General features: G+C 50.0%; 2 protein-coding genes across 8 annotated transcripts in view; both read left to right on the top strand.

The window, feature by feature from the left end:
* Nucleotides 1-24,381, top strand: part of MAPK4 (mitogen-activated protein kinase 4) — a 45,791-nt gene extending 21,410 nt beyond the window's left edge. For 4 of the 6 annotated variants that reach the window (XM_017819805.1, XM_017819802.1, XM_017819804.1 and 1 more), the window contains exons 2-6: nucleotides 1,769-3,204; nucleotides 12,245-12,389; nucleotides 17,074-17,235; nucleotides 19,072-19,273; nucleotides 21,045-24,381. In XM_017819805.1, the coding sequence (XP_017675294.1) occupies nucleotides 2,659-3,204; nucleotides 12,245-12,389; nucleotides 17,074-17,235; nucleotides 19,072-19,273; nucleotides 21,045-21,732 (1,743 nt within the window). In that variant the 5' untranslated portion in view covers nucleotides 1,769-2,658 and the 3' untranslated portion in view covers nucleotides 21,733-24,381. Of the gene's footprint in view, nucleotides 1-1,768; nucleotides 3,205-12,244; nucleotides 12,390-13,005; nucleotides 13,106-17,073; nucleotides 17,236-19,071; nucleotides 19,274-21,044 lie in introns of those variants that run through there. The other 2 variants (XM_017819806.1, XM_017819807.1) reach the window with 2 other exon arrangements.
* A 14,162-nt stretch (nucleotides 24,382-38,543) lies between these two features.
* ME2 (malic enzyme 2) lies at nucleotides 38,544-66,992 on the top strand. 2 transcript variants are annotated; one of them, XM_017819799.1, is made up of 16 exons: nucleotides 38,544-38,668; nucleotides 44,933-45,060; nucleotides 53,121-53,254; nucleotides 54,694-54,843; nucleotides 55,460-55,535; nucleotides 56,307-56,468; nucleotides 56,995-57,098; nucleotides 57,452-57,561; nucleotides 57,659-57,756; nucleotides 58,781-58,894; nucleotides 58,989-59,103; nucleotides 60,043-60,185; nucleotides 62,966-63,068; nucleotides 63,554-63,624; nucleotides 64,040-64,138; nucleotides 64,486-66,992. In XM_017819799.1, exons 2-16 carry the CDS (start codon nucleotides 44,953-44,955, stop codon nucleotides 64,633-64,635), a joined length of 1,737 nt encoding a protein of 578 aa, XP_017675288.1. In that variant the 5' UTR covers nucleotides 38,544-38,668; nucleotides 44,933-44,952; the 3' UTR covers nucleotides 64,636-66,992. The 2 variants fall into 2 exon arrangements, with proteins under 2 accessions (XP_017675288.1, XP_017675289.1); XM_017819800.1 differs by lacking the exon at nucleotides 38,544-38,668 and adding an exon at nucleotides 42,933-43,046.
* The last annotated feature ends 2,235 nt before the right edge of the window (nucleotides 66,993-69,227 follow it).

Genomic DNA, 69,227 nt, shown 5'->3' with positions numbered 1-69,227 from the left:
TTCCCTCTTCAGATTGCTGCTCTGCGCTGCCCTGGAGTGTTACATTTCTCTTCCACCTTTAACGATTGATGGTCGCTCAGCATTTAATATTTTCCCTGTCATTATTCTGCCAGAGAGCAGGAGGGACCCCCCCCCCTGCAATGCCCAGTGCTTGGGGAATGAAGAGCAAAGGGCCAGGCTGTGAATGCACTGCCGGGTTAATGGGGCAGCTCTGGTGATTAAGGGCTCTAACAGAGCCATTATTCTGGCATGAAGAACCTGACAGGAGCAGATCCATGATTTTTTTTTTTTTTAATTTTCCTCCTCTAAGCAGCACGGGGACCAGCTGGTAATCTGGGGCGTCCCAGTGCAAGGTCACTGCCCTTGTTGTGCAGCTGCCTGGTCCCTGCAGGTCTCCCCTGGCTCGGAAGGACCTGGTGGTCCCCTCAGTGGGTGGCACGGGGCATCTGCACATGGGTCTGCAGCAAAATGTGTTAGGGGGTGTCTGGGACCAGGATGGGGCCACAGTCAGGCAGGAGGGATGTCCTTGCTCCTCTGAGATTCATAAACATCTGCAGGGAGACGTGGTAGGTTGAAAGCTTTGAGCTGATCACCTGGAAGAAAAAGCCCAGCTGTTTCCTAGAGCTTCTGGCCTTTTCTTCCATTCTGTTTCTAGAGGAAGTATTTGCAGGTTAAAAATCACAGTGCCTTGTCTGGAAAACCTGAAGTGCTTTGAGGGCTTGGAACTCTCTTTTCCCAACTCAAACAGCTGTGAGAAGTGATCCCTGGCCCATGGCCACCCTTGCACGGTCACCTGCCACTGGAAAATGACATTTTGTTAAGAAAATCCCACAAATACTGAGATTCTCTGGCTAAATCTGCATCCTTATCCCCAGCAGATGTTGATATTTGCCGGTTATGCCTTTGCCAGCAGTGGGGTGAGGGTCTGCCATGGTGCCTGCAAGTTCCTTTTTCTTTAAAAGCCCGTGAGTGTATCTTGATGAGAGATTTCTCCATTACTCAGGGGAGCTTGGGTCGGCAGAGAGGCTTTGAAATATGGGATTACACTCCGGAGACACCATAACTTGCTGCCATTGCTCACACGGCTTGTGTTGGGTCCACATTCAGCTACTTAGTGCCAAGGGTGTCATTAAGTCTTTTCACAGCAGTAGAGGGTGAAAAAACAACTTAAATGCTATGTCATTCAAGTATATGTATTTACCTGTCCAGTTATACTTTCAAAGAGGACCATAGATGGCATCCCCAGGCTGCTCCTGAGGTTCGCTGTGGGACCCCGAGTTCGGGGGGTGTCCCACCCCCACTGCCAGTTTTAAAGGCTTTTTCACAGAGCTAACCACCTATTTTGCCCGAGCAGTTTTGGTTGCCATGAGCTGAAACGCTCCATGGCCCTCTCAGCTGCTCGGCAGGGGGGTTTGCACCCTCATTTCTGTGCTTCCCTTGCAGTGTGGTTTGCACGGGCAGTCGGGAGGCACGGCACGCTGTTCAGCCTTTGCAAACTGCTCCCTAACATTTTCAGGCAAATTAGAAAAAAAAAAAAGGCAGCAAAGCGGGGAGAGGGAGAGTTACAGTTCTCCATGTCTTGCAGAGGGAGAAGGGAGAATTAAGCAGCTGAAAAATGCTGGTGATGCTGCGTGCGTTCGTTCGGAGGGGATAACTAATGAGCCTCCGAAAGGTCACGGTTTTGCTCATGGTTAACCTTCAGCAAGCTGTTACGTAGGCAGGGCATGGGCTGTGGTGGTATAAAATGAATCCATCTCCTCTATTCCAGGAGAGAGGCTGAGACCTGCTGAAGGATAACGGGGCTGTGCAGCGCAGGAGCTCCTTGTCAGGCTGCAACGGTCAGACGGCGCTTGGCTCCGCTGGGGAAGGACGCGCAAGGGGAAGGTGTTGGAACTGCAGGCGCAGAAACTCGCCGTGCTGAAGGCCGCCAAAAAGCCAAGTTTTGGTCCGCGAAACATTTGCTGCCCTCGGGATTTCTGTGTGCCAAAGACGGGGTCTGCCTGTTCCGGAGAGGGAGTGACGAGGAGGGCGAAGCTTTGCTGACCGCCGGGGAGCTCAGACGGTGCCTGGATGCGCTTCACTGGTGGGGAAAACACTGCCAGGACTTGTGGGCAGGGAGGGTTTGGGGCAGTGGAGGGGCCATGGGGCTGCTCTGGGCTCTGCCCCACAGCGGGGCCGGCCGGCTGCCCCGGCACTGAGACATTGGGGGCGTGGGGCCGGGCGCCCGTCTGTGCCACCAGCCCCGCGCTTCGGCACTGTCTCCAGGATACCGGGGAAGGGAGACGAGGCAGGGACTGAGAAATGTAGCAGTGCTGATCTCCTAGTCTCAAGAAAAAGAACCTTCCTGTTTTTCTAGAGATCACCGGGCTGCGTTTCTCCACGCTGCTTGGGAAGTCTCTCCTAAGCCCTTGATTTCTCCCCCAGTTCAGAACGTTTTATTTCTCTGTGTGTGTGTGTGTGTATGTGTGTGTGTGTGTGTATGTGCTCAGATTTACTCTCGCTCTGTGTCACCTTGGAAGTGATGGGCTCCGAGCGAGACCACCCCCCCCCACAAGCACCTGTAAGTAACGATGAGGGGCTTGACTTCCAACCGCATTTCTGACCTGGAAGCTCCGCGACCCTCCCGGCTTTTCAAGTGACGAAGGAGAGGGAGCCGAGATGGCAGAGAAGTGCGACTGCATCGCCAGCATGTACGGGTACGACCTGGGCTGTCGCTTCGTGAACTTCCGCCCGCTGGGCTTCGGGGCCAACGGGCTGGTGCTGTCGGCCCTGGACAGCAAGAGCTGCCGCAAAGTGGCGGTGAAGAAGATCACGATCGGCGACGCGCGGAGCATGAAGCACGCCTTCCGCGAGATCAAGATCATCCGCCGCCTGGACCACGAGAACATCGTCAAGGTCTACGAGGTGCTGGGGCCCAAGGGCGCCAACCTGCGCGGGGACTTCTTCAAGTTCAACATGGTGTACATCGTGCAGGAGTACATGGAGACCGACCTGGCGCGGCTGCTGGAGCAGGGCAAGCTGGCCGAGGAGCACGCCAAGCTCTTCATGTACCAGCTGCTGCGCGGGCTCAAGTACATCCACTCGGCCAACGTCCTGCACCGCGACCTCAAGCCGGCCAACATCTTCATCAGCACAGAGGACCTGGTGCTGAAGATCGGCGACTTCGGGCTGGCCAGGATCGTGGACCAGCACTACTCGCACAAGGTAGGCGGTGCCCGGTCCCCGGGACCGGTGCTGGCTCGGTGAGGAAGGCACGGAATGCTGGTGGGGTGGGGTGGCTGGACCATGGTGGACCTTCTGGGGAGAACTGGTCCTGGGCAGCTCTGAGCCCTGCTGGGGTGGTCGCTGCTGGTGATCACTCTCCTTCGCCCCAAGCCAAGACGCGTTTTTGTAGGATCGTGTCGCAGAATATTCTGAGTTGGAAGGGACCCATCCAGTCCAACTCATAAGTGGGTGGCCCATTGGGGGATCAAACCCACAGCCTTGGTGTTCTTAGGACCATGCTCTAACCACCTGAGCATAGAATAATTTGGGTGGAATGGACCTTTAAAGCCCGTCTAGCCCACCCCCCCCTGCAGTGAGCAGGGACACCTTGCACTAGGTCAGGTTGCTCAGAACTCCTGAGCCAAGCCTGGCCTTGAATGTGTTCCAGGCATAGCCCAAGGACTGAGCTTTGCCAAGCGTGCCCCAGGGCTCTCCAGTGCTGCAAAGCTGCAAAGAGGGCACTGGAAGGGTTCGAGTGCCATTCAAGTGTCTTTCATTGCCTTCTATCTTACATATCAAATGTATTCTCAGGTGTTTTATTCTATCCCAGCAGTGGACTGTGAGGAGGCGTGTGTTTGCTTGCCATACTTAAGTGACTAAGCTCTGTGTTTCTTGCTTTGCTGCTGTTATAAAACACGAGCTGCTGGAAGCACATGGAAAAGGCACCTGGAATGTCTGCACACACTCTGCTTGGCTTTGTCCTCACTTTGGAGCCAACCCGCTTCTTAAAAAATCCAGTTTTGTTTGAGTTACATTCATTTGACATAGGGAGAGAGGGATGGGTCTGAGATTCAGTCAAATCCTTTCATCCAAGGTCAAGATCCAAGTGACATATAAAATTCTTTGGTGTTTGGTGCTTAGACACTGTATGACAATGCAGCAGTGGTGAGTGACCAGGGCAGCCTGGTTTGCTGACAGCAGGCAGCCAGTGTGGGAGGGAGGGAGGGAGGGAGGGCAGGAGAACTGGTGAGAAGGCTCTGTAACACACAGTCCTGATGCTAATGGACTTTGAAGGGGGATGCAGATGTTTGACGCAGGTTGCCTTCCAGCCTGGAGCTTTGGAGCTTTGGAGCAGTGGAGGAACACGGCGGAAGCTTCGTCAGCTCGTGGATCCACACGTTCCTGGGAGAAAGCAAAGTTATCGTGTGGTCTGTGCAGTCTGCAGCTGGCTTCTGACTACAGCTGCTGCTTGGTGTTGTAAGATGAGATAGAGTGTATTTCCTTGAGCTGGATGTTTCCGTGGGTGAGCTCAGAGTCCCCCATGGACCTGCTGTTGTGCCTGGGACGAATTTTAAATGCACTTTGCATTTTCCAGTGGGTTCCTGCCCCGTGTGGCTCTGATTTGGGCACTGTTGTTTTGTGCAAGGGGGGAAGGGAAGGGGAGAGGGAACAGGATGGTGAAAAGACAATCTCGTGATCCTGAAGCTGAGCCCTGTTTTCAAGTCCTGAATTTGGGAAGAAACAAAACCCGGGGAAAAGAAAGAAGGTTGCAGATGACATCGGGGAGTGAGCGCAGGGTCCCTGACACTGCTGCCTGCCCTTTCCGTGCTCCCTTGCTCACTGGTTATTTATGACCCAGCTTAGGAAGAGGCTCCTGGCTCTTCAAATGTGTGGTTTTTCAAACCATGACAGGAAGGTAAGTCCCACAGAAGACCCCTGCAAACAAGCCAGGGCTGCATGAACACAGAAAGTCACTGATTCAAGGAGCATCCTGTTGTCAGGGACTGCAGGATCAGGGTAGGAGTCGTCTGTCCATGTCTGCTGCACAGTTATTGTTATTTCTAAGCAATTCTCTGCTGCCTTGATAACAGCCAGTGCAGTGGAAAGAGCTGTCAAGGGCTGCAGCTCCGTGGTGGGATGTCACTCTGCAAGATGCCATTGCACGAGCACCCTCCGACTCCTCGTGGGTTGGGGAGGCTGGAGCATCACTGCGGAAACACCCGTCAGAGCCTCGGCGTGCAGAGAAAACTGCTCCAGGGCAGAGCTGGAAGCAGCAGCACTGCAGATAATGTCAGCTCTTGGTGATCCCTGGCCATGGGGAGGGCTGTGTTTGCCAAAGCTGGGCGATGGGCACTGCACAGGAGCAACAGGAGGGCTTGGAGGGGCTTGGGGTCAGTCCCGCCTTTGATGTCCGGCGCTTCTCAGATGACTCAGAGAAATCAATTCCTTTCTGTATTTCTCTTTCAACTTCCTCTCTCCTCAAGGGCTCATGCAGATTTATAAGCTCCTTGGCCCATGCTCTTGCAGGAAGAGCAGCAGGAGGGGGGGGGAGCCAGCATGGAGCAGAACAGGGATCCTCACAGCCCAAGTTTTGGTGCTGTATTTCTCTTTCAACCTCCTCTCTCCTCAAGGGCTCATACAGATTTATAAGCTCCTTGGCTCTTGCAGAGCTGCCCAAAAGCAGATGAAATCCTGCTCCCTGGTTTGTTTAACTGTCCAGAGACCCTACAAAGCCTTGCAGGAAACCATTGCCATAGAGGTGTAGCTCCTCACTGCCTTCAGAGGTTTGGATCTGTTGGGTCTTTAGACAGTTAAACCACAAAACGTGCTCAGGGAAATATATCCAAGTGCTTAGGACTTGCCCTGGGCATGTTTTGTGTGTGGAATATGCAAATGCTGGTGGCTGCATTCCACTAACACAAAAAAATTATGGGTTTCGTGGTGTTATTTGTCTAAAAGGTCACAGCTCTTCTGACCTGATGTTTCTCAGACTCCAGACCGTCCTGCTGAGTGATAAAATGGCAAATGAGAACTGCAGTAGATTGTGAGCAGAGTTCTAAACACAGTTTGGAAATACATATACCACCTAAATAACAGCCCTTCTCTGGTGAGATTTTTTGTTTACATGACTTCCAGCAGGCAGATGTTGAATTAGGATAACTTGTTGGGAAGGGGAGAGCTCTCCAGCTCTGGGAGATGCCATAGACCACAGTCAGGTGTTGGCCTTCACCAGCTTCAAAGCAGAGCAGCTTTGGCTGCTTTTCTCCCCCCCTTTGGCTGGTGTTGACTGCTCGAATCCCTTTTTCTGTGTGTTAAAGGCAGCACGGGGGCTTCCCTTTGTCTGAAACTTCCCTGGAACAAACAGGATGAATTTCCAGCTGCCAAAGCCACATCCAGGTCAGGGTCTGCACCTTCATAGGCTGTTCAGACCTGACAGCCTGAATTTTATCCCTGTCTCAGATATATGCACTTAAAAACATCTCCAAGGCACAGAGTATCAGGTGTGGGAGGAGAGGACCCTCGGGAGATGATCCTTTGCATCCCCTCTCTCTGCTATTCTGTCTGTTCCCCAAAGCTCTCTCCATCCAGCTGTGCAGGCTCCTTTCTCTTCCATCTTACTACTCTTTATCCCTGGGAGTTTATCCCTCTAGAACAGCTCCACATCCATCCCTGTTCCTTTGGTCGCTGCTGTTTGTGGTTTGAACGCTTTGCCATGCACCTTGGTGCCCAAATGGTGAGAGAAGGAGGGTTGGAGGTGAGCATAAGGGCTATTTCTAGCCTCCATGAGGTTTTTATTCTTATGCAGGATTGGCAAAGCTGAGTATTTCCTGTTTCATAGCCCACCTCCTTGGTGAACTCAAGCATCTCACCTTCCCCCCCAGCCCCTCTTTCTGCAGCCTCAGGGTCCTGCCTGCCCCCCACGCGCCAGCCCCTGCCCTTCAGAAGTTCCATGGTTCGTGTTTAGCTGCCCATCTATCCCTCCAACCCCACTCTTTGTGTCCTAACAAATATCTTTGGCACCAAAAGAGAGTCCAGATCCATCCGCGCCAAGTTTGGGAGGGAGGGAGGGGTAAAGATGAGGCGCTGTCCTCCCTCAGCTCGTGGTGGGCAGGAGGCGTGGGAGAGCAGGGAGATAGCAAAGCCAGGCATTAAAAACTGGCATAAGTGCCAGTGGATGTCTAGACTTTAAAATAATAAATGTTTTGGAGGGCAGACTCGTCCCTGGCCGAGCGTCCCGTGTTGTGTTGCTGCCCAGCCCTGGTCAGAGCAGGGACACGGGGTTGGGTGTTCCTGTCTGGAGAAGACAAGGGGGGATGTCTGTTCTGTGGAGATGCAGAGACTTCCTGGGTGTTTTCACTCGGGTGACAGGACCACGAACTAGAACGTTCCTTGTCCTCCCTGTGTTGTGCAGGATGTACTCAGATTATCTCTCCTGGGGGCCCTGCCTGGTGCTCCAGAGCTCTTGGGGGGGAACCTGCAAGGAGACCCCCTCTCCCTTTGCCTGTTGGCCACGTCCGTGACAGAGTTAATTGGCAGGAATTCCACGCTGAGGGAGCGCAGCAGCCCTTTTAGGGGGGGAGATCCTGCGGTAAATAGTTTGCAGACCCAACTTCAAACCTTTGAAGTCCTCAATTTCAGCGCAAACATAATCGCTTCCAGTTCTTGCGGTAAAATAACAGAATTCCCGAGTGGGTTGTCACGAGGAGGCCTTCAAAGGAGGTGAGGATGTGGGGTTTTGCTCTGTGCTTCTCCAGAGAGGACCACCCTCCACGTTCAGCCCTCGAGCAGCTGCCTGTGGGCCCGTGCAGCCGGCGCTGACCCTCCCTGCTGTGACCCCGGCTGGGTCGTTCTCCTCCTCTGTCCTCTGGCGAGGCACATGAGCAGTCTTTGCTCCTGAAATAAATGCACTCTGCCGTCCCAAAGCCGTGAGGACATGCGTCACGTTGCCGGAGCCACACACAGCAGCCGTTCTGCCTTTCCGTTACGGAGCGACGTTCCTGCACACCCGGCGCCTTCCGCAGCCCCTCCTGCAAGTGTCTCACCTGCCTTTTAAGAAATAAGGTTAAAAACGCTGCTGTGGGGAGGCAGCAGCTTGATGCTGCTCCAGGATTATTCCAAGAGCTTGGGCTTGTTGCTATTTTGGGTGCCACCCATCTGCACCGGGAGCTGACCCGGCTCCCACGGGTGCAGCAGCAGAAATCCCGATCTGGTTGTGGATGGAGGCTTGGATACACAGGCTGTGGTTGGATCCTGATGGATTTCCAGTTTGTGAGCGCCTGGTCTGCATCTCTGTGGCTTTTTGACTGCAGGAAGGTGGATTTTAGTGTGAAACACTCTTGGGAGAAGCTTTGGGCTGCGGCGTTAGGGGCTGGTTGGTTTGCGGTAGCGGGGATCCTGAATTCCCATGTTCCTTCAAGGAAACCTGCCCTTGGTCCCTCCAGCTCCGAGGAGGAACTCCAGGCTTGGATGATGGTTGCTTTGGGGCACCAGTGGGCCGTGTGCTGCCATGCTGTGCCAGCTTCCCTCAGCACCCTTGGGAGGCAGGTTCAGCGTGGTGTGACCAGTGTGATACCAGGATGCAGCCAAACCTGCCCTAAATTGTTTCTCCTTCTGGCATCACAAAGAATACACATGAAATCCGTGTTGTGTAAAGATGAGAAAAAACACTCATTTTTCTCTGCTTTTCAGCTCCCTTGCTGTGCTGTTTGATATGATGTGATGCTTATCCTACCTGTGGTGAATTCATCACCTTTGCAGATTGCCTGAGCCGTTCCCACACGCGCTGGAGGAGCAGAGGAGAAGCAGGAAAATGATACTTGAAAACTGAGAAAAAACAAACAAACAAACAAAAAGCAGCATGGGAGGACTTGGACTTGAAACGACTTCTATTTTTCAATTAACTCCATTATATTGATTTTTAAAGAAATTCCAGTGGTTCTTCAGTGCAGAAGGGGCTGCGCTGAATCCACAGAATATTGTCGCGAGGAGGAACGTTCCATCTTAATTAGAACTAATTAATATGCTTCTGCTCGCCGTCTTTCTGTCTGGTTGAATCTACATAAATGGTAAAATTCCTGTGATAAGCCTTGCCTTGCACAGGGGATGGCTGGAAGTGCTCGGGCTCCCCGCCTTGGCACCACAGGTAGGAGCTGAGCCACGGATGTGGATGGAGCCTCATCCCGGCACCCTGCAGCTGCCTGATCCCAGCTCCCCGGGGCTGTGGTGGTGTTCCTCCGTGGAAACTGATAATCCACACGAGTGCAGCTACTTCCTTGAAGCGTTAGGACAGGAACTTCTGTATGTATTTTACAAAAGTGAGGGTCTAGCCTGTGTTTTTAGGCCGCGGTGGAGGCAGAGCAGAGGCAGTGTTGGGGCTGTATAAGCTGCTCAGGACTGGGGCGCTGTGCTGCCCGGTTGCTCTCACCGGAGGACTTCGTGCCAGATTGGAAAAGTCTTGGTTTTCAACCCTCCCATCGCTCCTTCCCAGTATTTCCCCCCTGAGAAAAAGGAGGGATAAGGCAGAGCCCAGCAGTGGAATGCTCTGGGAAGCAGTGGGGGGGTCCGGCTGAACGGCCCACGGGCGGGTGGGATGGGGAGAAAGCTGTAGGTTGCTCCTCCCTGTGGGTCCCTCCCGTGCTTGGAGGTGGATGGTCCAAGGACTGAGTTGTTCAGCAGGTGGACGAAGGGAGGTGACACTCAGATACAGGGTGACACAAGAGGGGAGCACCACGAGGAGTGTGCTGCTGGCTGATCACCACCAGGAACCCCACGCAGCAGCAGAGGGACTGAGGATGTGTCCAAAGTCTAAAGCACTCACTGAGTTTTTCGCAGGGAATTTTCTCCAACACGTTAGAAATGCCCGGGGAGGAAAATGTTTGGCTTGTTGCGACTTACAGATATTTGCAGTGCATTGCTCATGCATTTTGCATGGTGCACACACCCCCGAGGACTCAGATCCGTCTTGCTGTCAGAGAGGAGAAACGTATGAGCGGTGTTAAATCTGCGAGGAGAGTGGCATTCCTTTGCTGGGAAAGGGGAGAAGTCGCTCCAGCTACGAATCGCCCTGGATTACAGTCCTCAAAGTTTATTTTCTCGGGATTCTCCAATAAATACCGGTGTCTCTGTTGCTGGGGATAATTGCAGTAGCTGAGAAGTGGTGGTTTGGTCGCATAAGGCCTGGGGGTGCTTTTGTGCTGGTTCTGATTGAGCAGCGTTAGCAAAAATATAAACAGCGTTAAATGAAACTTCTCGGCTAATCAGCCTCTGTTACAACTTATCGTAAGAAGGCCAAAATTAAAATGTTCTTTTAGAAGCAAGCCCTTTGTGATTAAAAGCCTGACGACCCGCACATTTGGGAGTTGGCACAAAAACCTGCCCTGGGGGAAGAGGAGCGTGATAAACCTCGTGGTGTTTGTGGTGGTGCGCTGCTCTCGTGTTTGGGTGGAGAGATGTATCCTGTAACATCCCAGGAGATGCCGTACAGCACAACTGCAGCTTTATTGCAGTTGAAAACAGCCTGTGAAACCAAATGGGTGGGGATGGAGTTTTTAACTAAGCTCTTATACGTGAACTGTGTTCGTGCTGCCGTTGCGTTTTGGCATTCTCCGAATGCCTCGTGGCATTTAAAGGCAATTCAGCTTTATAACTTAATTTTATTTTGCCGCTTCTGCTGCGTTTCAATCCACCTCCTTCTGCTAAATGCGCTGTACTTGACACGGAAAATGCCACTTGTGAATATTCCAGCGTTATCCCGGTGAAAGGGCCATATCCACGTCCAGCCCTGGCGTGGCGGCTGCGCTCCCGGAGCTCGGGAGCGGCGGGAGCTGAGCCATCCCCTGGGATGCCAGTGTCGTTCACAGGCTTGAACACGTCCCCCTGGTTTCAGTGGGAGCTGCTTGGCACTCGTGGTGCATCTCCTGGGCGAGTTCAGGGCGGGAGGGGCGTGGCCCAGAGGGATGATGGCTCTCGGTCTTGGCCCCGTGGATGCTGCTGAGAGCTCCTTTAAATCCAGGTCGGGCATCCCAACTGACCACCCTGCTGTGAGCAGAGCAGGATGGAGGATGGGGATCTGCCCCACCAGCAGGGTGACAAGGGAGGGAGGGGATTTATTAGGCCAGGCTCAGGCTCAATGCAAGCTTTCCTATCTCTGCACCAGCTAGATGTTCCCCAGAAGGGCTTTCCCACTTATCCCATGCCATCTTATTTTCAGGAGTCTTGGCTAGGAGCCCTTGGCAGCTATGTTACCCACTCAGCAATGCTGTAAGACATCTGCCAGTCCAGGAGGCTTTCCTTCCACGTGGCACTGACGTTCCTCCCTAAATCTGTTCCTCTGACAATTCCCTTGTTTTCCTGCGTGGGTCTGTCCGCAGTTCCCAGGGCATGCAGGGTTCGCTGCAGCAGCATCCTGAGGGCTCAGGTGGGGTAAACTCACCAGGCTTGTGTGAGAGGGTGGATCCTGCTGAGTGCATCCTCTGGGCTCTGCCATCCTGGAGCCCCACGTGCTCCCTGTGCCACCTCTGCTCGAGTCTTGTGTCCCTCCTGGCCCCCGCTGGGCTGAGCGGGTGGTGGCTGCTCTTGCCAGGGCTCCTCTGGGAGCTCCTGACCTTTAAAAATTCATTTTCGGCGTCAGTGCTGGAAGTTGGATCCATGGGAATTCAGCAGGACGTGGGTTGCTGTTACCAGCAGTTTGGGTAGCCGTGGAAGGACTACAGATACAGGGCTGGCTAGAAATGGAATGAGATAAAGGTTGCAGACTGGTAACCTTGGGAAACTGAGCACTGTGCCTGGGGTCCTGAGCTGGGAAAGGCTTCCTTGGCACACTGCTGGGTTCTTTCAGGGACCCAGGAAGGTACTTAAATAATGTGCTTAAATTCCAAAATGTCTCAGATGGGGGGATTGGGATTTATAGAATACATCTAAGTACTCTGAGGGTGACCTGGAATAACTTGTGCAGGTGTGATCTGCAAATCCGCGCTACTGAAGCCATCTGTCCTTTGCAGAACATGCTTCAATACCATGGTGACAAAACAGCTTTGCCTCCTGGAGCACTGAAGTATCTCTGTCTCCAGGGGTGTATCTCATGTCTTTGCTTCCTGCACAACAGACAACCAGCCCCCAGCCTGGCTCAGGTGCAGCACGGGCGTGCTGGGCAGGTTCTCCCGCAGGATCCGGTGCTGGGGCCGTGGTGGGCAGTGGGGGCTGGCTGGGGAGGAGCTCTGCAACCTCTCCTTGCTGACCTCCTCCCTCTCTGCTCTTTCAGGGTTACCTCTCAGAAGGCTTGGTGACGAAGTGGTATCGCTCCCCCCGCCTCCTGCTCTCGCCCAACAACTACACCAAAGCCATCGACATGTGGGCGGCCGGCTGCATCCTGGCCGAGATGCTGACGGGAAGGATGCTCTTTGCTGGTAGGTTTCTGGCTCCTGTTGATTCATTTTTTTGCTGCCTCCTTCCTTGCTGCCCAATTCTGAGGCTTTCTAGCAGGGCAGAGGGAATCCCCCCCTCTCCTTGCCAGCCAAGGCATCGCCGCAGGGATCCTGCTCTTGGTTATTAGACGTGAGGGGTGTCTCCAGAACACTTGTGCAGCCCCTGCTATTAGAGGGTCCCTTGGTTGGTAAGAACTTCCCTTAGGGATAGAGAATAGTCTGGTTTTCACTCAGACTTCCTGTGTTTCCCTGGGAAGGCCACGTGGTGGGCTGGGTGTGATTGCACCCTGTGGGTGCCCAAGGCTGGCCGGGGTCGGCGGTGCCTCCGTGCCAAGCCTTGCCGGGCAGGGACTGCCTGCTGCCAAAAGGAAAACCTTAAACAAAGAGCAGTTCTGATGAAACAACAAAACCTTTTTCTGTTTCTGTGTTTCCAACGGAAAATAAGAGCTTTTTGTTGGGAGGAAGGATGCTAAAAAAAAACAAACATAGGGTGGCATAAAAGGACAGGACATAATGGTGCCCTGTCCCAAGAGTTTTGTACTCTGAGCCATGGATTCAAATCATGATGGATTTCTTCAAGGTATTTCTTTTTTTTCAGTGTAGACATTTGAATGCCACTGCCCATTTTCAGCCATTTTCAGGATTTTCCTGTAAGCAGGTACTGGAGCTGTAAAGGTGCGGTGCAAGGAGAAGAAAGCAACAGAAGCGCAGCAAGAAGCTCGTAGTTACCACTGCAGCATTTGAAAACTCAACTCTGGTGCTCCTGAGCAGCAAAAAGTTATTTAATACAGTCCCAGAACTGCTACTGTCAGGAGCAGAGCTGTGCTTCCCGAGCTGGGACATGGTTCAGGGATGAAGCAGCTGCTCTCTGCCTGTTGAAGGAGCTGCCTCCCTGCCCGAGGTCTGCAGCAGTGCTCCCCCTCAGTTGTCTCTCTCCATCGCCTGTTAGTGTTCTGAATGACAAGGTTTAACACGTTTTGTGAGCAGCTGTTTTTTCGCAGGGTTGTGTAAATAAATGATTAGACCCATTAATAATGGAGAAGGGCTTTTTCTTCACGAATATTTCAGCGCACGGCAGAGAGCTCCGCAGCCAGCGCTTGGTTGCAGCTGCTCTGCTGCTCCCACCCCGCTCCTGCTTGCAGCTTCCATGTTTCTTTTGTGAGAGCTGAAAAATAAGCAGCCGGTATAATTTTGAGGAGACCGTTAAAATTGCCTCCCATTCCTACCTTCCTCTCGTCCTCAGTCTCCCCAAAGTTTTCAAATCCAGGGGCTCCGGCTTTGACAATTACACATCCAGCCTGGCTGCTCCTGCTGCTTCCTCAGGATATATTGCAAGAGCAGGGACATCTCCACGTGCCACTTGTCCTTGCAGGGCCTTTTCTGGTGTCGCTGGGAGATGCTGAACCCCAGGGCAGAAGTTACATTGGCTGGCACCACTGAGGTGTCCAAGCTGGTCTTTAAAGCTTGTTTCATGGTCAAGGCAAGAGGCAAAAATAGCCCCAGGCTGGGGTTCATCCGGCCTCTATTTGCTGTCTGCCTCAGACAGAGATGGAGTGTGCCTTAGAAATATTTATGTGTCCAATAATGCTCATTAAGAGCATCTGGAGAACAAGCAGACTTGCCCATGCTGGTGTTACACGTGGCTGGAGGTGAGATCAATCCTGTCCTGCTGCCTGGGCAAGATGCCCCAGAGCAGCCAAGAACCTACTTTACGGGCTGGTTCCTGAGAATCCGCAGCAGGCTGGAGATGAGGAGATGGGATTTGGCAGATCACAGGCTGGGCTCAGCCAGGCCCATGCTGTGAGCATCCCCCCTTCTCTGCTTCCCAGCCTGGTGCAATCGCTTAATAAGCCCCCAGATGCTGGCAGGATACTCGGTTAATGGGTGGGGAATCAAAACCGAAGCTCAAAATACATACTCCTTTTATTTCGTTGCTTTAAAAATAGCCTGTAGAGTTGTTATGGGAAGGCCCTGCCCTTATGCCCTGTTTTCCCAGCCTCCTCCCGTGCCAGTAAGTAAAGAAAGGCCAGGGTGGGAGCCTGGCAGCAGGCAGGATGACCGTGGTGTCCACCTTTCATCTGCTGCTGTCCAAAGAGCAGGAGAATAGAGGCCAGCCCCTGGGAACAGCTAAAATCCAACGACAGGGGTTCATCTTTGGTTTTCCTTTTCTCCTCTCTGCCTGGGAGAAGGAGTTTACCTCCAGCCAGCTGCAGCCCCTGTCCCTGCAGGATGAGACTTTAGGAGAGTCCTGGGTCGCCAGCAAACACCCCGTGGGAAGTAACAGTGGTGTAGTTCTCAGAAAGCTGCAAACCTGCAGTAATTGCCTTCCACTGGATAAATGGTTTTCTGAGTGTGCGTCAGTGGCACAATTTAAATGGAGTGCTTAGCATAAATCAATATAATTAACTCAGTAGTCTATCTGGGGTGCTTAAGCAACGCAGGTAAATTAGGGTGATCGGTTATTAGGAATTAGACGTCACTCGCTGCTTCCATTCTCCCGCACAAATTAATGAACATCCAGCAAAGAGGGACCCCCAGCCCCCTCCCCATGGCCTGTTCCCTGTGGTGGGAGGAGCAGCTTCGGGCTTGGCAGAGCCCTGGGAGGTCAGGCAGCAAACTTGGTCATCCCAAAGCTTGCAGGAGTGAAGCACGTCTCCAGCAGCTAAAATCCGGCCTGCAGATCCTTGGAGAGCTCCCCACGGCGAGCAGCATGGAAAACAGGGAAGAGCATCCGTAACTAAGCAGCTACAGCTCCCTCCAGTGACTTTTCCACCTTCTGCTGCTGGAGCTTATCTGAAAGCATCGTCAGTGGAAGCAGGAGTAAATAGGAGAGAAGGAGTAAAAAAGGAGAACAGGTCTGTCCTTGCAGATCTCCACGGGGTTCGCCAGTGGGGCTGTGCCAGAGCTAGAAGATGGCACAGGGACTTTCCCCATGGGATCAGGGCTTACTCACAGGGCTTGGGTGCTTCCCCAGGAGCTGGCTGCAAGCCTGGAGACGGGTTCCCTTTTCCAAGATGTGATGCAGAGCTGCTTGTTCTCTCCTCGGGTAACGGCAGCACATTGCGTTTATTCTGCCTGTAGTTCATGTTTTTCTTTTCAGGAATTAATGCCTTCAGAAAAAGGTCCCTGGGAATTACATAAATAGAGGATAATGGAGGAGAATTGTGTTTCCAAGAGAGCCATAATTCAAGGCTTCCAGCGTTGCATTAGCAGCTTCTTTGTGTGACTGAACACGGTGCCTTTTGGCTGCCAGGTGCCCTTGGTGAGCAGTGGCTGGGTCTGCACTGAGGGAGCAGCCACCAAGCCTTTGTGACTTTCAATGCCCAGTAATTTTGGTCACAGTGTGGGAATTAGCCTGACTAACAAGGTGTTGATTCCCCGGTAGTTATCTTTAGTTTCCCCTGGAGCCGTGCTGTGAATCTCTAAGTGACCTAAAATGAGTTTTTCTGTAGGAAAGTGGATTTGTTTTGCTAGGATTGATGTTGGAAGAATGTCCCTCTGGCTTTTGTGCTTTTCCTGTTGCTTTATCTTGTTCTGAGTAGTTGATGTGAGTGGATGTGTGGTGTGATGGTGACCAGCTGGGCTAATGTCAGCCTTGCTTTGGGGCTGTCTAAGTTCACTGCCACGTCCTGGCTCTGAGCTCTGCCTTTTGGGGGGAAAAGTGGGTAAAAGTGGTCGTGAGTGCATTGAACCAAACCTGGTTGGAGTGATGAGGCCGTGGCAGATGGAGAGACCCTTTCCCAAGGGTCTCATTCCACTGTCAGTCGTTTCCTTGATGATCGGACCTGCCCTTGGCCGGGGTGGTTGTGTTTGGGGTCAGCTCCATGGGTGTGAGTCTGGAAACCTCCTACAGACCCACAGGGAGCTCTGGGCTGGGGAGGGGAGCCCCTGTGAGGTGCCAGGGACCTCCAGAGGACAGGGTTGCCTGAGGGGAAGTGGTCTCCACCATCCCCTGTGAGTTGGCCTCTCCACCCTCCTGACTGGAAGTGCTGTGCCATAGATAAGCCTGACTCCTCTTGCTGTGGGTCAGCTGGGCATTACCTGCCAGTGAAGCCACCTGAAATCCATGACTTGGGACAGCAGGGACTCGGTAGCCCGGAAGCCCCCATGGGTTTGCCTGCCCCAGCTAGCTCGCTGCCTAAATGGCTAGTCCTGCTTCTAATGGCAGAATATTCATAACTGGCTTTCCTGGCAGGCAGAAAATCAATAGTGCGACTCCATGCTTCTACCAGGCTGCTTCTCTGCACACGCAGGAGGCTGGAAATCAGCCACGGAGCCCTTGGTCCCAGCCAGTAGTGTGCTGAGGGATGGGATTAGCACTCGGCACCGCTGCTCCTCCCCTCTCGCTGGCTGGTAACCAGTCCTGAGCGGGGGCTCGGGAGAGTGGGCATGAACACGTCCCGAAAGAAAGGGGTTGAAAATACGTAATTGCACACGCAGAAGTTGTGGGGACTATCACCATCAGAGCCACGACTTGGTGCCCAGCAGCCAGCAGGAGCAGGGTCAGGAAACGCCTTTCCCATCAGGACAGCACAGAGGCAACAGGCAGTTGCGTTCCTTTAAAGGTGAACCAATTCTTTGGGACCCCTGGAGCTGATCACACTTTTTTCCTCCCCTGATTTGCCTCCTATGTCTCATCTTCCCTGCCTGTTTTCTGCCCGTTCAGGGGGCCACGAGCTGGAGCAGATGCAGCTCATTCTGGAGACAATCCCCGTCATCCACCAGGAGGACAAAGAGGAGCTGCTCAAGGTGATGCCCATGTTCATCAACAGCACGTGGGAAGTGAGGAAGCCGCTGAGGAAGCTGCTGCCCGAGGTGGACAGTGAAGGTACAGTGGTGCCCGCTGCCTTTGGCAGGGTCCTTCTCCTGGGGCTTCCCCTGGCTGTTGTGTTCTCAGGCCTGTTTCCTCAGGCTCCCACAGGAATTGCCCTCAAAGGGCAAGTGCATGAACGCTGGTGGAGAGGATTCAGATATTGGCAGTTGCTCCTGTAGGTCACACATCCCTCACAGAGCCTCCAGGTCCTGCTGACCATCCCACCAGGGGAGGTGAGGGCTGCAGGACAGCACTCAGGACGCTGTAGCTTGCCCACAGGTCGCTCCTAAGGGTGAAATAGTCTTCCAAGACAATTCCAAGGTGCCCGTCTGCCTTCCTGTGCCTCTCCTTAGGCTGTAAGCAGGGGCTCAAGCCCTGTTTGTCTCCTTCCTGTGGTTTTTGCATGAGCACAGTTGCACAGTACAGGAAGACACGTTGTTTTACTTCACCTGTGTCCCAACACCGTGAGATGGTTGCTACAGGAACATTGTCCACATGCTCTCCCGAGCTCCTTCTAAGGTTAAACTAGCAACCTGCTAGTTTTGGGAAGACGTCAAGGCCAAGCCCAGTTTACGTTTGCTGGCGTTAACTCTTCAATATAGGACATCCAGCGTCTGGTCTTGGCAACACGATATCCGTCGGCCCAGGGTGCCCAGGGACCACGTCAGCCTCCGGCGCGCAGGGACAGATTTATTCCCTGCCATTACTGCGGGAAGAAAGGTCACCTGTGCCCCTCACATAATTCACGGTCGTTTTCCTGCCTCCCTGACCCGCAGTATATCGTAATACACAAATCCTAATGTGTCGTTCCACCACGCTTCGTGCCCACAGCCAGTGACCTTATGGAGCTATTGATTCCCTCCCACTTAATTAGCCCGAGTGATGAAATAATCTCGCGGGAGACAATCGGATATTGGTTAATGTTTAAGCACTGAGGCGGTAGGTAGGGCTGCCCTTTCTGCCGAGTGACTCTGCCCCTGAAGGAAACTGTCCCGCTCACGCAGTTACACCTTTGATGGGGGATGTTTCTGAGGGTGCAGGATGAAGTTGTAACTGGAGAAAGGCATATTGCTGTTTGTGTTGTCTGAACTCAGAGGGACTTTGCCGTGAAAGAATCAGCTGGATAAGCAACAACTCAAGTGGCAGGATTTTGTCTTTTCACGTAGCCTCGGTAAGAAGAGTCATCAAAGAAATCACGACAAGCCCCCTGCGTTTAGATTTAATTCTAGCCACTTTAATTGCCCTGAAATTTCCTCCTCCGTCATTGTAGAAAGAGTTCATGCACTACAGTCTTTCTAAAATAATTTCTGCCATGCAGAATTCTTTAAATATTAATGTGTAAAATATACTTACAGCGTTGGTCATGCTGAAGGCTTTTAAAAATTGCAGTAAATCCAATCCACTTCAGCTGCGCGTAAAGATGTGAAACCAGTTGCCTGAAGCGCAGCGTGCCTGTCGGATGGATCCGAGAGCGTGGAATCAAATCCCGGCACCACCCAAAGGCCTTTTTTTGGGGTGTGGTTCACCGTTCTGCTCGGGATCCCAGCGCTGGGTGTAACCCACACACGCCGCCCCGTGGAGGCGTGACGATGCTCTCACAGTCCCTTCTCCTGCCTCGCTGCAGGAGGTGACACCCGGGGGCTGCAGGATTGCTCCCTACGGCTCCCGTGGCGGGTGAGATGGATGCAGCAAGGACAGGAGTGCCTGGTGTGGGTGCACTTGGGGTGTGGCCTTTAATTCCTCCCTGACTCTGAGGCGATTTGTTATGGGGGGTTCCACGAGACTCGTCCCGGGAAGGGCGCTGTTGCTGCTTCAGGGGAATTAGTGAGCTGGTTTCTCTGTGCTCCACAGCCATTGATTTTCTGGAGAAGATACTGACGTTTAACCCCATGGATCGATTAACGGCCGAGATGGGCCTGCAGCACCCCTACATGAGTCAGTATTCCTGCCCTGAGGACGAGCCCGTGTCCCAGCACCCGTTCCGGATTGAGGACGAGATTGATGACATTCTGCTGATGGAAGCCAACCAGAGCCAGATGTCCAACTGGGACAGGTGAGGTACCCAAGGGTGGGCCAGAGACCAGATACTGGCTTAAATTCTTGAGGCAGAACTTGACTGGTGAGTCCCTGACCTGCCCTTGCCTGGGTTCCATCACACGTGTTCCAGATCCATGAAAGGCACCTGTGTTTCCTTCTTTATGCCGCATTGTGATTCTGGCCCGAGCTGGCCAAACCTCTCCAAACCCAACAAGAGGTTCATCATTGATTTCCTCAGGGAGCAGGTGTTGAGTCTGCACGTCCCAGTTACTGTGTACCTTTCTGCTTTTGGGTTTTATTCACAGCCTGTATTGTCACTTAAGTGGCTCTGCGGCCCTTCCCTCTGTCCTCTTTTCCTGTAGAGCAGGTTATACAATAATGTAATTCTTTTACCTTTTTGGGGACGGGGCCTGGTTTGGAGCACTGTATTTGTCACTTTTTAAGGTGCCTGAGCACCAGAGACCATAGATCTGGGGGTCTTGTAAAAAGTCCTTAGTTGTGTTGACGTTTAAATGGTTTGCTGAAAGCCATGATAGAAGTTTAGAGCAGATCAAAGCTCTGAGCTGAGGTCTCTAATGTCCTAGATGATTACCCCAGTTACTGGTCCAGTCCCAGTACTGGAGCAGGTAGGACAAAATAAGCAGCTAGGAATTAACTAGGTTCATTTTTCTGTAGAGTTCCTTCCAGCAGAGCGGGATGAGCTGGCTGGGGATGTCTGCAGCTTGGTTCCTCTCTGCTTAGCAATTTAATGTCCTTGCCTTCTTAATACACTGTATTTCACCAGCACTGAAAAAATTACCTAAAGAAATCCCTTGCCTTCACTATTATTAATCTCTTTGCCTGAGTGAGCAAGTGCCAGAGTGGAGGCTGCGGGGGACAACCAGGTCAATTAGGTGAAGAGGAAAGATGGAAGCTTTCCTCAGGATACCTGTCTTCAGTATATCCCCGTAGCTCCAGCACTCCTGTCAGTTATAGTCCCCAAAGCAGCAAATCAGTTGGTGGAGGTCACCTTGTCACCTTTTTATCTCTTGGCTTTCTCGGTTTGACAGAGGAAGCTGGGACTTAAGAGTGTCCTGCCACCCAGCTGGACACATCTGCTGCGGGGCTGTAAAGTTTGCAAAACAAGCCAAGCGTTTTGGAGACAAGAAATGATTTTGCCTGTGTGTTGTGGGGCACCTGGAGAGAGTTTCGTTGCCGTGGCAGAGCCCCAATGCCTGGGGTAACAAGTTCTTTTAAAGGCAGCTCAGTTAGGAAACAGTAAATTAGATGTCACTTTGAAAAACCACGGCTAAGAATGGGTGTTGTCAGGTAATTGCAATCGAGGGAGTTAAACTGATTTGAGAAGTTATCACTTAGCAAGGTGGCCCTTCAGGGATGCTCTTGGTTCCTGATGTCAGAATAAACTGGTTATATCCAGTCTCAGTGGGGACCAACAAGGAGCCCTCACACCATGGTACTTGTGGGCCTGAGGGACAGTTTGATCACTGGTGTTGTTAATTGTGTTTTAATCCCAAGTGGAGGGAAGGTGATGAAGGGCTAAAGGAAGGGGCCAGTTGGTTTGGTTGTTGGGCTTTTATTCCAGCTCCTGGCCCCATCTCAGACGAGTAGATTACTCACCCCACTGGCTTTTTAACACACAAGAGAAAGGTCTCTAGTATCAATAAGACCTTAGAGATCTGTAGGTAAGTGGTAAATCAGCGAGCAAAAGGCAGAACTACCAGCAGCAGTTGATACTGGTTTGAGCACTGCTGTTTCCAACGGAGCCACTGTCTGTGTGTCTTTCACAGGTATCACATAAGCCTCTCCTCTGATTTGGACTGGAGACACGACAAACACCACGAGATGGATGAGGTTCAGCGGGACCCCCGGGCAGGGTCTGAATCCACCGCTGAGGAAGCACAGGTCGATCCACGGAAATACTCACAGAGCAGCTCGGAGAGGTTCTTGGAGCTGTCCCACTCGTCCATGGACCGAGTGTTTGATGCAGATTGTGGGAAATCGTGTGATTACAAAGTGGGGTCACCCTCCTACTTGGACAAATTGCTGTGGAGGGACAGTAAACCCCATCACTACTCAGAGCCCAAGCTAATCCTAGATTTATCCCACTGGAAAAGAGCAACCATAGCACCTGCAGCTGAGCTGTCGCTGGAAGAAGAACCATCCAACCTCTTCCTGGAGATTGCTCAGTGGGTGAAGAGCACGCAGGTGGGGCTGGAGTGTCCCAGCTCCCTTCCCGAGATCCAGGAGCGGAGCCTGCCCTCTTCCCCTCACCGCCTCCGCAAGGAGCCCGCCGAGGTGAGCAGGGAGGCGGACCCCGAGTTTGACCTGGACGTCTTCATCTCCAGGGCGCTGAAGCTTTGCACAAAACCCGAGGATCTTCCAGACAACAAGCTCAACGAGATCAACGGGGCCTGCATCTCCGAGCACCCCGGGGAGATGGTGCAGGCAGAGGTGTACCAGAAGGAGCGGTGGTGAGGGGAACCCCGCTGCACCTCCCTCTCCCTCTCGGGCGCTGTGGCCACTGCCCGGGGCTGAGTGGCTCCCCCCTGTCATTGACCATCCGCTTTTCACACTGTACCAAATGCCTTTTTTTTGGGAAAAAGGTGAGCACAAACCACACGCCCCTCTTGATGCCTTCCAAGGGAGTCAGGAGGTGTGAATGAAATACTGAGTTTCTTATACTGCCTTAACACTCTTGCCTTGCAATCTCTGGGACCTGTTTGAAGCTTAAGTGTACAGGGGGAAAAAAAATGACAGTACGTGGTAGGTTTACACAAACAGAAGTCAAGTCAACTTCTTTACCCTTCTTTTTCTATAGCAACTTAAAATGACGAGGACAAAGACTTTCAGTGTGGTCAGATAACGTCGTGGTTTGACAGGTTCCCAAAACAACAAACTGAACTCCTCTGAGGCACCTACAGGTACGGAGAGAAGTGGTGCCAGGCAGTGTCTATGGCTGGCTGTCAGTCAGCAGAGAATGGAACTAGAGGTAGAGTTTGGCCATCAGACTGAAAATAACTCTTCGAGGATGTTAACGGGGAAGAAATTTGACCTACAAAATGTGGGCCACTTGGGGATTTGTTTTTTTTTTTTTTTCTGACAGGAAGACAAAATTTTTGCTAGGCGCGTTGTCCTGGTTTGGTTTCTCGCACCTAAAATTCTCCCTTGTGGTGCACGGGGTGGAGCACCGTATGATGCATTTCAGTGTCACAACCTGGTGCTGCGCGTCCTGCCTCGGGCATCTGCCCAGCAAACCAGCAAATCCCAGTGGAAAGGGCTGGGCAGGAGCTGAGAGCCAGAAACAGGGTGTCCCACGGTGTGATGCTGCCTGGCACCACCAGCTACACGCGCTCAGCGAGGGCACCCACCTTTCCTATTAAAAGAGGAATTAAAGTACCACTGTTTTACCTTCTGACAAAGAACCTGTGAAGGAAAGAACAGTTCCTGTGGCATTAGAGTCATCGCTGGCCACTTTGCTTACAGCTTCTTTGGGAGATGCTGGTGTCAGCAGGCAACCGAACGTGGTGTGTAAATAGACAAAAGACAACAACTGATCTACTGTAACTTCTGTTTTCATCCACACTTCCGAGCACCTTAATTATTAATCGGCTAACAAGAGTTTGTATATGGAAGAAATGTTCTATGCTTATATTTAACCAAACTCGGCAGTTTTTTTAGGTGGAAAAATCTGTAAATAGCGCGATAAAAGCCGACCTCTGCTTTCCTTGCCGTTGTGCTGCCGTGCTGCTCAGCCCAGTGGCACTGCTTCCATTCGTAAAAGAGGAACTACTGTACTTAGGAACTCCGAGGCCCATGTTTAACTACTCCTATACAAATTATTTCCACCCTCTTAGCAAGTAATCTACTAAATACTCTGAGATGTGAAGAAAACTCATGTGAGGTCAGATAACTAACAGCAGCATTTACTGTATTAACCCTGGTTTCTCGTCCTGGTGGGATCGGGTGCAGGCTTAGCTGCAGGAGAGCTTGTGTTGGGCCTTGACAAGCCCAAAAACATCACCTTGGGGTGATGGAAATGCCATTCCTCCAGCTGATTAGCAGCATAGGTGTGAAGGCTCCCAGCTGCACGGATGGGATGGGGTGGAAGTCCTGGGAAACGGGTGGAGAAGGCATTTGGAAGGCAGAGCAGTTTGTCTCTGGTCTTTGCTTTGAGCATTTGCGTGTCCCCCAGAGTGGTTTAGAAAGGGGAGACGAAGGAGAAACAGAGGGTTTTCAGTGTGTCTCAGATAATTGATATACCTCAGCTAAAGCTCAGCACTTTTACTGGTGGTGGGAGAAATTCAGACACCAAGAAGCATCGACGTGTGTGTTGGAGCGGATCCCAGCCCACGGCTCGCTGCCCGTGGTCCCTCTCAGCTGTGCTGTGCACCCAGCAGCAGCCAGCAAAGGCTGGGAACGGGGCTGCCGGGCTCCAGTGAGTGTGTGCCGAGGGAGGAGGAGGTGGCAGCAGCCACAGTTGTGCCCCACCACTCCCTGGTGCCGCCCGGGAGAGGAGCTGACGATGCCCCATCCCCTGGTGGGAGACGCACCAGCGCTGCGGCGGCGTCAGCGGGGAATCGGATGTCTGGGAGCCAGTGGAGTTTGAACCCGGAGGTTCAAAGATCAGCAGCGTGAGAGCCGGCTTTTAAAACTCTCTTCTGACAGATTCAGCAACTGTTTTTGCTGCCGTTGGGTCGAGCAGGGAGACGCGCTGACACGAGGAGTCGTCAGCGGCCAAACCGCGCCAGCGTTTTCCTCGGCACCGGCCGCCACGTCCTCCGAAACCAGAAGCCATTTTCCGCGGGTTGCTACGTCTTCACCAGGGGCCTACGGGAACTATTTACTGTGGCCATGAAAGAAACAGTTTTGCTCTTGAATACTGTCTTGAGGGCCCACAGTTAAGGTGTAACATTAACTTCTCGAGGAAGCAAACGGAGCGTGTTGCCGCCACTCCAGATTTTCCATGTCGCTTCATGAACTGTTATTTAATGTTGTTCTAAAACCTCAGCGTCACATGCTGGGAAAAGGGGATAAGAGAGATGGCTTTAATTTGTTACCTGAGTGTGCTCAGCTATCACAAGCCAGATCTGTTTTTCATCTATAACAATAAAATGTAAGGCCTGAGCCTTCCTTGCGTGGCAGCGTGTAAATTATTTCGCTTACCGTGAGGCTTGAAATGTTTATTCCAGTTGCTGGTGTCTTAAGTTTCTTTTTACAGATCACAGAGTTCATTTAGGTTGGAAAAGACCTCACAGAACTGTCACAAACACCTGCACTGCATGAATATTTGCATGCTGGGGTTATTTGGTGTTGGGTTGCTTTTCACCCGGTTTTGCTCTGCCTGAGGGCTCAGGGTCACGGGGAGGGAACTGAGACCTTGTCACCAATGTGGTGACTTCTGCAAAGTGCTGCTTCTTGCAGTTCGAGGAGTCATTCCAATGCAAGACTGCCCATCAGGTATTTCAATAAAAGTGCAGGTGGTACTTCCTAAAAGGTAAAAAAAAAAGAGCACTCTGTCGTTAATGGTATGGTATTTGGGTCACGGAGGCCACGTGGCACTGGGATGGGTGGACACCCTGGATTTAGAGATGTGGGTCCCAGCCCTTGTGGCCAGCCTTTTACAGGGTTTTATTGGAAAGAGAACTAGAGGGAGCAAAAAACACCCTCCCTGAACCTGTGGGAGATGCTCGTGGTGGCCTCCGTGTAAGGATCTGTCCTTCCACCACAGAAGCTGCAAGCTGGGGCTTGGGAATCCGTCGGGGAGATGATTTAGGAGCTCCTTCAAATGTCAGAATGATGCCTCCGGTGGTTCTGCTGCTGATTGTTCTTCCCCAGTCACAAATATGTGACTATTTTTACTGCAGTTTATTTTTAATCATGTTGGGATTCAGCAGCTGCTACACCGTCACAGAGCTGCACTAACCAGATCTTCAGAGGTTTACCATTAGAGTAATGAGAAAATCAACTTCAGCTTGCCTTTAAAGGGGCTTTAGAGACGTCCTGGGAAGTCTTTCCTATGCAGATCTCCCCTGGATCCCAGCGTAAAACCACAACATAGTGAATCTTACAAGCGGACTTGCTGGGGACTGGACTGGGAGTGATCAGTTCTGTCCCTCTGAGCAGTTTCATTCCCCCATCCACAGTTTTTTGGGAGAGCTTGCAGCGAGAGCTCTGTATAATGCGGCACGCAGTCGTCTAAGGTCTGAAATGTTCTCTTTTTTTTTTCCTGCTGATTCTGAGAGGAGCTGAAGAGAACAAATGCACCATATGGTGTTCGCTCGTGAACAGTTGCCTTTGACATTTTCAAAGGCAGGGTTGGGTTTTGAAAAGCAGCACAATACCCGGGTGAATGGAGCCCCCTCGAAGCGCATCCTCACTTTCCGAAGCCGTGCTCTCCATCTGGGCGCTGCCGGAGCTTTGGTTTGTAACAATCACGTTGCTAAATTCAAAGAGCGGGATTTTGAGGGGGAAAAAGAAAAAAAAAAAAAAAAAAGAAGATTTTGTCTTAAAAAAAACCCACAGCCTTTTCTCGGAGGGTCTTGCTCCGTCTCAGCTCTTGGGTTGTGGCAGAATGGATTGCAACAAAAGGACCTCCGAAGGGTTGCTTTGGTAAACACTGCAGTGAAAATGAGGCGTTTTGGGAGGTTTATATAAATTTTTGTGAAGCACTGGAGAGATTATACCCAAGTACGTGTTTGACAGCAGAGACTACACTGAAAAGTAGAATTAATTGCTGTGTGTGTCACTGTTGTATGAAGTGTTTGTGTGTTCCACAGTGTTTTAATTTTAAGCAATATATGGCATTCCTCCCAGAAAATGGCAATAGATGTAGGTGAAGGTGCTTCAGGGTGTGAATTGAACTCTGCTTACGCTGCATGCTCCGGTGTCCATGGGTGAGAACCCCTTGGAGCCCATCTAGTGACTGCTTAGTTCTTGGGCACTGGCTCTGTCCTCTTGTTCCTGGGAATTCCTACCTAAGTCATACTGGGAATGTTATAAATATCTTGAACAAAACCTGGGGTAATTAAACAAAACTTTGATAGTCCACTCTGCAGAATAGAGCAGGTGAGAGTCACCAGTGTGTGGGATCGGCTCTGGGATCAGGGATAATGGCTTCCCCCTGCCAGAGGGCAGGGTTAGATGGGATATTGGGAAGGAATTCTTGGCTGTGAAGGTGGTGAGGCCCTGGCACAGGTTTCCCAGAGAAGCTGTGGCTGCCCCATCCCTGGAAGTGTCCAAAGCCAGGCTGGACAGAGCTTGGAGCAACCTGGGGTATAGTGGAAGGTGTCCCTGCCCATGGCAGGGGGTGGGACAGGATGATCTTTAAGTTCACTTCCAACCCAAACCATTCTGTGGCTCTGTGCTGATGTTTTTATTTCTGCCATTTCTCCTCTGGTGCACACTGACATTTCAGTGCAGAAAGAGCAGTACAGGGCTAGCCAGCTCCCTGGGAATGCCATGCCTCCATCTGTGAGCTATGTGGCTCCAAGACGGAGAAGGCGGTGGTTCCATGGTTGTTGCCGCAATGATTTCGAAATCCTGGGGCATTTCTGTTGATCCCACTGGTATTTCAGGGAGGAATGAAGATCAGTGGAACAGCTTGAACTCTTCTGGGTCCAATCTAAAAGGGGAGTTTGAGCTCCAGGATGAGTTACCATCTGGCTGTGAACAGAGCTGGGTGATGGAACAGGCAGTGCCATCGTGTTTCCGTGCGGTCACCCCGCTGCTCTCGGAGCAAGAATAGTGTGGGCTGATGTCATATGCATGGGGGGGAAATAGGTTTCAGGGTGACAATTTGTTGAAGAAAAGTTCCCTAAGTATATGTGCTGTGTGGTCCTAAATCCTGCTGGCCCCTGTTGGCAGTTCCAGTGCCAGCAGGAGTGCACAGTGCCATCTCTGTACACAAGTTCAGTGCTGCATCTCCCTCTGTGAGGACAGTGAAAATACACTTTCTGAAGGGAGATGGGATGGGGAAGAGTGCACATAAGTATCCAGAGGTGATGAGATTCCCCTCATAAGCAGTAACATACAGTAAGGGAAGAAAATGGATTCAGCCCAAAGCGTTTTTCCTCTGTTCTGCAAAGAACCTGTGCTCACGAGCAGCTGGACGCTGGGGAGCCACCGGTCACCCGGGTAAGTCCTTCTCTAAAACACTCGACAGTGATGAGGTGGAGGGTGAAAGAACATGCCATGTGCATGAACTGGGCTCATCCAGGCACAGCAGAACTGCTCTCTCTGTGTGTGTGTGCGTGTATGTGTGTGCACACACAGGAACACGCAGGTTTCATGCTCTGAAGGCCTGAGGGAGCTTCCGGATCAGGCCTCTGGATTGGGAAGGTTTGTTTCTGTCCTTATAGTTCCATCTTTCCCTCTCATCACAAAGCTCAGCCACGTCTCTTGCCGCCCTCCTTCACCTCTGGAGGTATGAATTCCTCCATGATGAGAGCTTCTCTGCACTGCTGTAGGAATAAAACCAGGAGCTCGGCACAAAGCGGGTGCACTGAGGGTCTGAGCTGTCTTCAAACCGTCTGCTTTTCCAGCTTGACAGAGGTGGTTAATACTCAAATTACTCCATTCCTGAAAGAGTAGCTCATGTTTCCAGGAGTTTGATGAACTTGATGTTTGTGGATGGGCAGCGTTCACATCCTACCAAGGGGGACTCATCAGTCCCCAAAGCAGTCACTGTTGGGGGCAGGAGACCCTCACCTGAGAAGGTCTCCTGAGGCTCCAGAGTCAATCATTTGGTGCAGCTGGGTGTGAGGAAGGCAGGGCAAGGCAAGAGGGATACCTGTACTGCTGCTGTCTGTCCAGTATAGGTAAAACAGTCACCAGGGAGGTCCAGAAACAAGAGAGAACCCTCCCAGAAAGAGTTAAAAATGAATTGGAGGAGCCTCCAGCTTTTCCTTGTGTAATCCCATACAACTTTCAGCTGTGAAGGGAAGGAAGAAGAAAAGCCTCTCTCTCCAGAGAAGGTGGTATTATGATGGTTATTCATCACAGGCTGAAAAGGCTGTCACTGCAGCAAAACAAGGCCTTACATTTGAGTGCTTCTGCCACTAATTCAGCCTGCTGAGCAGCTCTGTGGTGCCGCAGCCCAGATAGCTCATCAGTCTCTTCCTACAGAAGGATGCAGAGAAATCAGATTTTCTGGCCAAAATTGGCAGCAAATCAGGGGCTCATGTTGCCCGTGCATGTCCCGTGGCACCTCTGAGCCGTGGCTGCTGTACATCTCGTCCCACTGTCTGCTCCCAGAGCCTCACCCCAACACCTCCTGAGCGCTGCTGGAGCCGGACAGGCTCCCCCTGGCCTGGGTGAGCTCCTGCACCCTCCCGGGGCAGAGGGACAGGCCTGGCTGGGGACAGAGGTGTTGCTGGCACGTAGTGGTGTGTCTGCAGAGAACTGGCAAGTGGCAGTTTGTCTGTCACCCCTTAATCCTCAGGCGGGCTGTGCTGCCGCTCGGCCTTTGGTGGAGAAACAAACAGGGAACCGAAGGCGGCAGAAATGTCAGCCCCGCGAGCTGCTGAGCAACAAACTGAAATATTTAATCACCGAGCCATTTACAGAGGGGCTGAACAGCAGGAGCCCTAGTGTCTAACTTGGCTGCGGCTCCTCTGTCTCCAGAGGCACCGACTGACATTTCACACTGACTGAACTGGCTCATTAAAAACCAGACATGGGCAAGACCTGTTCGTCATCTGTCCACCGAGGGTCTGTTCCCGCAGCAGGTACTTTGTCACTCTAAATTATGTTCCTCGAGCACAGTAGCTGCCAGTAAATGCTAAGCTGATCCATGCTCTCATCTGCCACTTTTTTGAGTTGTTCCCCCGGGAGTGCTGCTGGATCTCCAGATGAGCATCATTGTGCTCACACTCGGTTTCTGTTAGCGAGCCCTGGTGTTCCGTATCTGTGTTTAGGAGCAAGGAAGAGCACTGCTCTGGGACTCACTCTGCTCCTGCCTGGTCTGCTGAGCTCCCTGTGTGTGTGTCCTTAACCTCATCTGAAAAACCAGGGGGGGACGCAAAAAAAAAAAAGCTTTGAGTCTGACCGATGAAAAGAGTGAGGTGTGCTCTGGTTTTCTTCTCTTGATTGTGTAGCTTTTATAGAATCGCAGGTGGTTTGGGTTGGAAGGGACCTTTAGATGTCACCTGGTTTAGGGCAGTGGAGTTACAACGAGTGACAGCCTGCAGGGAACCCACGTCCTGCACCAGCTCACCAAGCCCACATCCCCCAGCTGCTCTGACTCCACTGCTGGCTGAGGTTCCTGCTGGACCCACCGAGCTGTTTGCTCAGCAGCAGCTGTAAAAGAGCTCAGATCTGCTCTGTGAGGAGATGGACAGAGAAAGGAGGGTGCAAAGGGAGAAATCCTGGGAGATGGGAAGCCACGGGAGAAGGGGGGCCGAGTGGTGGGTTCAGGGACTCCCAGCCGGCACAAGAAGCCTGTTTCCATCTGAGATGTCTGGGGTGCAGCGCTGCAGTCAGACAAGGGGCTCCTTCGGGGGCATGTCCCCAGAGCTGTTGCTTTACAGGGCAGCGCTTTCCCGGCCGTGGGGCAGATGGGAAGAATCGCGTCTCCTGCCTAAAACACCGAGTCCAGAGTCGTGCGGCTCTTGGAGCCGTGAACTGTCTTAGGCGAGGACGGGCCGCCCTCTGCAGGGAAACTCACGAAAGTCGTGTCCAAGCCTTCCTCGTCCACTGCCTGGATTAACCCGCGCAGATAACCCCTCCGGGGACCCAAACCGATGCCACCCCCAGCGCCAGAGCCCCGCTGTCACCTCACCTCCTCCATCAGACTGCCATTCCTAGTGCCTGTGATGCGCAGGAAAGCTGCGGGAGGGTGCGCCAGCGGCCGGTGATTTGACATCAAGCGTTTCCCCCTGCAGGGAGAAATAATGGTTTCACACCTCTCTGGATAAGTGTGAGCAGCCAGGGGCAGCTGTAGGTCTGGGTTTGCGGGGTGCTGAGTGCTCCCTGCTGCGGTGAGTGAAGCCAGGACGTGCTTTGTGTCGCTGAATCACATCTGGCAGGTTTGTTGTTTGTGGTTTTTTTTTTTTCCAGGAAAGTATTTCAGCACATCTCGTCAGGGCGGTGGGCAGAGTCATTTAAGTCACCTTTGTTGCCTGCACGTGTGTGTGGTTGCAGGCTTGCCTGGATTGGTATGTTGGCAGCAGAAAAGGACAGAAAGGGAGATTTTACTGTTTGTCCTGAGCTGAGTCCACACTGACCAGGTCACCTGGGCTGTACCAGTGTGGCTAAAATATATTAATTCCCATCTTCAGCTCTGACAGCACGTTCACTGCCCTCTCTGACAAAGAAGGCAGAAGGGAGAAATCATGTTCCTCTCCCCCCATCCGGGATTGAGCTGGCAGATGACCTGCTAAATTTAAATTGGGGCTTTTAAAACCCAAGAGGCTCGCGCTTTGTAGCATTATTTTAAAAAAATTATGTGGGAAACTCCTCTGGATCTCTTATAGAGAAGCCTATGATCTGTCAGAGGAGCTCAAAATGAGGAGCTGAAACCTTTCTGAACAGTAACCTAGTGCTGCCACCAGTTTTCTTGTAGTTGTGCATCCCCCCTCGATATCTGGGACAGGGGTAATGTACAGCTCTCCTTCACATGAGTTTATCAGCGGCTGAAAAAGTGCAATGCCTTGTTGTTCAGGCCTTTGTAAGCCCTGCTGGAAAGTAAAATAGGCAGAAAGCCGCACAAATAGCAGTTGCTGTTCCTGGGAGCACATTAAATAACGAAGGGACCCCAAGACCCTCCTCAGGACAGCAGGGGGTGATCGAGCCGGCAGGTCACACAGCCTGAGCTGGGGTCCTGCAGAGAAAAGGGAGCAGCAAATCCTCCTGGAAGCCATTTTAGGGAACACGAAGAGGATAGAGGCGGTCAGGAACAACCTGACACAGATTTAGGGAGGATAAATTGTTCTAACAGCTTTCTGTGACAGCTGCCTGTTGGTTTTCTTCCTTCAACGCCCTGCCTTTATGTCCCAGAGCAGAGGAGGAGAGGCTTCTGCAGCTCCGTCCTGCCGTCTTTAACCCCCACATGCTTTTTGGCACCGGCTTCATTCGGCCTCAGCCCACCCGATCCTTGAATTGAGGAAAACAAAACTCAGCTGGGGAAAAAAAAAAAACAACAAAACAAAACAAAACAAAAAAACAACCAAACAAAAAAAAAAACAAACCAAACCAAAAAACACCCTCAAATCTTGCCAGCTGCACAGGTCGGATTTTTTAACAGACTCAAGTTCCCTTGCTCTCAGAAAAAAAAGAAAAATCTTGTTTGTGGAAGTTTGTCGGGAATTGGAGACTTCCATTCCCAGCAGTGCTGACGAAGTCTCGATGGAGTTAGTAGGTTCTCTGCAATTTAAGCTACAGAAGAGCTTCTGCACAAGCACCAAAGCTCTCCTTACGACGGTGGTTTTGTAGGTGGCTCGTTACTCCCTGCCTGGATATCTCACGACTGAGGCGTCTGTCGCTGTCCCTGGTGCAGGTGTCTGTGCTTTCTGTAAAGGGATACAAAGCACAAGTGACATAAAGGATTTATGGCTTTTTTTCCCTTGTTTGAGACGTGAAAACTCATCATGTGATTGTCTTTCCTTGGTCAGACCTTTCCCAACCTGAATGACCCTATATTTTAACGTCAGCCCTCTCCTGCTGGAGGAGTTAGATTTTAAGATTCACCTAAAAAATACGTGGCCAGCGAGAATGCATGTAGGACGACTTGAAATGCAAAGGAGTCCAAGCAGGATGTAGATGGGACGTTGTGGGTCAGCAGCTGTAAAGCTGTTTTAGCTTTAGAGTTTGGAGTCCCACAGGTTGCTTTGCCTTCAGCAACACTGGGCAGGTGAATGATAACTCAAGAAGTAGAAGCCATTTCTCCTTGGTGCCAAGATGATGCTCTGCTCATGAGATCTTTTCTCACTTCTTTTTTTAAGGAACTAAATTGTTTTGCACTGCTCAGGATGCTGTCCTTTGCTAGACACAGAGAAGCCAGGGCTGAGGTGCTGACACTGTGCTAACAAGCACAGAAAATTCACTTTACAGCGTTTCAAGGCAGTACGATTTGAGACCTGTGAAGGCTAGTGGAACTTTTTTTGGCAGTTTTCTCTATTATTTTTGTCAGTCACATCCATTTGGAGACAAAAGCAGAGTGTTCTCAGGAGGGAGGGCTTTCAGCCTGAAAGACCAGTGTAGTTGCCTGGGAGCCCAGTCTGAGAGGGAGGTGTCTGTCGCGTTAAAAGCAGAAACAAGAGTCACCGAGTGTGCATGTGCTGACGGGACTCTGACTGTCAAGGCTCTGATCAGTCCCTGTGAGATGTCCATTCTCACCCTGCAGCACACAAACACAGCGTTAGGTGAGAAAGAGACCAGAAAGCATTGTATGTTGATTTCAAGACCTTAAACCCAAATGCAGGGTCACCAAACCCCCACCTATGGGGTTAGACTCTCCCCTGAGGTGGGAGGGACATTTCTTTCCAGCTTAACTGAGGTCAGTGGGACTTTATGACTTCTAAACTCAACGGTGGATTAGTGGTTTTTGTGCTTTTTGTCCCGGCTGTGATCGAACAAAGGCGTGACAATTCCAGCTTGGTATCTGCTGAGTGATCAGAAGAGGGCAGTCCTTCCCCTCTGTACTTGCTCTACTTCATGCTTGAATTGAGTCTCAAGGCCACAAATTAACGCTGCAGACCTGTGCTGATATGGTTGCACTGATCCGGGGTGTGCATCCAACCCCTGAATGGCCTTCTGTCCTTCCTTCAAGACCAGGGAGTTCTGCCACTTGAGAAGAAATATGACAAACGTGGTGTCCATGAAGATCACTCAGAGGACAGAGGCAGGTTGCTGCAGATAATTTCTGAAAGAAAGCTCCCAGTTATGAGGAGGATGGTGTAGGAAAAGGTCACCCAGCGTCTGCACCACTCCCTGTGAGAGCAGTGACCACAGCACATATAAATCGACCTGGTTTTAATGCAGCTGATAAAACCAGCAGCAGTGAGGAGGGAGGGGTTTACTCTGATTCCCAGCAGAAAAGCAGATTTATCACGGCATGACAGCACCCAAAAGGCTGTGGCCTCCCCCTCTGAAGGTTTCTCCGTGGTCTTCCACTAAACCAGGACGCCCAGAGACCCGTCCACCCTGGCCTTGAATGTTTCCAGGGATGAGGCATCTACCACTTCCCTGGGCAACCCATGCCGTGCCACCCTCATTGCAAAATTTGCGACCCCCATAATAAAATCTGCCGCTGTCAGTATAATTTACCTCGATAAATTTACCACCCTCAGTACAAAAAGCTCCTTCCTTCTGTGTGGTCTGAACGCCACCTGATCAGCCCACCTCAGGTTTTCTCACCATGTCCCTAGCTGTCCAGAGGCTCAGCAGGGTAGAGGCGACCCACAATCCGAGGCCAAACAGGCCTGAAAAGATCAAAAGCAAAAAAATAATTTAAACAATGAGAGTTTCGTGAGTCACTGACAGAAGAATTAATCCAAACTGGGGGGTGAGGGGGGACTGGTGTCCATGCAGGCCGAAGCTCCCTGGCTGGAAAGACTCACAGACACATATGGATGCCTGTTCAAGCCCTGTCATCCCTAATCAGGGCAGATTTAGCAGTGCCACAAAATGCTCCCAGGAGCTGCGATTTTGTTACCCACAGCGTTTAAATCGTTAGCACGATCCCAGGCACAGTTCTGGACGAGGCCAGCCAGCGCTTTCCCAAACAACCGCTGGGGACAGTGTGGGAATTAGCTATTCCCGAAACGCAGCGCTCACGTGGACGTTGGTTTGGATGGTGAAAGCTCCTGAGCAGCATGGATGTGGGCTGTTCCCATGGGAGCTGGTCTGGGGGCCAGTTTGAGTGCAAAAACTCTCAGTGGGGAATACAAAAGCAGAATGACATTTAAACACGGAAGAATAAAATCACTCGACAGAAGTAGAATAAAAATCTCGGAAATGGGGTAAAGGTATTTATCAATGTTGGTGCTTTGAAGAGGTAAAATAGGCAAGGTTTGTGGAGAGAAGTATTATCTTTTGGTGGAATTGGTCTAGTGAGAGATGCTGTTTTTCTTCACAAACCTTGCCTCGGGGTAACAATCACCTTTGCTGCCTCATTCCTGCTGCAGTCTCATAATGTAAAAGGGAAGAGTCAGTCAGGTCATCTCTCTGTACGAGGATTAGTCCAACCTTGTCATAGTTAACAGTGAACACTTCTTTTTAACAAAAATAAAGAGCATTAAGTGAAGAGGCCAGTGTTTATCAAACCACAGAAACCTGTCTTCTGAGAGACAGCTTGTCTGCTAATCTGTACTGCAAAAACTTCTGAGTTCGAGGTTAGATAAAAACTAATATCACTGCCTAAAAGATTATTTGTTCAGTAGCTGTGTTATAGAGCCACATTATCAGTGTATTTAGGGGACTGGCAGCCCAGCACTATGAATAGACAGATCTAGGCAACTAGAACAGAGATTTAATTTTTTTTTTTTTAATTTACATCAAGAACTGGTTATGTAAAAAACAAGCACACCGAGTCCCACTCTGGTGACGTTGCTTTAAACAAGATGTTTGAGAAACTGGGAATGTTACAGAAAGGAGAGACAGAGCTATCTCAAGAATGAGAAACAGAAGTCTCCTGTTTATCTGATGGAACCGGCTACAATCAGTATGGTTTATCACCGGGAGGTCTCTTTGGTAAAGAGAGAAAGAACAAGCAGAAAATTATCAAAATTCCAGGAGAACTCAAAAGGGAAACAGAACTCGGTTTTAGGAGGGTGGAGGTGATTTGAGAAGCCACCTCGAACGTGATTTAAGAACGCCACCTTCAAACAGTGATCGAGTGGCTCTTGGGAACATGCGTTTTACTTCAGCACAAACCACTGGCTCCCTCTGAAGAGGAATCCCAGCAAAATGCGGCGGCCTGCGCGCACAGGAAATACGGAATTATCGTGGAGTAGTTGTCTGTTGTGTTAAAAATTTGTGAATGAATTCTCACCCCGCAGTGAGCGAGCTGTGACACCGCTCACTGGAGGCTGCCCTGGCACAGCCAAGAGAGGGAGCAGGGCTGGGATGGCTGGTTTTGCGGAGCTGGGCGAGTGCCAACAGAAACTCTTCTGTGCTGAACACCAAATATGGTGATAAAAGTCCTCGGGAGGACCAAGAAATGACTGCTCCTCCTGTTCTACAGCACAGGGAGTGGCATGAATCAGCTATAAATGTAACAGGCACTCGGCGGCTTTGGAGTAGTGTGAGAGGAAGAGCAGGATTGCTGTCCCTGTAGGTTGGGGTAAAGCGCCCATGTTGTCTTGAGACAAGCCAGGTTTGCATCAGCAGGGTGTGGCTGAGCTGTACTATGGCACATGACTCTGTGATGGCAGGCCAGTGGCCCCGGGGCTGTCCCAGCCATGGTGTGGCAGCAGGGCCAGGGCAGTGCCCTCCCTGTGCTGGCACTGCTGAGGCCCCTCCAGTGCTGGGGCAGTTCTGGGCCCTCAGACAAGAGAGACATTGAGGGGCTGGAGCGTGTGCAGGGAAGGGAACGGAGCTGGGGAAGGGGCTGGAGCAGCAGGAGCGTCTGAGGGAGCTGGGGGGGCTCATCCTGGAGAAAAGGAGGCTCAGGGGGGACCTTCTGGCTCTGCAACTCCCTGACAGGAGAGGGGAGCCGGGCGAGAGTCAGGCTCTGCTGCCAGGGAACAAAGCACAGGAGGAGAGGAAAAGGCCTCAAGTTGTGCCAGGACAGGTTTGGATTGGATATTGGGAAAATTCCTTCACCCAAAGGGTTGTCCAGCCCTGGCACAGCTGCCCAGGGCAGGGGTGGAGTCCCCATCCCTGGAGAGATTTAAAAGCCATGTGGATGTGGCACTTGGGGACAGGGGTCAGTGGTGGCCTTGGCAGTGCTGGGGAACTGTTGGACTTGATGGCCTTGGAGGGTTTTTCCAACCTAAACAATTCCATGATTCCAGGATTCTGCTGCCCCCCCTGTGCAAGGCTGGGGCTGTGTGTCTGTGCTAAGGCACGAAACACGGACCAGGCCTGGCCCATACTCCAGGTGGAGCATCTCCACGAGACCCGTATCTTGAAAAAGTTCCGGAGTCTGGATTTGAGGATGAACACAGCTGACACCACTGAACTTCTGGGAGAACACGTGGGTGCCAAAGCAGTGGGTGCCGACTGGGAATGATGGCCTTCCCTGGGATTAAAAACCGCTGCCGGGAGCCCGAGCCCACGCAGCCCTGACAAACCCCATCCCCCGGGGTGCAGGTTTTTCTCTGCCGTGACTCATGACAGCGCAGCCTCCAAGACAGCCGTTCTTTCACAACAAAGCCTTGCCTGGCGCGTTTCAGCAAGGCCTTAACCGCTCGCTCCGTGCGTCGGGCAAGGCCCTCCACCAGCCCAAAACCACGTGGGTTTACAGCGGGTGATTTACGCCGCTCGGGTACGAGGCCAGGCGTTTTTAAACGCCTCCAATCCGGGCTATTTTCAGCCGGGCAGGGAGTCATGACCTCGCAGGTTGTTTTTCACAATCCCCTTTTGTTTGTAGGTGCGGCGCCGCTTCGGGCGCGTTTCAAAGCCACCACGGGGCCCGTGCTGAGGGCTGGGGGAAAGCAGCTGAATGTGCTCTCCCCACGACAGAGGCCTCAGAGCCGTGGTGAGACGAGGAGGAGGTTTTGATTAGGCGGGTTAATACATCTGATGCCGTTACTATAGCAACCCTGCTTCTCTTAACTGCTCGTTCCTGCGCCGAGACACTTAAATCACGTTCGGTGCCAGCCGGAGAACTGGGATTCTCATTGTGTAAATATCCTTGTTACAGTGAGAATGCCGGTTTCAAACTGCCAGAGGGCAGGGCTGGATGGGATACATGGGAAGGAATTTGTGGCTCTGAGGGTGGTAAGTCCAGAGAAGCTGTGGCTGCCCCTGGATCCCTGGAAGTGTTGGTTGGACGGGGCTTGGAGCAACCTGGGATAGCAGAAGGTGTCCCTGCCCACGGCAGGGGGCTGGAAATGGATGGGCTTTAAAGTCCCTTCCAACCCAAAACGTTCTGGGGTTCTCTAATTGACTGCCTCATAATTGGCAACACTGGAAAATGTCTCAGAGTTTGGGGATGGAGAGGGATGGTGAGGTCTGAGATGGGGTGAGAGGTCACATTTCATCCTGTTCTACCTTCCCTCTCCAAACACTCGAACACTGAACCCTTCTACTGAGGTGAGAGCAGTGTTAGGACAGACAGCCCCGTGTCATGAACAGTGATGGGTTTGCTCTCTTCTTTTGCAGTTTCGGTACTGACCTGCAGCACCAGCTGCCTCGATGTCTTCTGCCAAGCCTTCTGTTTCAGTCCAAGGGTATTCCAGCCCTCCAGGCTCCGTACAGCAGCACACTGAGGCAGAGGTTAACTCCTCAGTGCTGTGGTTCTGTATGTATATAACACATATATACACACATATATGTGCACACGTATGTGATTATATGTTTCCCCAGCACTGCTCTCTGCTGCCTGCATCCCCTCATGGATCCCAGTCCTACACAGCCCCCATTACCTCACAGCCCCCTTTCCCTCACGAACCCCTTTTCCTCACGCACCCCTTTCCCTCACGGACCCTATCCCTTCACGGACCCCACCCCCTGACATTCCCATCCCTACACCCTCCATCCTCTCGCATTCCCAATCCCCTCACACCTCATCCCCATCACCTCATGCCCCCATACCTTCAATCCCCATCCTCACTTTCCCTATCCCAGCATTCCCATCCTCCCACATTCCCATCCCCTCTCACCCCATCCCCTCATTCCCATCCCCACATCCCCATTCCCTCAATCCCCATTCCCCCAAAATTCCCATCCCCTCACACCCCATCCTTACATTTCTATCCCCTCACACCCATGCCCACATCCCCACATCCCCATCCCCTCATATCCTTATCCCCTCACAATTCCCATCCCCTCACATCACCATCCTCTCACAATTCCCATCCCCTCACAATTCCCATCCCCACATTCCCATCCCACATTCCCATCCCCTCACAATCCCCATCCCCTCCCCCCCTCCCCGCCCCTTCCCCCCAAAGCCCCGCCCCTCGCCCCTGCTCGCCCCGCCCCTCTGCGCTGATTCGCTGTCGCCCCTTACCTCATTAACATACGTCAGGCCGCGCCCCCGCGCCTGGCCCCGTTTCCCCTCCGTGGGGGTAGGAGAGAGCGTTCATTGGTTGAGCGCCGCCTCTGCCGGCGAGCCCTCTTCCTTCCGATTGGTTACGCTGGTTGTCAGTCACGAGTAAGACCCGCCCCCCGGGGTGTCCCTCCGCGGCGCCTCCGTGTTAGCTCCATTCAGTGGCGGGTTCCGCGGCGGGCGCAGCTCGGGCTGTTCTCGATAGGAACAGGTCGCCGGCCGGCATCACTCAGCGGGCAGCAGCCGCAGGAGGACGAGGTAGATCCCGTTCTGGTAACACTTTCACAGCTGCGGCGGCGCACCGCAGGCCTCTGTGTCCTTAACAAACCCGTGTCTTAAGGGCGTCCTGAGGCGCTGGAGGCCGCCCGGGCTCGGGGAGGGGATGGACCCGCCCGGGATGCTCCGTGTCCCCCCCCGGGGCCCGCGAGGGTCGTGCCGAGGCAGCAGCACGGCGGGTGCGAGGCGCCGAGGCTCGGCCTGCGGCGGGGGCAGCCCTGGGCCCGGCGGCAGGTGCGGGGCTGCCCGGGGAACAGCCCCGGCCGTGTTTCCCCCTGTCAGAGCGGTGACAAACCGAGCCGAGCCGCCGGGGGCTGCCCCGGGCCGGGGGGGGCACGGCGTGTCCCCGGCCCGCCCTGACCTCCCCGTGGCCCCGGACAGCGAAAGCTGGGCAGGGGCAGAGCAGCCGGTGCGGCCTGGGAGGAGGAGGAAACGCCGCCTGGTATTTTTAGAGCCGGTGTTTGGGTCTGGCCTCTCCTCGGCTGCTCCGTTCAGAGAGGCGGCCGTGGCTGGACGCGCCGCCCGCGCTGGCACCTCGTGGCCTCGCTGCGCCGAAACGTTAAAAAAAGCTGCCCATGAAGTGCTGTACGAGGCACCTGGGGTGCGGTGTCGTGGCAAGGATCCCTTAACTAACAGGAAAAAAGAACCCCGAACAAGGGAAAACTTACAGCGCGCTGATAAAGGGCCGATGAAAAAGGACCCTCCCGCAGCCAACCAACCAACCAAACCCGCTAAATATCTTGTTTGGTGTGTCCTTAATTCCACAAAGTACCGAGCAGCAAAAGGGAAGTTTTCTGCCCATGTGGGCGAATGGAAGGGCTGGGCAGCATATGGAGCTCTGCAAGTGCCCCGTGTGTGTGTGTGTGTGTGTGTGTGTGTGTGCAGCCAGCGGTGCCTAATGTGCTGTTAGACCTGATACCACCCGCAAAAATTTAGCCCGGGCTTGTATTTTAAGAGAATTTGCGCGTTGCAGTCGCAGGACAAAACTTCTGATAAGCCTGTGCGGTGGCTTGTGAGTCAGCAAAGTGAGCGCAGGCAAGATTTGGAGCTCTTTTCTCCTGCAAACTAAGAAAGAAGCTGTCAAAGTGCGTGGTGGTGTGCTGAGCTTGAGTGAGTACTAATTGAATTTTCATCTTTGCTAGTGGTGCCAGCACCTCCATTGCAGCAGAAGGAGCAGTTTTGCTGTTACTGGATAGTTATTGAGGTTTCTCTGTAATTTAAGCAGGGTTTTTCTTTTTTAAGTCCCAGCTAGTACACACTGACGTTTCTAGGTGGTTGGCAGGCTGATAGTTCGCCAGATTGTCCCTGAATTAGCAAGCAGCTCAGTTTCTTTGTGCTTATTGCTCAGTTGTTCTTCCAGGAAGAATTCCCTTTTGTAAGTGCAGCTGTTGTTGAGAACATCCTCGTCCATCTCTCTCAACTTGTATCCAAAAAAAAAAAATAAAAAATCTGTGTTTCTGAGCTGAACAGCTCTAACACAGAGATGTGCCAGTTCCCCAGAATAAAGCATCAGTAGCTTTCTGTTTATTCCTGCAGTATTTTTGAGGGTTTTCCGGGAGGAGGCCTTTGTCCTGCATATGTTGATGTCCTTACCTTTACTACCAGTAGCCCTCCCAGTTACACAAATGGAACACAAGTCAAGAACGAGAATACATCTCCTTGTCAGACTGGGCCAAAAATACTGCTGCTGCAGTTCCCACAGTGAAAGACAATGGACTTCATGATTCTTAAGGATCAGAATATTCAGGTCAGGTCCATTAATGTACAAAGATACAGCTCTTTGATGTGGTTTGGTTCTGTTATGAACCAAGGCTTCAGTAACAAATAATTCAGCCCTACTTTCTGTTTGTGTTAAGAGGTTTTCTGACACTGTGAGTTATTCAGATATACTCTTTTTGGAAAGGTGTTCCGAAATTATTTTCATTTGAATTCACCTAAGTGTGCTTTATTTGCTGAATTGTTTCAAGCCTCAGGTTGTGAACTTGATTATTCTACTTAAGTGCTCTACATCTAACTCTTTTCTCCTGGTTGAACTGGTTGCCTTTAGGACAAAAGGGAAGAAAAGTAATTTGAGTTTGTTAAAGATCTGCTTCCAAAATAACCCACTTACTGCTGCTGAACAGTTTATTAGTATCTCCTCCCCATATGACCGTTCCTTTTAATCTGCAGATCTCAAGGTGCCTTAGAAACGTCCTTTAAGGTGATTGCTCAGGACTTTGCTGAAGAGAACCTGAAAACTTCCCTCAGCAGCAGCATCTGGTCAGCTCAGGGAGCCAGGGGTGCTGAGTTGCTGCACAGAACCACGTCCCCATCCTTGTCCCCCTGCTCCTTCCTCCTGGGATGCTCCCGTTGCAAAACAGAAGCGTCCCCTTGACCTGCTGCGGGGTGGTGGGTGCAGGAAAAGCTGCCTAGAGTAAAGGTCCCGTGGGGAGACACGTTTGTAGTCGGTGCTTGCCTAATGTAATAATTTTAGACTGCCTTATCATTGCTGAGGTGATGAAGCCAGCTAATGTGTGCCTGGTTTTTGTCATGCTTGGGTAGGCAAGGCTTGTCTGTTTATTACTGGGGGGGAAAAAAAAAAGAGAATAGAGTGCAGTGGTGCATCCACACCAGACCTGCAGACTCACTGGACGGGCTGCTGTGGGTACCTAAGAGAAAATGTCTGTTGGCTTAAAAAAACCTACACCGATGGAGGCCTGAAGGACTGGAAACTCCGTGGGGCCTCTGTGGCCTTGAGTTGGTAATTTCAGCCTGCCTTACCAAAAAAAAAAAAAAAAAAAGCTCCTGGTGGCACACAGGCCTTATTAATTTCAGCACATGAAAGGAGGACTGGAACTCTTTATTGGCACGGGATTTCAGGAGTGCTTGAACTGCATTTGTGCTTGCCCGCCCTTCAAACTTGAAGGAAGGCTGCACAGTCATCCAGCACAGGTTGCTGTCCACTGGGAGACACCCTGAGCAGTCAGGTAGGATCCACAGGTCAGGCAGCCCGTGCAGTAATTGAAGCAGACCTTGCTTTAATTGACACTGGGCTTCCTGACTCTCGGAGCAAAGTAATTGGACCTCTGAAGAACACCATGAACCTTTCCCTTAAAAGCAGCTTTTGCAATTTAGCGAACTATAATTGCACCAGAGAAACATTTGCTCCCAGATAAGGGCACTTGTGCATTTTGGTAATTAGTTTGACCTGGGGCAGATGCCTCCCGATAAGTCACAGCAGAGAGCTGTGATCTGATATGCTGAGGGATTTATTTGCCTTAAATTGTGACACGGTGTGTACTTAGCAGTAAGTCAGAAATAACCAGTTGTGGTGGATTCAGTGTAGAGGTGCACCACGGCCTTGTTTAGTCCTCAGCCTTGCCAGGTACTGAAGGGAGAAGAGATGTCCTTGTTCTGGTTGTACTGACACATCTTTGTGGAGGAATTTCATTCCCCTTTCAATTCCGCTGCTTTCTTCCTAATTCCTCCTCACAGGACATTGCACAACCTCATTCCTCTCTGTGTGTTTTCACATTGTTCCAACCCCCCTGTTTCCCTCAGCTGATGTCCTTCCCCCAGGGAGATGCTCCGAGGGCTGGAGCCCCTCTGCTCTGGAGCCAGGCTGGGAGAGCTGGGGGGGTTCACCTGGAGAAGAGAAGGTTCCAGGGAGACCTGAGAGCCCCTTCCAGAGCCTAAAGGGGCTCCAGGAGAGCTGGAGAGGGACTGGGGACAAGGGATGGAGGGACAGGACAAGGGGGAATGGCTTCCCACTGCCAGAGGGCAGGGTTAGACGGGATATGGGGAAGGAATTGCTGTCTGTGAGGGTGGTGAGTCCCTGGCACAGATTTCCCAGAGAAGCTGTGGCTGCCCCTGGATCCCTGGAAGTGTCATGCATGCAAAGCTCCTGGCAGTCCTACACGGGAGCATGGACAAAGGATAGGGAAGGGTTGCTTGCTTCTGGTTTCAGGGTAAGTCATGTTAGGGTGAGTTTTGGAGGCAGGTTCTTGCAAAAACAGTTTTAAAAGCCTTTGACAAAATGAGTTGGAGGAGATGTGCAAGGTGGGAGGTGAAACAGAAATACGGAATGATTAGAGGAGCCAGGGGAGGAGAATAACCAGTCAGGTTTAATGCTGGATGTGAATCAACTGAGATCATATCTCTTGGATCTAAACAGAGGGGCTAAGTGGAAAATGAAACTTGATTCTCCCACTTGCTCTATGTATCTGAGATACCTCCACCAAGAGAATCATTTTAAGTGATGTGACACCTCAGGAAGGATCAAGTCTCCTCTCTCAGACAGCAGAGAAGAAAGTAAGATTTGTATCACAGCCCTGAAGTCTTTTCCTCTCTGTCTCGTTGACTGGAGAGTTAATTGGTCAAGGTAGGAGAAATCTGGGCCACAATCTTGTTTGGTTCTTAAATGCTCGTTAATTGCAATGAAGTAATTTAGATTTAATTGGAGTAAGATAAGGTGTGGTGTTTGTCCTGTTTTTTAATTCCCTGTTTAAGGTATTTGCTCAGTGACTGAAGCCACCCTGGCACCGGGCTGATGGGACTGTGGGACGGGGGTTTGCTGTGACCCTGGAATCACAGACCGTACGCAGAAGGAGGTGGACCCACAACTGTGTAACGATGGCAAATGTGCAACCAGGGCTAAAACCGGCTAAAACCGAACTTGTTGTTCCTAAAGGCCGGTTGTTTTGCAGCACAGAGTTAATTTCCCTTATCTGATCCTGATTTTCAGCTGCCCTGAGTGCTGGCAAGACCAGCTGCGCTTGGTCCACTGCTTGCTGTGTTTGGGGAGGAAGGACCCACATGAAAGGCAGCAGTTGTTTGTAGTGCTGGCAAGGCACAGTGAATTTATGGTCTTTACCACAAAACAACTGAACACAGGGGGTTTGAGCGCAGCCTAAACAAAACAAGCACAGGATGAGAGAGAGGGTTGCTTCTGAATGTCAGAGCTGCTTCTCTGTGATGGGGGGAAGAGAAACTCGGGCATAACCGATGATGAAAAGTATTAAATGTTTGCATATTTTTTTAATGCTTGGAAAGATTTCTAAGAAAATCCTCAGACTGTAACTTGTAAGACCAGTCTGCCCTCTTAAAAGCTGATTATGTGTAAATTTGATTATGGAAAGGTCTTCTGAAGTATTCAGGCTGTATTTAAGATAATGAAGTTTTGTTCCTTAATCCAATTTTGTCTCCCATCTGGAAGAAATTAAAAATCCAAACCATGCATCATTTCATTCCTTAAAAATGTCTCATAACCTGCTTTACTGTCCTTTGCCTGAGTCTCGGAGGGGGCACCAGCTGCCATGGAGAGGTTCCCTGATCCTGGTTCTTTGCTGTCCTTTCTGGGCTCTCAATGTGTCTTCGTGCAGACCATGGTCCTGTGGTTGCTGTTGTCTCTCTGTCTTGGTGAAATAACCTCTGAGAGATGAGTCCAGTTCACGTTACCTGGTGGTACTGAGTTATGAAAGCATGTAATAAGTCCTAATTTCTGCTCCAAAGAGTTTGCAGTTAATGGGTGAATAAAGTGGATTCAGGAGTTTCTATAACCCGGCAAGGCTAGAACCAAGCTTTTGAGTGGTTCTAACGAATTTTTTTATTTTGTTAGGGAGACATTCCCTTTGTTGAAAGGGATATATTCTCCCTGAAAATAACCTTTTTTGTTTCTCTTTTTTTTTTTATGTTTGGAACTGTAAAAGCCTAAGCCTGGAATCCGGAGTTCGGTGGTGGTGTTTTGGCCGTTTTAATTCTGCGTTTCGTTCTAATCCAGCCTTAATACGCTAACAGACATAGTTTCTTTCCTTCCTGTTGCCCAGGCCGTGACATTTCGTCGTTAGGAAGTTGTCAGGGAACCTCTCAGCCTGAATTTTCAGGCCGCCCTCGCCCGAGTCGTTGTGTCCTCCCTGGCATTTGCAGCGGTGCCAGTCCCACGGGTCACCACGGACGGTTAATATTTGCCCCGGGTTTTATGGTGTAAGGCAATACCCAGTGAGTGCTGACTGGCTGACTGCTGCCCACAACATCGTGCTGGCTCCCATTAGTATCCCTGTGTGTTCTCTCCACTCTCTCCTGTGCCCTCACCCTTCCAAAACCTCCCTCCTTTCTCCCCGCGGGGGACGATTTTCGGTCGTCATTTCCGCGGCGTCGAAGGGTCTTATTGAGCACTGTGCCTGTTTCTTTCGCGACAGACGGGGCCTCCGAGCGCCGGTTCTGCTGCCTGTGTGTGACTTCTGAGTGGTTCTGTTTCCCTCCCCCCAGGTGCAGCACAGGAGCAGGAGATGTTCTCCCGACTGAGAGCAGCCGCCGCCCCGTGCGCGATGGCGCGCCGCGGCATCCACATGAAGGAGAAGGGGAAGCCACTGATGCTAAACCCACGGACAAACAAGGTTGGTTTTGGCAGCCTGCCATTTTCGAGTGTCTTACCTTCATCTGCTTGTAGCCCGATGGACCTTGTCCCGGGGTTAGAGCTCTGGGCCGCAGCCAAAAAAAGAGAGGAAAGGTGCAGAGGATGGAGGAGTCAGTGATCATTTCGAGTTTACTGCCTGGGCACCTGCAGTACAAGGTGACACTTCTGCCAGCCTGTGCTTCCCCTGGTGTGCTGTGTCTTAACTCAGTCAGCACTCCTGCCTCCCTGTGCCAGGTGAAGGGTTGCTGGCTTGTTCCTTTGGCCTGGCTGAACTGAAGTCAGGCTTTAGCTGACAGGGAGTCTCACTTCATAGTTCGCAGAAGTTAGTGCTGAACTCGGTCTTGCTGGTGATACAAAGTGTTAGCCTTCCCTGCCCTAATCCTGGCTTTTTCCTGGAAGACTGGGGGTTAGGACTGAGCCATATTACTAAGGAACATCTCTGTGCAGAGTCTGGCTGAGCATCTAAAAATAGACCTTGAATGGAGCTAACTGGGAGGTAGCGATATCATGTTAGTTCCATGCATTGGGATGAACTTCTAAGAGAGCAGTTTTTTTCTTTGTCCCCTTTCACAAAAATGCTCCTATTCCCACAAGCCCATCTCCTCCAATCTCCTTTTTTTTTTTCCCTCTAGTAGTAGTGGCCTTCAGGAATCTTGAGACTATCCATGTGCAAATTAAAAGTGGTAAGAAATCGGGAGAGGTGGTTTTGGTAGCTGATCCAAGGTGTCTGAAGTGGTCAGGAGAGGTGTCAAATCTACCTGCCTCTGACAGGGCATTTCCTGAGCAATGGAGCTGTAGAAGCTGGACTCTTTCCTCTGCACAGCAAAACCTTCCTCCCCTTCTCTCTTTCCCCCCTTCTCTCTTTTCCCCCCTTTCCCTTTTTCCCCCTGGACAGTAGAGTGCAGCCTCAATACTGCATGAATCCAGGTTGCCTAAAGAGAGAGAGAGACAGAGCTCTGGAAGCTAGAGGCTGGCTGACTGGAAAAGTGAAATTGGGGTGGCTGTGTCAGGGAAGGAGGAAAGAGTAGGTTGTTGTGATTTGTCAAGCTCAGATTATCTCGAGACTTTCCGAGCTACAAACACTTCGACATGCCAGTGGAAATTACTTCAACCCCTGTAAGCTTTTCCAAATGATGATTATGCAACAGTATTCAGAAACAGGAACAATAGGTCATTTCTTACTGGTTTTCTAGTGATAATATCCTTCCATTTTTTTAATGTTTTTTAACCCTGGAATTCTCTGGTGGACTGAACACAAAGCAATATTTTTTTTTTTTAAATTCTTTTTCAATTTATTTTTTTTTTTAGTGGGGGAGGAGGGAAGAACAGAGAGCTTCTTGTTAATAACTAATTGATTTTTGAAACTTTTTTGTTGTCTCCAAGAATTTATACTTGTGGGAGGAAAATCCATCCTGCATTAGTTTGGCTCTGTTGCATCAGTGTGTCATCACTGCTGATGCCTGCTGGAATGGATCTGTAAGCTCGTTAAGTGAGGCTGCTTGATGCTGGATGCAATATCTGTACAGAAATGCATTTTGGATATTCAGCAGAGAAATAAATGATTTATTAAACACAGCAGGTACTTTACCCCTTGTGCTGTTCTTGCCCACGAGTGCCTCACGTGCATATATATATATATATATATATTTATATAAAATCTACGTACAGGCACAGATAAAGGGTTTTATCTCTTGCTGGCAGCTTGTTGAGATCATCATTTTATGGCTCGTGTTTTATTTGCCCGTGTTTCATTTTCACAGTCCTCTATCAGCTCCACAGAACACTTGGTCTCCCCTGATGCACGTGGGCCCTAAAACGAAGGACTGCAGGGTGGCAGCGCTGCTGGCAGGAGACAGCCCTTCCCCTTTGTGCAGATTAATCTGCTCGTGTCCTTTGCCACTGGACTAGGCTTTTCTCTCCTCCTTCTTTTTTACTTTTCTTGCCCACCCTTACCTGCCTTTTGCAGGTGGACACTCCTCCATCAGCCGGGCTGGGCTCCAGTTTTCAAGCGTTTGTTGTCGGGGTGGCTCAGAAGGGGTCGTGAGCTCTTACCAGTCACTGCTGCAGCCAGGCAATTGCAGAATCTACTGTAACTTTTCCTGGCATCCATGTCTGCTTACAGTCTTCCATGATGTTTGATTTCTGCTCTCTGGCAGGGATTCAGATTACAGTTAATTGGCTCCAGGACCTTCTGTTCTGCTGGAGATCCCCGCGGTGCCAAGGCAGCACTTTGAGCTTGTTGGGCATTTGGAATGCTGCTAGGACAACCTCATTGGTTTAGTACTGGCAATTAAATTTTTATTATATCGTGGTGATGCTTCAGTTGGGCCAGTATTTCTTCTTCCAGCACGGAACAGACAGTTTATGAGTACACGACCCCTGACTTTGTTCGTGTCCGTTCCTCCCGTTATTGAATTCGTTAATCATTGTTCTCCCCTGCCAACAATGCCTCTCAAACTTTTAGCTTCAGCAGGTATCTTTAGGTCATTAAACACATTAAACACATTGAACACATCCACGTGTATCTGTGTGTGTGCATAGGCCTGAGCACACACGCATGGAAATGCACAATAAATTTTGAAGGAGAGGCTCACAGGTGGCAAGTTAATCCCAGACTGATCCTGAGGAACTTTCCTAGTGTCTACCTTCCATATGGGTGGTCATCTTCTCACATGTTGTGTTTTGCTTAGCTTTTAAATTATTAACAGTTAAATTATTAACAGTTAGATTAATCACAGTTTCGTCTGCATTCATTCCCAGGTTTTTCAGCCCGATTTATTTTCATCCATGCCTTACCAAATACTTCCAGAAACTGTGATAGATTTACCTTAGCATAAAGAATCAGTTTCCTTAACAAACTTGTACATGACCTCACTGGCTTCTGGGAAGCGCTCCGGCTGTGTGTTCCCAGTTTGAAATAAAAGACAAATGAGCAACAAAAAAAAAAAACCTCAACCCCAAAATCAAAGCTGTTTGGACAAAATAAATGGGATAGGGCAAGAGAATGTGAAGAAAAGACTGTGTGAACTTGAAGATCTAAAAGCGTGATGTTCTCTTCCCCTTCCGCTGCCCTTTCTCACCATGCTGGTTTTTGACACGTTTGATTTATTTTAACGCTTTTTTAGATTCGGGCTGTGTCAGCTGGGTCGAGCAGCCAGGGTGCAGAATACACAAATGCCCATGTGCCTTCCTGGGGAAACGGGGATAAACAGGACGTGGAGATGTAAATGCACGCGGTGGCTGTCTTTGTGGCTGAGAAATGCAGTGCCTGAAACACGCCTGGCAGCTTCTGATCAGCCAGGAAAGAAAGGTCCAAGAAGGCAGGAAACTGACAGAATCACACACAACAGCACAGAGCCCAAAAGTCCCACCACCAACTTTGTGTTTGGAGATGGGAGGGATTGCTGGTTGGAGGTTGCGTGGCCGTGCACCTGCAGTTTTTTATGTCAGCTCCCCTGAGGTCTGCGTGCTCTCAAAAGGAATTAAGTGCGGAAAGGTGGAACTGTTTAATCTGTAACCAGCTTTTGTCGTCTGTCTGGAGAGGCGCTGTGAGTGCCGAGAGGTGGTGGGTGGCACTGAACCTCATTTAACTTGGAGCAGCTGCTCTGCTCGGGGCTGGTGGGCTGGTGGGTGGAGGAAGGAAGGGAGCCGCCCTGGTGTTTTTGTCGTAAGGATCAATGCCATTAAGGGAGAACAAGAGCCACGACCTCTGCTGAGCTAGAGAAGCAGCGGTTTAATGGAACGTCTCTGAGGCGTTTCGGGGGTGCCATTTCAAATCGTGCTCACGGTTTGCAGCATACAGCTCTACCCTAACCACGGAACACAAACCCCAGACAGGCTGAGCGGCTTCCTTGGCGCTGCGTAAAGGCTTTCTCTTTCTGACTTTTCCCCCTTTTCTGCGGGGGGGGGGGATGCTTTTAGTTGAAGCCACATGGCTAGGAAATGAGGCAGCTGTGGGTTAGCCGGGAGTGGTTCATCAGCCAGAGTGATTTGAATCTGTTTTCACACGTGCGGAGGAGGTGCGAGAGCTGGTGGCGACTTTGCCTGCAGAGAGATGGAGGTGTTTGTTCAAAGGGTGAATAACCTGATGAAGGTCCAGGTTGTTTCACAGTTCAGCAGGGAGTAAATTGCTGTGCTGCAGTCAGCCACACCCTGCAGCACATACGCTGTGCTGTTCCTGGGAGAATAAAGATATAAAATGGGGTTTTAAAAAAATGAAGGAGGAAGGCAATCAGATGAGATATCCGTATCCTGACCCTGCCCTCGTGAACGCAGAGAAACTTTGAATCTGTGGTCGAGATAACAAGGACACCTTTGATTCTTATGAATGAGCTTTATTAATTATCGGTGGAGGCATCTTGTGCAATAGTGAACTTTGCGATTTAGGAAAAGGGAGCAAAGTCAAGAGAAGCAGCCCACAGTCCAAAGTAAAATATGCTTTATTTTCAAAATGTTTATGATGCTGCTTCACAGTCTGTGACACACTGCTGAACAAGTTCTAAGGATGATCAGGAGTTACATGGAAACCATTTGTTAAACCTTCCCTGTGAATTAGGCTAACTCGTTTTTCCAAACAGTAGCATTTTTGGTTACATTCTTTACTTAAACCTTTTTTCAGGGGCCTGTAATGGGATTTTTGTTACCTGTGAGAGTTATCCCCTCCTGTCTATGTGCCTGCAAGATCTCACAGGTGGGGAAAGAGTTATCGCCCCTAGTGCTTCTCTACTTAGAAACCTCTCAGAATAACTTACTCGGTGGTGCTATAAAAATCACGCTTAAGGTTTCGGGTCTCCTGTTTACCTTCACGCAGAGCAGGCAGCTAGAATTCGTGTCTGCTGGTATTTATAGCAGCGCTGGCTTTGCGTGATAGAGCCCAGTTGCTATGAGGTCCCAGTGCCAGAGAGTTCATGGTGGTACGAGTGTGAGCCTCTGCCTTGACTAAAACACTGTCAACACATCCCCTCACTCGCTTTTTCCTCTCCCACGGCAGAACGGTCGGTTTTGTTGGCGATGAAATTTGTCTGTGTGCGATAATTAATCCATCTGTGGGCTTTGAAGTGTGCTGGGTTTCCTCCTGGATGCCCTCCTTGCTCTGTCTGTGCTGTCTTAGAAAGGACTCCTGTTTGTTCTGAGCTGTAAAGAGGATTAAGGAGACTAATCTAAGTGAAAGTTGGCACACGGCACTCAGGGGAAGGACACCCAGCACTGTGGGGTCGATGGAAGCCAAAAAGTGACCCTGTGACTTAAATCCAAACCATCACAGTATTCAGGTGTGTAATCCCAGGGAAAACTAGAGGAAATTTGGCCCTTAAGTAGGCGCTGGGGTCTTCAAGGCCTTTGAGGACATCAGTCCCACCGCTGCAAATTGCTGAGGGCCTCCTGATTCGCTGGGACTGGTTCTGCCAGGCTTGCTGAGGATACAGAGGGAGGCAAAAGCATAGGAAATGTGTGATTCTGCAGCTCCCCAGGCACGCTGGTTCAAGGAAATTCTCCCTCCTTTGAGGTGCTGTGTGGGGAGCGAGCCGCAATCCCAAATCCGGAGCAGGAGGCAGCTGGTGGTCACGGATAAAGGTGATGGATGGAACACAGCAAGTGTTGGAAGGAATGGAATGGAACACCCCGAGTGCTGTTGCTGTAGACAGATGTTCTGTTCCACTTGGACCGAGGATCAAATTTTTCTGTGGAGGCTGATGTCATTCCGATTCCCGAGTTAGGCCTGGGCAGAAGCTAAAGCACCTTTTAAATGGGGTGAGGTGTAACTGCCGTGTAAATAAACAGCTGGAAGTACTTATTACCACCTAAAAATTCACCCTGCTTAGTGTTACTGTAACTCCAGATGCACTGACGACCCAGGTTGCCTATGGACAGGAACCAAATGTCAGTGAACTGATTAAAGGTGGGTTGCTGATGGCAACAAATTAGGGGGCATATAAGGAAAAGGGGAAGATCACAGGATCAATATTTCTTACAATATATGCAGAAGTGAAACTAAAGAAGATCCTTTGCATTATACAAAAAGGAAAAAAGAAAATGGCATTCGGTTTGTGTTTGTTTTTTTTTTTCTCATGCCAGTGGTGTTTACTTGGTCATGTTCTCAGTTGGAAATGCTGGATTATTCAAGTCAGTTTTCTGAAATAAATATCACTGAAGTGGTCGAAGTGACTGGTACACCCAGCCAAAAAAAACCAAAAAAAACCCAAAAAAACCCCAACAAACCGGCAGAAAGAGGGAAAAGTTCAGGAGTGAACCATCACCTGAAATTTGTTTATATTTAGTACTGGAAGAAAACAATGGTTTGCAAATGACTTGCAACTACTGGTAGGAAAAGGATACTGACCCAGTAGAAAAAAGGACAAATTGAATTCAGTATTCAGTGTCAAATCCATTACCTGGAAGGTCGGCAGAAATACAGATAAGTGCAAAAAAACCCCCAAATTTATTTTAGGGTTAAAAACTTAAGATTGTTTTCTACAAGAAAGTAATTGCAAGTGCTCTTTGCAAAACACGAAAGTTTTGGGGGGGTTTGTTCTTTTTTTTTTTTTCCCCTTGCTTTCTAGCTCTTCAAGTATTTTATTACTTCAGGACACAGTATGGAATTAGTACAGAAAAGCAGGTGGACTGCTTAAATCAGTGCAGTCAAAACAACTGATATTTAATATGATTTAAATAAGCAGAGAGGGTAATTATGTAAAAACAGTTATTATTTTAATGATGGGATTTTTTTTCCCCAAAGAGTATTGTATTGGTTAGAAACCACTCAGGTGTGATTAATTACACTAAGAATATATTCTGAATTAGAGACTTTTCATTAATGGCCATGCTTTCTGCAAATGCCTGTGAAAGTGTGTTCACAAATAAGCAGAGGTGAAAATATTTATATTCTAACCTGAATTTATGTCTTTTATCATCAAGTGGGAAAATACTGATTTTTTTCCTGTGCCTTCAGGAGTTGGACCTCGATGATCTTTGGGGATCCCTTCCAGCTCAGGTTATTCTCTGTGACTTCACTGATTGCAAGAGGCACTTGGAATGTAATTACAAGGCGTAAAACAAACCTTAGAAGGCTTATTTTAGATGTTTTGGGGCTGGTGGGTTTTTTTGGCAGTAAGAGTCCGCTTCCAGCGTGGGGAAACTGCGCCCTGTGTTTTTTAATCTGCCTGCTTTTTAGTAAACAAAGGAAATGTTGTTTGGGAGCAGATCTCCTTTCCATCTCTCCCAGAGCGCTGCAGTTAGCAAGCCCTTCCCTTTCGGATTCCCCTTTTCCTCACAGGTTGATGCACAGCCTTGGCACAGCAGAGGCTTCCCTGGGTTTTCGAGCTCCCCCACGGTCGCAGATATTGATTTAATCCTTCGCTGAGCTCGACCCACTTGGACGAGCTGAAATAAGGAAGAGCTTATCGTTTGCAAACTTAAAAGTGGGGCCAGTTGTTTTGGGAAGCGGGGCCAGCAGTTTGGGACAAGGCTGGCTGTGAACCCTCACTTGGATCAGTGAATATTTTCCAAAGTTACAGCCAGGAGTTCACTGCTCCGTGGAGGTGCCTGTCAGTCTCTACCAGCAAGTACTTCCCTGCAGCCTGCTGTGTGTGCTAACTAAAAAAAACCCTGTTTTATTGAATGCTGTCATTAAATAACTCAAATTGAGTATTTGAATAACAATGAGTTAAAACTCTTCGTCCACCCTGAAACAGAGAACCGGGAAATCTTTTGCGGTTTAGCTCTTCCGAAGCTTAATTTGCCACAAGTGAGGCTTTCTGGTAGTAGACAAGTAGATTAGTTCTACCCCTAAGCAAAAACGAAGGGTTTGGGTTGAACTGTGGCCTTAATAGAAGCGTTAGGGCGACTCAGCAACTTTGGGATCTTGCCTGTGTTAGTGAAAGTAGGTACAAGAAAGCAGCAAATGGAGCAATTAAGATAAAAATCTGTGGGCTAAATGCGTCTGCCACGAGAAAAAAAGCAAGCGCCGTGGATAGTCAGGAATAAGAGTACTCCCAGAAACGCCAGAGGAAGAGCTGCTAATTATTTCTCACCTCTCCTTTTCAGGGAATGGCCTTTACCTTACACGAGCGGCAATTGCTTGGGCTGCAAGGACTTCTACCTCCTAAAATAGAGACACAGGACATCCAAGCCTTACGGTTCCACAAGAATTTGGCAAAAATGACAGACCCCTTGGAGAAGTAAGCAGCTCCTCCGGCCTCGTTCTGTCACGCGAGTAAATGGGAATATGGGAGAGGGGAATGAAACGGAAGCTGTGAATGGAAATAACTTGGAAACACGAAAACACCGTGTGGGGACAACCAAAGTTTCCAGTGCCCCCACTGGGTTTTTTCGGTTGGTGGGGTGTTTATTTTCGCTTTAGCACACAGGAAGCTGCTTTGACCATGTGGCTGGATGAGGTTGGAGAGCTTTTTTGGTTTTCTTTTTTCTTTTTTTTTCCCCCAATATTCCGTGGTCGTGAGATAACAGAAAGGAATGTGTGCAAATTATTATTAACAGAGCTGCAAAACCTTCCTGTAACCTGCAGTATGTATTTCTGTAATGTTTAAGATCAGGTGGCAGGTTGTCAGAGCACAGAACTCTTTGCGGGGGGAGGAAGGGGGAGCTGGCACATGCTAGAGGAATATGGATAATGAAGGTAAATTGAGGGTTTGAGGCATGAAAACCTGTGTTTTACATGTTCAGTAGCTCCTGCTGGAGGGGGAATTGCGAGCTTAGAGTTTTGAGTCTCATCACTTGCATTTTTTCCGTATGGGCCTTTTGTTGTTTTACCCACTGGTTTGGTGGGCAAAATGCGAAGGATTTTGGTTTGTTTTATTTTCAGAAAGGCATGTTTTCAGCATCCTGTCTATCTGCATGTAAAAACACACAGTCTGCTGAAGGGGAGAGGAGAGCTGGAGTGGTTTGAGGCTCACTGGACCACATCAAAGCTCTTTTGTTCTCATGAAAACTGAAAGATGACTCTTAAATCCGCATCATGTCACTTGCTGATCTGAAACATGTCATGTCCTCTGTACTGGCCAGGTGCCCAGTGGCTGTAGCCTAAGACGAATTGCTAGGTCATTATCTTTGTGTTGTTGGGTCAGCAGGGCTGAACATAAATCGATACGCGGTGAATTGGTGTGTAAATTTGCAAAAATTCAGGTTTAATTTACACGCCTAAGGTAAGCCCTTCACAATGAACTCGCTGTTGGGAGTTAAATTGTTTCAGGTGCGTGTTAGCCTTAACAGGACCTTGCTGTCAGGACCTTAAACATTTTCTGGATGAAAAATTCTTTCTCTGGTAATTTTGGTTATAGCAGTAATGAGACTCCCAGCTGCGTCCTGCAATAAATCCACGGGTTATCTTTTACCACACTCTGCGTGTTTGTGCTTTAACTTTTTAGCCTGCGTGGTACGTCACACCCAGCATTTTTATTTCAGCTTTTTGGGGCTGCTGCTCTCTTTTTTTCCCAGCTTTTGTTGGGTGCTCTCAGTCTGACTTGAGTAGGAGCAGGAATTTTATGAAGAAAGTGTTGTGGGTTTTTTTTTTTTCTCTTTCACTTTTCTTCACGTAGTTTTAAACGAGCCCGAATACGCAACAGTGAGTGGTGTTTTTCGTTGTTTTGGTTAATTACAGGTATATCTATATAATGGGCATCCAGGAGAGAAATGAAAAACTGTTCTATAGGGTGTTACAGGACGATATTGAGCGGCTGATGCCAATTGTGTACACACCAACAGTAGGCCTTGCCTGCTCCCAGTATGGACACATCTTCAGGAGACCAAAGTAAGAACCATGTGTATATGCATAAGTGCTTATTGCTGCTACTTTTATTATAATTTTATTATCATATGCCTGCTGTGCTGCCAGGAGTCAGCTTTCAGTTGTTCTGACACAGTAAAGTACACTTGGCTGGGGTCTGGTTTGGGTTCAGCAGTGGCTGCCAAACAAATATTCGTGTTACTAGCTCTGTGCTGGGGAAACCAGCTCGGGCTGGCGGTCATTCCAGCTCATTTCCATGGCACTCTCTCTGCAATTCCCAGTGTGCTTCTGGAGCCCTGTTGCTCGAGGGCTTCAGTGCTGTGTGGAGGAAGGGCTGATCCTTCCCTGCTGCTGGGATAAAGGCAGTGAGAAACTCATGGGTGAATGTCTGCAGTAGTGTAAAATCCAGGTAGCATCATGAAACGTGCTCTTACCTTAAGAGTTTCAAAGCAGCCAAGCAGGCTTTTGTGTTAGACGTTTGTCCTTTGGATGATTTATGCCAGTGATGGCAACACTTTTGATTTTAAGGGAATTGTCCTGTTTGACGCTTGAGTTTTTACAAAGCGAGGCGAAATTTCTCATTTTCACCCGTAAAATATTTCAGCTTGCTTTTTTTTTTTTTTCTTTTTTTTTCTTCCAGAGGATTATTTATTTCTATCTCAGACAGAGGCCACATAAGGTCAATTGTGAACAACTGGCCGGAGAACGACGTTAAGGTACCACCGCTGTGTAATTTTATTCCTAGCTGTTATTTCACCTCATTTTAGGTTTTTTTCAAGATTTATTAGTATTTGATGGAAATGTAAGCATTAAATAATGCATCCTTGGCTCTTTGGCGGTGATGGCAAAATGCAGCTCATGAAGACAATGCATGTCTTGAAAAGCAGTGTTTTACTCTAAACGTGAGTTTTTTGGTTCGAGGAGACAGGGATGATGAGAACTAGACTCGCCAGATTTTTTATTTTACTTCATAAAGCTGGGGAATGCACCTCTGGGTCTTACTTAACTGTGTCACTCAGCAGTAGGAAGGGTGATCTTGTCCTCAAGATGAGGCCCAGATTTTCCATTAAATTCCGTATCACCCAGCCGGGTCGGGAACCACAGGGCGAGGTGAGCTTCACCTTATACTCTACAAACTTAAATGGTGTCTGGATTTACAAGTGGAAATCCTAAACCCGGGCTACAGGCTGCAGTTCCACATGGCTGTAATCCTTGCCTGGGTCCTCCCACAGGGATTTGAGCAGTGGATGCCAGCAAAGAAAAAGGAGCATAGCAGATTCTAACATTGAGCCTTAAGTAAATTAAGTCATTGCTCTAAGTAAAATATTCCTTGCAGTCTGTTCTTTGTTTGACTGCGCACACACAGCCGAGTTTTTGCCTGGGAAAAAACACAACTGGTGTTGATTTAATCCTTACAAATTTCGGTGATGATGTATAATTTCACCTGCTTTTTTTTGTGTGTGGTTGGTTTTTTTTTCTGTCCCCAGGCTGTTGTCGTCACTGATGGAGAAAGAATATTGGGTCTGGGAGACCTAGGAGTGTATGGGATGGGAATTCCAGTGGGAAAACTCTGTTTGTATACAGCCTGTGCAGGAATACATCCAGATAAATGCTTGCCTGTGTGCATCGACGTTGGAACCGATAACATAGTGAGTTGACTGAACTTTGCCTGCCCTGAGTTATCCCCGTGAGAGGTGTTTATTTAAGAGCATTCAGTACTGCAAGAGGATATTTTTATTTGAGCACTTCTGTTTAAGACGAAGCCAAATATTTCATGTAAAGGGTAAGTGGTCTGGAATTCACTCCACAGTTATGTATCAGTGACTGAAAAGTGCCGGTTAATTTGCCCCCGAAACGGTGCATTTGGAAGTGACTGGAGTGCTGGAAATAGGCCTGTGAAATAGGCAGTCAGCTTTGACCTGGGCTTTAGGAAGCTGGAAATGTGAGTCAGATTTATTAGAGCACTTCACTGTTCACTTGAAGTATTGATTTGTTCCATTTTAAGAGCATCCATCACCAAGCCCGAGCGCCAGCCGAAGTCACGGGACGTTGGCAGGGGCTGTACAAATGCAGTACCTTCGGTGTGAAATGTGCCCCTGTGAACTCTGCAGAGCCCTGTGCTGAGGAAGTGACTCATCCTGCTGCTCTCTTTGATTTGTTCCTCTTTTTTTTCAGACGCTCTTAAAAGATCCGTTTTACATGGGCCTGTACCAGAAGAGGGATCGCTCGCAGGTCTACGATGACCTGATTGATGAATTTATGGAAGCCATTACAGACAGGTAGGACAATCAGTTTTCTGCACGGGAAGTGTGGCCAGAACTCCTGGCACAGAAAGACACACTGTCCTTGAAGCAGTCACTTAAGGAATAAGGAGAGGAACAAGAGAGAACACAAGGCTGTCTTTCTGGCCTTGCAGTGATTTTTCTCCCTGACCTAGAACATGCTGCTTGTAGTTGTTTGTTAAATAGGCACGGAACTGAAACAGGACTGTTTGTAGAAGTGGAAGGCCTGAGGGCATCCTGTTTCCAGAGATAATTGATTAGGTGAAGGATTTGTTTTGCATGGGTTGTCCTTTTTTCTGTGTCTAGTGCTAAGAATAAGATAAGATAAGAATATCTGCCATGTTCTGCAGGTATGGCCAGAACACGCTTATCCAGTTTGAAGACTTTGGAAACCACAACGCTTTCCGTTTCTTAAGAAAATACAGAGAGAAATACTGTACCTTCAATGACGATATCCAAGGTATACCCTTTGTGTTCCTTAACTGCATGTGCAGAAGTCTTTGCCTAAAACCACGTAGATCTGTTCAGCTCACCTTAGATTGGTACTGCTTCTACAGGGACAGCTTCAGTGGCCTTGGCAGGACTGCTGGCAGCACAGAAAGCCACTGGCAGACCACTTACAGAGCAGAAGGTGCTGTTCCTTGGGGCAGGAGAGGTGAGTTCTCCCGAGGGCTCTGGAGCAACCACAGATTTAGCCGTGTGTTTTCTCATTCCACAGGACTCGTGGAGGTTTGCATTCTCTGGATTTCGTTGCAGAACTTTTTATATGAGGCCGGCTGAAATACATTAGCAGAAGGGACTACCTTAAAACAGGACTGTGTGAAAGGTGTTTTAGCGTTTGCAAGGACTCAAGTTTTTCGTTTTCCTGCGTGGACTTGAAAAAAGTATCGGGGTCTTGTGTGTAGTCAGAGGGAAAATTAGCATAAAGTTATGACTTACTAAGAACATCTTGTTAATTTTAATAGCATAGGAGAGAAGTACACAGTGCTTTTCTCAGCAGGTGAAGTCAGTGCGTGTTTGCAGCAGGCACCAGTTACTGGTGCAGCGCTGTCAGGAGAAGCACTGGCTGTGCTTCTTGGTACATCAGCACAATTGCTTCTGTGGTGCTGACAAAATAACTTAATTAGCTGAAGGCCCTGATTGCAGTAATTGGCCAGTGTTGCACTGAGCTCTACCTTATTTCTCCTGCCAGACCCAGCAGCGTGTGCAGCGAGCCAAGAGAAGGGACGCAGGGGGAAGCAGTGCCAGCCAGCATTTTCTTCCCTCAGCCCTCAGCATCTCCTTTCTGCCCTCTGCAAGGCCCTTATGTTGGGCAGCAGGAGCAGGGGGAAGTCTGGAGTTTTTGGAGCTGGGCACAGAGCACTACTCTGTGGTTTCTTGACAGGAGGGCTGCAGCACTAAGTCGTTCTTGCTGCCTGGCTGGGCTGCTTTATTGTGGCTCCTGAGCTGGTACAGGCACAGGAGCACAGCAGGAAAGCTGCCCCTCTGCTTTTTTGCTTGAAGATGTGTCACTGTTGTCCCAGGAGTCTGCCCCCATTTTGGCAAGCATTCACTGTGTCTCAGAGCTGAAGGATTCTTGTGGGGATCTTGAACAGGGGGGCACAGGGTGGCGTGTTTGCGATGACAGACAGACCTCTCTTGTGACTTGTTAAAAATCGAAGTCCTTTTATATCCACAAGGCTGCCCTGGGAATTGCAAACCTCATTGTTATGGCTATGGTGGAAGGTGGTGTTTCTGCCGAGGAAGCCTACGGGAGAATATGGATGTTCGACAAACACGGTTTGCTGGTCCAGGTAGGGGTGCGCCGTGCCTTGAAATACCGCAGTACAGGTGGCCGGTGGTCTCCCTGCGTCCTTCTCACAAAAACAACCAATGTTTCACCTAAAGGGCCGAGAACAAAAGGTGGATTCCAACCAAGAACCGTTTACACATCGGGCTCCAGAGCAGATACCAAAGACGTTTGTAGAGGCGGTGAATGTACTTCGGCCTTCAGCCATCATCGGTAAGTGAGGTTACTGTTGTTTCTGTAATTTTAGGTCGTTTGCTGCCCTTTAAATTGCTAATGTGGCTCCAGGGAGGCTGGAGGCAGCGATCTGCGTTTCTGATGGTGCAAATGAGATGAAAATGTGAGGTCGATTTTCTGCTTAGAAACATACTGAGCTGCGGGTTGTGCGGTGGAGAGTGAGTGCTCCTCCTGCACCTTGGTAACAGAGAGCAGCCACAAACACCGTGCTTTCTGCTTTACAGGAGTCCCCCCAACTTGAGTTGTTTCGGGGGTTTTTTTTCTGACCTTCCTTCCCCCAGTCAGCTTCTCTGGTCAGACTCTGCCTGCAGAAAGGCTTGAAGGAGCAGTTCCTTGCTGCAGACCACCAGTGCCTGTCAGGTCACTGGCACCTGTAGGTATTTATTTATAACTGTGCCTGCCTGCAGGAAACAGAAAAGATTACAGGTATTTCCCGGTATGACTGCAATTGCCTTTGCACAAGATTTACTTGGAAAAGAAAAGGTGGGTTTTTTAGCTGAGTTAGCTACCCTGAAGCTTGTAACCACTGTGCAAACATAACACCGTTTCAGTGTGTTTGTACCTCTGGGTTTGGGTGTGGTCAGAAACACCAGTGTCAGGTGTGCGTTGTTAACACCCAGCCAGGATGAATCACCTGTGGAGAACCTGTAATTCCCACTCGATTATCCAGGACAGCCGTTTTTTTTGCACCCATCAGTACAAAAGATCGTGTAAAACAGGCTTTTGGAACTCATTAATTAGGTGCTCCTGTGAAAACCCTGAAGTACAGGCAGCCCCCCAGCAGCGCCTGTGTTCCACCTCCAGCTGCTGGAGGAGCTTTGCCCTGCATGGGAGACCCCAGGGGTGACATGAGCTTCACCTACAGCCGCTGTGTCGCCTGCCCCGAGGTACTGATCCCGTTTTTGTGTGCTTCCGCAGGAGTGGCAGGGGCTGGGAGGCTCTTCTCCCACGACGTGATCAAAGCCATGGCTGCCATCAACGAGCAACCCATCATATTCGCGCTGAGCAACCCCACGGTGAAGGCTGAGTGCACGGCAGAGGAGGCATACACGTTAACAGAGGTGTGTGATGGCTGATAGCACTGTTTGCTCACTGCCAGGAGGCGGGTTGGTTCATTAGTGCTTGGACTTGGTGGTGTAGGAACACAGATCTTCCTTTGCCTCCTGGCGAAAGTAAACAGAGGTGGTTTGAAAAGAGGCCCTGATCCTTCAGGTGACGTTTTGCAAGGCTTGAGATAGCCTAAGTCTTTTTACTGCCTTTTAAGAGAGTGACCAGCAGGTACTGTAATGGCTGAGTAAAGTCCTTAAAGCGGGTGGTGTCCTTGCATCAGCCCAGGAGTTCAGTCATGCAGGTCAGAACTTGTGCCATTCACAGTGACCCACGGGGACCTGTGACCCCCCCCGGGGCAGGTGGTGGCCTCTGTCCCCTCTCACAGCATCTGTGCCTTGTGCACTGGCACCACCACACGTCGAAGTGAGCCAGCCAAGCACAAACACACCTCGTTCTGCACCTTTCCCTCAAAGCCACTGCCCCTGGGGGGCTTGGAGGTTGAGGTTTTGGGGTGGTTTTTTCTTAGTAGCTGTGTTGTTATCTTAACAGCACATCCAGACCTTGGGTTTGCCTTTAAAGAGGAAGGTCTTCTGTCCTTCTGCACAGCTTTGGTGTAAAACTAATCGTCTCTGAAGGGAGCCCGAGGGGAAGGAGGTGGGGGCATGGGAGCATGGGGCAGACAGAGCACTGGCTGTAAGGCTTTGAACTGGCTGGTGGTGCCTTTCCTTTACACTACAGGCTGCAGCTGGCTGTGATCCCTCCTCAGGCCACAGGGCCTGCCTGCAGACTTCAGGGCTGGAGCTCTTGAAAAGAACTTCTTTTTTTTCCCTTTTTTTTTTTTTTTTTGTAAGTACAATCCCAAATCAAGTGACTCATGTGAAAATCGGTGGGTGGAGCTCTTTCCTTGTGTCTTGATGCAGAACTGTAGACTCCTTCCTTCTTGCTCTGTTAGTGTGGCTCAGTTTCCAGCATTACAGCCCCAGCAGTGTCAGTGTCACAGCGGGAAGGGCAGAATTCCATGTCTCCGTTTGACACCCAGATTCTCTTCCATGTCAGTTCGGAGGGAACTCCTGCTACAGAGATTTGAAAGTCAAGAGTGAGCTCTGGAATAACAGCCTCTGGACAAAATCTGGATCTTCCAACAGTAGAATCACAGAATTTTCAGGTTGGAAAAGAACTCCAATACCACGGAGTCCAACTGTTCCCCAGCACTGCCAAGGCCACCACTAACCCCTGTCCCCAAGTGCCACATCCACAGGGCTTTTAACTCCCTCCAGGGATGGGGACTCAACCTCTGCCCTGGGCAGCTGTGCCAGGGCTGGACAGCCCTTTCCTTGAAGGAATTTTCCCAATGTCCAAACCAAACCTCTCCTGGCACAACTTGAGGCCATTTCCTCTCCTCCTGTGCCTTGTTCCCTGGCAGCAGAGCTCAGTTCCTCCCTGGATCCATCAGGGAGTTGCAGAGAGCCAGAAGGTCCCCCCTGAGCCTCCTTTTCTCCAGGCTGAGCCCCCCCAGCTCCCTCAGCCACTCCTGCTGCTCCAGACCCTTCCCCAGCTCCGTTCCCTTCCCGGGACAAACTTTTAAATTAAGATGGTTTAATCTCTCTCAGATATGCTGCATTAGTCAGAATAGTGAGTTGGGCAGTGTTGCAGTACATGAAATTAAATTCCAGCATCTCGGACAGCAAGTGAACAAGAATTAGTTATGCAGCCAAGACTTTGTCTGGCATGAATAAATGTACAAACTACTGGCATCTCTGGCTGGAGGAGGCCAGCAGCACGGCTAGAGGGGGATCACCCTAATTTTTGCTTGCAGTTTTTACAGAAATGGGTTATTTGGACAGTTAAATGTCACTGGTCGGTAAATGAACGGGTGTGATTTGGTTCCAGTCCTTATTAATAAAATTAGTAATGTTTCTGTCTCTTTAACCTTTTCTCCCCTTCTGCTGTTTGTTTTCATAGTTCTTTTTAGCTCTCTGAAATGTACTGAGTTTACCCATAGTTTGCCCTTCAAAATATACTTTTCCCTTCAGGATGCAGTAACTACCTAGAAAATGGACAACATGGTCTCCAGAGGCCCCTTCCAACCCAAACTGTTCTGTGATTCTCTGCAAATCTCCAACTTTATTTGTTTTGTCACTTAACTAATCAAGTTTGTCAGGCCATTAAGGGATCAGGGCTGTCACCCCGTGTGTGTCCTGGCCTTGGGAACAGCCTGACCCTGGCTGGTGTGAAATCTTAGGCCAAACGAGGTCAGCAAGGATATGAAGATACACCATCACCAACCTTTTATTCTTTAATTTTTTTTTTTCCACTAGGTGGCACCTGTGGATGCCTCTGTGTGTTCTGTTCTGTTCTCTAAAAATCCATATGTTCTCCTCCCTTCTCAAAAAGGGAGGGAACGCCATAGGTATGCCCTGACATTTAAACACAGCTCCCAAGTCTTTGGCTTCTTCGGTAATTTGTCCTCAAACACCGTGGTCCTGGGGAGCCCTAAATGTTTTACGCTAATGTTATTAAACCTGTTACTCAGTGTCAAGATGCTTTGCCTCCAGGGGGTTTTAGTGCTTGAGGAAGAGGTCGTTTATTTGGAGGGTGTAGTTCACGCTCAGAGATGTTTTAACATTCTGTGCCCGAGAGGTTCCTCGAAGTCGCTGCTGCCTTAATGAGCAAGGCGTGGTAAAACAGATAAACGGCTTCCCTGCCTCAGCTCAGTGTGTGTGCTTGTCTCCTGCCTCCAGGTTGCTCTTTAGCAGCTGCCTGACTGCGTGGGTATTGCTCTGTCCCACAGGGCCGTTGCTTGTTTGCCAGTGGCAGTCCCTTTGACCTGGTGACTCTGAAGGACGGGAGGACCTTCAAGCCCGGCCAAGGAAACAACGCTTACATTTTCCCAGGTGATAAATAAACCCCTCTTCTTTTAACCTCTTTAAGACGGGGCTGTTTGCGCTTTTTCTTGCCGTGCCACAGCTAGGGAAGCAGCGTGAGGAGATGTTGCCATCTGTTAAAGCTGAGGGCTCGTAAAAATGAGAGAAAAGCAGTTCAGGACGGATGTTAGGCACGTGCAGCTCCACATGTGACACAGTGAGCTCACCCAGCTGAGTATTTCTAAGGAAGCAAAAGAGTGCCATTAAAGGCTTTGGAAGCTGCTGCATTATGGGTTCCTCTGGTTGTTTTTCTTTTTTTTGGGAGGGGGGAGGAGGAGAGAATAAATGTTAATGTGCGCTTGAAGTTATGTTAATAATTCTCGGAGTCAGTAATTCTCGGAGTTGCGTCTGTGCAAATATTTTCAGAAATAACGTTCTAGATGACTCCCAGCCTCCCGTCAGCAGGCTGCACACTGTGAGGTGATGTGGCCCTCATGGCAGTGATCTCGTTTTAGGCGTGGCTCTGGCTGTGATCCTCAGCAGTGTCCGGCACATTAGCGACAAGGTTTTCCTAGAGGCTGCTAAGGTGAGTGTGGAAGCAGAGCAGGCTGTGTCTGACACGACAGCGGGTGACTTGGTGGGCAGCTTCTCAAGTCTTGATGAAACTCTGGTTTCCTGTCTGATTTCTCTTGGTTTTATCCCTCCACAATGGTAAAAAACTGCCAAACACGTGGTGGTCAGTTCTGCAGGCACGTCATGCTCTTGTAACTTCCGCGGTTATGGGGAACTCGTCCTCCAAAGAACCAGGATCTTATTTTGCTAAGTGCTTAACCATCAGGGTTTGCTGATGTGGGCTCAGATGGAGAATTTGGGGGTTTTGACTGCCTTACTCCAGTGCTTTGGGGGCACTGTGGTAATAAGAGCGTTGCAGCTTGACTCTCCCAGGTGTTTCAGGATGCTGTTGGTCACATAAATGAAGCCACTTTGCTCTTCTAACTCAGGCACTGGCGGAACAGTTGAGTGATGAAGAACTTGCACAAGGAAGACTTTACCCTCCACTGTCCAATATCAGGGAAGTTTCTATTTCTATCGCTGTCAAGGTGAGTATGAAGCGTAAGAGTGGTCTGCACTAGAAGTGGTTTGTGTGCACATTAACCTCCTGAACTGCACAGGGGCACGAGGTGCTTGGGCACAAGACGCCCATCTCTTTGTGCCTTTGGGAGGAGATGCTTGTAAAAACACTCAGTTTGTTTGATGGTGGGCCAAAGCAATCCTCCTCCGAGTTTCGGAACCCGAGCTTTCAGGTCCCTGCCGAGGCGCTCGGGAATCGTAGCAGAGATTTTGGCGTTTCTGTTCCCGGGCTGTGTGAGCCCAGGGCACGGCCTGGGCGCTGCGCCCTGGCTGCAGCCACAGGCACGGGGGCTGCAGCGGTGGTTTGGCTTTGCAGGTGATGGAGTTTTTGTACGCCAACAACATGGCTTTCCACTACCCCGAGCCCGAGGACAAGGACCGCTACATCCGCTCCAAGGTCTGGTCCTACGAGTACGAGTCCTTCATGCCAGACGTGTACGACTGGCCCGAGTCCAAGGTCCACTGAGGCACCGCCGCGCTCCTCAGGCAGTATCTTCTACTCTGCAGGGATCCCTTTTTCAGACCAATTTAAATCATAATCTGTAATTTATTTTCGCTCGTTTCGTTGTCTTTTCCCCCTCCCCTCCCCCCCCTTTGCTCTGTGTTTTTCACTCCACCTTGATTTCTCCCCACTCCCTCCCCTCTCCCCCCCCAGTTCACCTGTTAAACTGTATGGATGATGGCATCCTGCCACAGGGATGAGAGAGCACTCCAAAATGAATTTGAACGATGACATTGCATTTCTAGCTTAGAGCCAGCGCCACACTGAAGAATTCTATTAATGATGTTTTAGCTAAACGCGTTTGACGACGAGCTTATAGCTCTCCCTCATCGCTGCCTGACCTCCTGAATGATTTGTTTCTGCCTTTAATAATCAGTCTTCTGACTGCCCTGGCGTTGTCACGCGGTGACATCAACAGAGAGCACTTGTCAAAAAAAAAAAAAAAAAGCCCCGGATGCTTCAAGGTAAATTTAACAGTCCGGTGGGCTTTGTCTGATGTTTAAAGATGCCCGTGTCCAGGCTTCTTGGCGGCATTGTCTGCTCCGTTTCCTTGAGCAGCAGCGCCGTGTATGCCTCTGGAATCTGCAGCAGAGCTTTTGCTTTTTTTGTTTTCATTGCCGTGTGCAATCCGTTCTCGGGAAAAATGTGAGCTGGTTGAAATTATCCTTGGAAAGCCTGAAAACAGTATTAATCACTTCATAGCTTTTGAAAACAGAGCTGTGCTGTCACGTTACAAATTTTATCAGGTAAGCGCAGGATCTGAAGTAATAACCAGAAATCTTTTAGAGGTTTTACAATGAGATTTTATACACTGGACTGCGAGGTGAGGTACCAAAGGATTTTTCTTTGTTTCTTAAAATTTTTTTCTTCCGAATTTTTCTCCCTTGCATCCCCTTGTTCTCACAGAAAGACTCGTGTATGATGTCTTTATGAATTGCTGACTCGAAAACTCCTGAGTGGGCTCACTCACCACTTTGAACAAACACTCCACGGGCAGCTGACGAAGCTGAAACAGCAAGTGTTGACAGGCAGCTATTAACACACCCATTCATGCAGGTTTGGCTGAATGTTTCCTGTGGTCTCAGTCCGGTGTTTTCAGGTCAGTCTGAGCGCTGGACTCTAAAGACGCAAAGCCTGCGAGCTCTGCCTCGATCACTCCACCTTCCCCCCTCCATTTACAGGCTCAGTTCCTCAGAGCTCTTGTGTGAGAACAAAAAACTGCAGGCTGAATTTTTTTTTTCCTTGAAATGGACGGCGCTGCACATTTGTTTACAGATGCCGCAGTGTGCGCTGGTGTCAGGCTGTTTGTTTCGAGGGTGTGGGGCTCAAGTGCCCTCTGTTACTTTGTGTGGGCAGGCAAGGACACCCTGTGATAGCCGCAGCTTCCCTGGATCTGTTCTCTGCAGCAGGAACAGCGATATGTCAGGAACAGAAATAAAGATAACGTGCTGTCCCGCAGTTTGCTGCATCAAGGCACAGAAAAGAGGACAAGAGTAAATAAATAGATATATGTAGCGAGGCTGTGCTGGCAAACGTGAGGGCAGAATCCAAAGGCATAAAGTAAAGCTTGCCCAGGATTTAACCATGGCAAGCAACCTCTCTCACATCTTCATTTATGCGGGAAAACGCAGTCTCCACAGAATAGGCCAAAAATAGAGGAGGGGAAAACAGTCTCAGCACCCCCTTTGGACGTGATCCCTGGCGCTTACGGCCTAATATCCGGGTTTGAAATTATTAAAATGCAAAGAACAGAAAGCTTTGGGAAGGCTTTACCTAAGTGGGGGCAGAAGACTGATTATATAAATACAGAAAACAGTGATGTGGGGAAGAAACTGTGGTATCCAACCTGTGGTAAAGGGCTGTGTGGTGGGGCTCGAAGTGCTCCGTTGCCAAGTCAGGCAATGCACGGGGTTTGGAACTTGCACATGTAATATAAAGACCAACACACACATAATGTGATGTTTTTACAGAGAATGCTTTTTTCATCTATTTTTGCTATGCCTGGTTTTTATTGTATTTAAATTTTTTGTGATCTTCCTGGAGATTATTTATTTAGTGTATGAATTGTTTTTTTGCCTTCCGAAAAATCCAGCTGTATCTGAGGCCTGTTGTAGTGTGTCAGTGGAGTTCTGCATCACTGGATTCCAGTATACTGGGAACACACACTCCGTCCCTTCTGCCAGGAGTCTAATTAGGCAGATGAGTAACAAAAATACCCAAAGCACTGATCTCATGTCTGGGCTGAGAACGATCACAGAGGCAGAGCAATCGGTCCCTGAATACAACTCTGTCTCAGAAAATAAAGATCTGCGTCCTCTTCAGTCTGATTATTTTTTTTCCAGGCAAGAAGTGCAGTCACTGTCCATAACCAGTGGGTGTTGATAGTCCTCAGGAGAACCTGGAGCTGGGGAAAGCAGTGTTTGTTACCTGTGCACAGCAGGAGTTTTTGCCTGGGGCAGGAGTGACTGAGGTTCCCAGAGGCAGCTCTGGCCTCTGTCACACACAGGGAGGACGCCTGTTCTGTGCAGTGCAGTCTTTTCCCTTCCTGGCACGGGCTCCCTGCTGTCTTTAAGCAGATGCCAAGGGGGATTGTTGAGAACTGGCTGGCAGTGGGGGTTTTCCCAAGTACCTGCATAATTTTCCTGGAAATCCAACAGCCCAGGTGAGGGAGAAATCAGTCCTTGGCTGACCTGGAGGCTCCGGTTAGAAAAGTGCCCAGCCCTGGTGGGGCTGTGGACTTGTCAGAGCTCAGGGGCAGAGAAGGTCTGGCTGTGCCCCCCTGAGCTGTCCCTGTCAGGGCAGCTGGGTGGTACCAGTCAGACCTTACCTGTTACTCCCATGGGCTTTGTCTGACCAGGTTCTTTAGATTGTGGTAGAGAGGTGGTGGAATTTTCCCTTTAATGTGCAGCCATTGCTTTCTGTTGGCAACAGGCAACGTGCCAGCTCACGTTTTAAATCCATTTTGCCCTCCCTCTTGCCTTTTCCAGAATTTTTTTTTTCTAAAGGTGCATAAGTCCATCTTCAGTCTTCTGTATTCTTCAGATACAAATAATCTCTGAATTAATTACAGCTGCTAATCTTGCTGCTTAGTAAGGAGCCCACAGTGTCTTTTTCATATTCAACTTAGCCTGATTTTTCTTCTGTTTGCTGATCTATTTAAAAGTATTTACTGATCTGTATCTACACAGAAATTTCTCTTACACAGTGTGCAAAGGGAAACAGTGGTCACCAGGATGCATTTTGTGATGCTACAGAGTGTAAGTTAAAAGAATGCATCATCTAAAGGATAACTAGTGTTCTGGCTTGTCACACAGCCCTGGTGACTTTTGCCCTCCAAATGGTATAAAGGACTCTTTGCGGTGTGCAGAACCCTTCTGAGAGGATCAGGAACTCCCACCAAGGTCAGTCCTTTCCAGGATTTGTCCTTGAAATCAGCAGGAGCAGGACTGAGCCTCTTGGCAGCAACCTGTTTTGGGGATATTATAGATAACTGGTGGAGTGCAGCCTTTTTTTTTTTTTTTTTACGAAAGTGCACGTGTTTTCGTTCAAAGATGTTACAAAGGTTTGTGTGTTCCCAAAGCCTCTGCCCTGGCGCCAACATGACGGGTAGGAGACGACCATTAGGAAACATTGTACCTGATAGAGTTTGAAACCCCAAACGTGACTCAAGTCCTCGGTGATGTCTGTGAGCTGTGATGCATCCTGATGTGCTGTGTTTGTTTTCCAAGCTTAAAGCCAAGCGACACTTTACGTGCAGAGTGGTGTGTGACAGGTTTCCCGTGGTAGGCGCCGTGTCTTCTCTGTAACTGTTGTTTCCAGCACTCTGTTTTACAAAAGTGGGGATAAAGTAACTCTCTGTCGCGCTGCTCTGGTAGTAACTGCAGAGATGAATGATACACCTTTTAGTTTCTCATTTAGGAGCCCTGCGTGTGGGAGAGTGGGGATCACTATTGCACAGCTCAAACTGTGCATTTTAGTTCAGCTGACTCTGGGCCAAAGCCAATCCCAAGTTGTTGTTCATTTGCTCCGGGTCCTCTTGACCTCAGAGGTGCAGATTTGAACTCCTCTGCCCGTTGGATAAGAGTTATCTGCAGGACTCTCAGATCAGACTGTAAGAACACTTTGGACTCCTGTCTCAGCTGCAAGTGCTATTCCTGAACTGGAGAAAAACCACTGTTGTTTTTGGACTCTTTTTAGGATGGTGTGTACTGCTATCCTGTTCTATAACAGCCATATGTGACAGGCAGGGACTGGTGTTAACACTGAGTACTGGAGCAAGGAGGAAATACAGAGCAAACCTCTAATTGCACCCACTGGGCAGCTGAATTTGAGCAGAGTCGCTCAGCTGCTGCTGGCCAGGGGACATCTGATTCTGTGTGGACCTGCCTTGACCGACCTACCCACCTGCCCACCCCGAAGTGCACATCACCACGGCGTCAGGGACCCGCGGATGAGCGGCGAGGAAGGTCCATCAGGACTCACCCCTGCATCCTCCCGTGGCTGCCCGGATCACAGCTCCCCGTGGTGATGGAGATGGAGATGGAGATGGTGATGGA

Source organism: Lepidothrix coronata, unplaced genomic scaffold (genome assembly GCF_001604755.1).
Source record: "Lepidothrix coronata isolate B3197 unplaced genomic scaffold, Lepidothrix_coronata-1.0 Scaffold77, whole genome shotgun sequence".
NCBI classification, from domain to species: domain Eukaryota; kingdom Metazoa; phylum Chordata; class Aves; order Passeriformes; family Pipridae; genus Lepidothrix; species Lepidothrix coronata.
Note: the sequence above shows the minus strand (reverse complement) of the source record. Positions and strands in the feature narration are given on the sequence as shown.

What these genes read in the sequence shown, in the direction of transcription:
- ME2 (XM_017819799.1), top strand. Translation starts at nt 44,953, where the DNA reads ATGTTCTCCCGACTGAGAGCAGCCGCCGCCCCGTGCGCGATGGCGCGC. An exon ending in GGCCGGAGAACGACGTTAAG is followed by an intron (nt 55,536 to 56,306) that starts GTACCACCGCTG and finishes TTCTGTCCCCAG; the next exon opens with GCTGTTGTCGTCACTGATGG. An exon ending in TCGGCCTTCAGCCATCATCG is followed by an intron (nt 59,104 to 60,042) that starts GTAAGTGAGGTT and finishes GTGCTTCCGCAG; the next exon opens with GAGTGGCAGGGGCTGGGAGG.